The 72089-nt window shown below is 38.1% G+C and overlaps 3 protein-coding genes across 3 annotated transcripts in view; 1 reads left to right on the top strand and 2 right to left on the bottom strand.

Moving 5' to 3' along the window:
• Positions 1 to 25121: 25121 nt before the first annotated feature.
• LOC139743299 (uncharacterized) lies at positions 25122 to 39640 on the bottom strand. Its single transcript, XM_071653793.1, has 7 exons — positions 39534 to 39640; positions 31771 to 32011; positions 29919 to 30064; positions 28992 to 29122; positions 27049 to 27166; positions 26212 to 26374; positions 25122 to 25273 (listed from the first exon to the last, which is right to left on the bottom strand). Exons 2-7 carry the CDS (start codon positions 31991 to 31993, stop codon positions 25122 to 25124), a joined length of 933 nt encoding a protein of 310 aa, XP_071509894.1. The 5' UTR covers positions 31994 to 32011; positions 39534 to 39640.
• A 1115-nt stretch (positions 39641 to 40755) lies between these two features.
• LOC139743298 (uncharacterized) lies at positions 40756 to 44745 on the top strand. The gene is made up of 5 exons (XM_071653792.1): positions 40756 to 40986; positions 41473 to 41637; positions 42396 to 42547; positions 43340 to 43622; positions 44145 to 44745. Exons 1-5 carry the CDS (start codon positions 40818 to 40820, stop codon positions 44288 to 44290), a joined length of 915 nt encoding a protein of 304 aa, XP_071509893.1. The 5' UTR covers positions 40756 to 40817; the 3' UTR covers positions 44291 to 44745.
• Positions 44746 to 67567: 22822 nt separating this feature from the next.
• Positions 67568 to 72089, bottom strand: part of LOC139743290 (tRNA wybutosine-synthesizing protein 5-like) — an 11026-nt gene continuing 6504 nt past the window's right edge. The window contains exons 6-9 of the mRNA XM_071653784.1: positions 70256 to 70393; positions 68998 to 69085; positions 68405 to 68521; positions 67568 to 67827 (exon numbers count right to left, since the gene is read on the bottom strand). Coding sequence (XP_071509885.1) covers positions 67568 to 67827; positions 68405 to 68521; positions 68998 to 69085; positions 70256 to 70393 — 603 coding nt within the window. The remainder of the gene's footprint in view (positions 67828 to 68404; positions 68522 to 68997; positions 69086 to 70255; positions 70394 to 72089) is intronic.

The following is a 72089-nucleotide window of genomic DNA, read 5'->3' as shown; positions in this document are numbered from 1 at the left end:
CATTCCAAGGTCGTCAACAAGTTGACATTTTTACTGCTAGTCTCCAGCATCCAGGCACTCTCAGCATTTTAATACCTCCACCACAATATCAAGGACCTGATAATTTAAAGGACAAGTTCACCTTCATAGACATGTGGGTTGAGTGAATGCAGCAATACTAGTAGAACGCATCAGTGAGAGTTTGAGGAAAATCGGACCCTTCGTTCAAAAGTTATGAATTGTTGAAGTGTCTGCTCAGTCACGGCTGGATGAAAAGACTATTATAGTTTGTGATGTCACATGTGTCCAACAATATAAAGAAAGAGTAAAGGAAATTCAACATATTTCCATTTTCTAGCATAACAAAAGAACTCTCAACTTCTCTCTTTCAAAAGGCAGGGGGAATAATATTACCCTTAACATACGTCAGTAACAAGTTGAAGAAATTTTTACTTTATTCAAAAAGTAAAGTTTTGTGAATTCTCTTTTTATTTTCTTTATATTATTGTACGCATGTGACATCATACACTGTAGTAGTCTTCTCATCTAGCAGTGACTGCGCAAATACTTAGAAAAACTTTTGAATGGATTGTCCGATTTTCCTCAAACTTTCACTGATGGGTTCTACTAATATTACTGCATTCTCTCAATTCTTATATAAAGGTGGACTTGTCCTTCAATCAGGGGCGGATCCAGGAATTCCGTAAAGAGGGGGCACCTTTACAAAATTAAAGGGGGGCGCACGCACCCCTCCCCCTTTTTTCCTTTTACTTATTTTGTTTTGACAAAAAAAATAAAGAGGGGGGGGGGGGGAGTGTGGCGTGCGCCTGGTGCAATGGTCCCTGGATCCGTCACTGGTAATTTATTGTTTTGTACTTGAGCATGCATTTCCGGCATTAAAAGTCACATAGATCACAGTTCATGCACCGTAAACTATCGGATCTCGCTTTACAGGTGATTGTTTGATCAGAGCAAGATTAATAAATCAACAGTGTGTTGAGGCACAAAAAATTAAAATCATAATGATGTGAAGTTTGGGCATGTATCATGCATTTGAAATGCCAAAGGTACATGTATGGTCAAGCATCTGTGCATTTGGGGGAAACAATAATTGACATCTTTTATCCAATATCAGAAAATGCATGCAAACAGCTGGACAACCACAAATGGTGAGGATGTATCGTGGAAATGATGATTTTATATATATCTATATTATATCTATATTAAATAGGCCTACAATGTACCTCATTACTACAGTATGATGTCTATGATATGCATGGTTATATCTACCCGAGAACAGGAGGCATGCTAGGCATTAAATGCAAGATTTGTGAAAGTTAGCTCTGCATTACCCACTGTCAGTACATCCTACATTGAAAATGTGATATGCCCACCAACCATACAGGCAACAACTGGATGAATTGATGTAAGTTAATGAGTTTGAATTCAGAAATTAATGTAAATGAATTTAAATTCAGAAGTCTTTTAGCGTTGATATTGTAGGCTCATCTAATTGATGGTGATATTATATATTTAGAATATATGTGTGTGTGTGTCTGCATATCGTCGGCTGAGAATGAGAAGGGCGTTAAGTTGTCTCGAACACTATGGGTTTAGTGACAACTTAACGCCCTTATCATTCTCAACAGATGATATGTAATTCTACACATTTGTCTCTTTTAGTTGACTCTTTTCTGTGACATTTCTTGCATCATTTCAATAAAAGTGTGCTTCACCCTAATAGCGGGCAACATGTCTGGCAAACTGTTGAATGTTGTTGATTCCACTCGAGCTCTTTCAAGATATGAAGGTCATTATAGATGGTTACCATGGCAGTGATTCAGGTTCTTGCCCATTATGATGTCAGCCGTTGCCATAGAAACCCTTCTGTGGTGAAATGTATTTGTCAGGAACTCCCTCTGGAAGGCACTGTGTTAGCTTTATGGTAAATTGCTATTGAGCAATTGCGAGTGTGATATCATGTGTGTGCATATCTTGAGGTTTCAAAAACATCTATTCTCTTGTTGATTCTAAAATTACACACAGAAACTTTTCTTGATTTGTATTGTGGCTATATTTCCTGATGAATCTATCCCTCTTACTGAGCACTGTTGTCTCTGTCAGCTCAATATTCTAGTTGGATATTATGAGCTGCTTTGAAAATTTTACCCCAGCTACCCTACATGTACCTCAACTATGTACCTAAATGTGCAATGTTTATTTTGAAATTCACAATTAAAGTAAAAAAAAAATAAACAAACAAAACTTACAGCTGTATCTATATGTAAAGAACTAGAAATACAGAATGAACTCATTTTGGTCCACATGCTCATCTGTGCCATGTGGAATTACTTAAGTTTGTTGCTACTGTTATAGAATCACACAGCATGACCATAGCAGCAACTACCTTACAAGTATGATATCACTGGTGCAGCTTACAATTTGTACTGTAAGTGCCAGTTGTTGTTATTATTGATACCACTGTACTGTAAAGCTTTGCTCATTATCGATATTGTGATGCAGTTTTTACTGGCTACTGTATACGCTATAATTTTCGCGTACATAAATTTTCGCGAATTGCCGATGTCACACATTTTCGCGAGTGGTTAAATTCGCGATTGGGGGACCAGAGAAAATATGAAGTGGCAAAGAAAGTGTGAATTTTCAACTTGCTAGCATATAAGAATGATACTAGTAATATACACTGCATGAAAAAGACTTGCCAAACTCTGCGAACTAGTAAGTTAGAATTCAACATTTTTGAAGTGGTTAAGTCCTTCGCGCTAGATTTCTGACAAGTGGTCCCCTTGCGATAATGGATTGGCTCTCTGCAGTATTCGTAAGTAGACGTGGACGTGCGTAAACAAGCTTAGCTGGTATGGTCTGTTCGGTAAGCCGTGACATGGTACATTCTAGTACTGAAATGTTAGTATCATCAAGGCAAGGGATTCATTTTGGAAGGTAATATTTTCGCGTGTTGTTAATTTCACGAATAGCTCCCGACTCGCGAAATTCGCGAAAATAAAACCCCCGCGAAATATATAGCGTATACAGTAATTTGGCAATTTTCTTGCTTTCGAGCACATGCCAGTGGACAATTTCATTACACTGCTTTTCAGGAGGACTAATCATATCAAAGGAAATCATGTACCAACGTGGTAACTACTAAACTAGTGTTGAAATTGACATAATGAGAGCATGAATTCCAATTTTCAGGTCAATACTCAGTGCAAGTGTCTGTTTTGTCAGCTATGCCAATGTCCAGAAAAAAAAAGTACAGCAGGACCCTCCATATTGATAACTTTACAAATAGTGAATCAATCTAAATACAATTTCAGGGTATGAAACTATAACTCATTTGCCACATCTTTCAGAAAACCCCATTCAATTTGCTTCTGTGGTCAAAGAGAAATGAAGAGTTTGTAGAGCATGTCAGGAATCCCTTTCCTCCAAGTTCTGTCCATTGTGTTCACACATTAATGTGCAGTTCCAAGAGCATCCAAGTGCTAAACTTGGAAGAATCAGACCCATGACATGCTTTACAACAATCCACATTTCTCTGTGACCACTTTCAAACTGAATGGGGTTTTGCATCTAGATAGTTTAATCATATTGGGAGTTATCTAATGCGAAAATCCAATTGTAATTTTTTATGGGACATACTGTATATAGTACACTGTAAACTTCCAATGTGTTCAGTGCAAAACTATACCTAAGTGGTGGCTTGCTTTCATGCTGTTTCTTTAGAAAGTTTGTAGAATAAAGTGTGACATGCAGAGCAAACATCAGTGGAAAGCTTACAATCTGGATAGTTAGAATTTTTTGATGATAAAGAAATAAATCTTCAGCATCTTTCTAAGACTTTGTGGTGACAGATAGCAAGTAATAAATGGTGCATACAGTATATGCGTACCCTGAAAAGCTCAAGATTTAATCTTGATCTGAAATGTAACTGTTTTAAATATCTGGTCACAAAATTTCTGGTGTAAAGTTTCCAAAATCTCCAAATGGCTCGTGGCCATTACCTCGAGCCTCGATGAATTTTTACAAAACGTCAATTGTCCTACGTCTTGTAGGGGACACTTGTATCACAATCGGAGATGTGTTGGCAGAGCTCTTGTTATCTACAGTGTCTCAAAGTACATGTTTACTGCTGCACTCAGTGAAAGAGTACAAATCAAACAGCAAACAGATCTTTCTAGTGGAGCATGCTTGTGCTTTTGACGCAGAATGTACAGTGAAGAAGTATACTTGGCGTTGATTCTATTCATTTTCTCTCCTAATATGCAACTTCTCTAATTTGTTTTCTGTAGCATCCAAGAGAAAGATGTAATTACATGATTCAGTATGCCATGCAGGCATCTATGATAGCCTATAGCTTCTAGGATTTTATTGTGTTTTCATTTGATTTATAAAATCTAAGTTTGTGTTAATATACACTGACTTGTTTCCTGAAATGCTGTCTTGTATAAACCACTTGGTTCAGTTATTGTGCAAATATGTACATGACAGTTATCACTGAAGAAAATTAATTTAGATATAAAATCCTTCCATCCAACCAAACAATGTTGTCTGAAAAAACTTGCACAAGATTTTCTCACTGAAATATTAGTGAAATTAATGCTTCGATCTCCTCACTGATGATGGAAATTCAGGGAAAGAAAATCATTGAGCACTAAAGATAACAAAGAATTTGGAATCGCTGTCAGTGTGTATTGAATCTGAAAATAAATGGTATTTCTGGGGAAAAAAAGATTATATATAGATTGTCAAAGGAGACCGCCGGGCTAAGGAAGAGTTTTATTCAGCTGTTTTTGCTTTCAAACAAAGAAGTGTGCCAATGAAATATCAATAGCATAGCTATGATTTCCGTGAAAAGGAAACCAAGAAATTATTAATGGCATATATAGAGAAATTATCAGAGATATAAATTCCATGTGCAATTTTCAGCTGTTTGTGTATATTGACGATATGCCTGCTTTCAATCCTTATTGCTTCTAAATTCTTGAGTGCATTGTAGCAACTTAGATAGTAAAACATTGGCTCCATGTGCATATGATTTATTTATAGGTAAAAAATTAGCTTATCATCATGCATTCACCTGTAGTGGTTGTGACTGGATGCGCATGCAGGGGCCAGCAATATATCAAACTACAATGTATGTTACAGTACATCAATTGCATTGAGTGATGTTTAATTTCAGAGTGTCTACTCAGCATGAGATTGCCTGAGTGTTGTCCTCTTGTGGAATTGGTAGGATATATATATATTTTTTTTTTTTGGGGGGGGGGGGAGGATAAAAATAGTTGTGATGATGTAGAGTGGAGTATCTGCCATAAAGCAGAAATGAAGTCCTAGCCTGGCAGTACCTTAAAATACCAAACCTCATACAACTCTGATCCAATTCAGCAGCTTATATTATGGTGTTTGCATTTTCTCCTCTCGCTAATTATTATGTGTGACACTGAGACAAGTTGCGTTGTTCATTGGCACAGGCGCATGAAAAAGCTAAACACCAACTCTCCCGTGATCCTAGTTTTAACACCTGAAGTAGCAAGCAGGTCTTTAGACCCCCGAAGAAGTGTTTAAGGAGCTAGGTGTGCTCATATTTGTAAAGATGAGATAAGAGATCTGAAGTTAGTTTGTGCCTGAACTTTGCACTCTGTGGACAGATAGCCAAATTAGTTTGCACACCTTGTTCCATGCTTGGTGCATGCTGGTATCCGAGCCAGGGGGAGTGATATGATCGACATACACAGTAGTGTATTCTCTAATGCATGAACAGTTTTCCTGTGATATGCTGCTTGTTCTCTACCATATTGTTCCCTTGAATTCCTGTGAGGTATAGTCAGCTGTGAATGTGAATGACTTCTTTCAGAGATTAATAGTGGTAAGTGTTATATGTTAGCTTCTTACTTTGTTGCAATTAATATGATCAGATTATATTTTCTCATGAGTGTCATTTTCCAAATTTAGTTGAAGTTTGTGAATTGTTCTCAATTTCATTTGAATATAAGATATGTGTGGATGCATGAACTTTACTTTGGAAAGTATACTTAATCATTTTAAAATGATTCCTATTGCTCTCTGTGTGTCTAACTGCAGATAGCTTGAGGAGACTAGGAGAGATTTACATCAGGGCACCATGGGAGAACCTCGGATCACTTACACCAACCTTCTGGATCACAATGGCGACTTCGGCCAGGGTATCGAGATAATCAACCAAACTCTTCAAACGTTCCCCAAGGGCATCTATGCCAACGTGAAAACTGTCGGTCTGACACTGAACAGGAACAAGCTCTCCTCTCTCCCTCCGGAGCTGGAGAGATTGAAGAGGTTGGAAAGACTCGACCTGTCCAACAATAATTTTGAGGTGTTCCCAGAGGTCATCGGTGAACTCGAAAACCTGAGATACCTCAACCTCAGCAAGAACAAGCTCACTGCCCTTCCGCGTGATCTTATATATCTGCGGAAGCTGGAGGAGATCGTGCTGGATGACAATTTGTTTGAGGAGTTCCCCGAAGTTTTGTGTCAGACCAATATTGAGGATGTCACCATCAGACGCAACAAACTCAAAAGTATCCCCGCAGCAATCAAGAACATGAGCAATCTGAAAATCCTGGTGGTCGGTGGCAACAGGCTCACCACGCTACCAGAGGAACTTTCTGAACTCTCCCATCTGACTGAGATCTATGCATCATCTAACAAGATCAAGGGACTGCCAGAAAAGTTTTGCACGAAACTGAAGTCTCTAAAGAAGTTGGTGCTACAAGGGAATCCATTGATATATCCGTCAGCTGTCGCTGCCGGCAAAAGTGTTACAGCGATCAGAGATTACGAAAAGAAGCATCCCAGGCCCCAGATTCCTCCAGATGAGGAGGAAGAAAAGCCAGACACACCTGCAGTGACACCGGACACACCTGCAGTGACACCGGACACACCTGCAGTGACACCGGACAACTCCAAGGGAGAAGAGCAGAATGGTGGGGCAGAGGATGCAGTTCAGCCAGAAGTCAATGGAGCTGCTCAGGAGGAAGCTGCAGAGAGCAGCGGGACAGAAGCAAATGGGGAGGTGGCAACAACGGGGGAGGCAACTGTGGAGAGTCCTCAAGAAGCTGGACCAGAGAATGGTGTTGATACCAGCACCAATGAAGATGCATCCAAAGTAGGTGAAGATGTTTCAGAGGAAGCTGAGGATGTTCCCAAGGAAGTTGAAGATGTTTCCAAGGAAGCCGAAGATGTACCCAATGAAGCTGAAGATGTTCCCAAGGAAGTTGAAGATGTTCCCAAGGAAGCTGGAGATGTTCCCAAGGAAGACACAGATGGTGGACTTCCTGAAGCAGATAGGGAGGAGCCAAGGCAGGAAGAAGTGGTGGAACATAAGGAGAAGGAGGAAGAAAGCCCTCCTCAAGAGGCTGTCACAGAGCCATCTGCAGAACCAGAAGCTGCAAAGTCAGCAGAGGACGCTCAAGCTGATCAGCCAGAAAAAGAGGAGAGTAATGATGGGGAACCTGTCCAGGAGGAGGCGACGCAAGATGTGAACAAAACAGATTCAGTCTATGCAGCAGCAGACCATGTAGCTGACACCGAGGAAGTGGCCCCAGCATCACCGGCACTGGACAATGAAGCTGCTCCCGCTGCTGTGGAGGAGAACATGCCCAAGGATGATCAAAGCTCAGCAGAAGTGGAGCGAGAGCCTGACAACGTTCAGGATGCAGTCGCAGATGAGAAGGCAGCACCTGCTGAACCTCCGGCAGGCGCAGATGCAGCGGTCAATGATGAGGCAGCAGCAGACGGGCAGCCAGCTGCACAGGACCCACCTAGTACTGGAGATGATGCGGTTGTCAAGGAGACTAGGGATGATGATACTGGAGAAGTGTCTACCCCTTTCGATGAGCATAGAAAGCCAACTGAAAGTGATGCCCCTGTCTCATCTGACACCAAGGAAAGTACCCAGGGTGAAAATGGTATCAATGAAAGGCTCATATAAAATCACTAAAATGCAAAAGTAGAAGCTTTGAATATGATGTGTGCCTTTGTGCATTTAAACAATACACAATTTATTTTCATAATCTCACATTCCAAAATGCTCACATTGAGTCTAACAAATAGTTTCCTTTGGAACCAGAGCATGAAAAAAATTATGGTTTCACTGAAATTTGTTGTCATTTAAATTTTTATCCTCAACAGCATATGAATATAGAGACCAGTTTCAGTATGACAGCAAGCAGAACAATGTGTCTTTTAGTGAATTACATCTTTGATTACCACTGAATATTTCACATTGGCTGTCATATTTTTTTTATATGAAATAAATGTGTTATATTAGGCATAATTTCAACTTTGATGGGATTGAACACCAGAGTAAAAGTGTATGATTAGCAGTCACATTTCTTGAAAAGCAACCCTGTATTAAAGGGCAGATTTATTTTGTTGCGTTTCCTGTGTGTTTCAGACTGTCTTAGAAGTACATCACAAATTCCAGAGGCATTTTAGAGCAGACAATCAGATTTCATACAGCATCACAGCTGAGAGCTGCAAAGTGTAAAGAATCGGAGAGCAGGCTATAGCTGTTCATATCTACTTCTGACCATAGTAGTTTCATATGCTGCACTGCCAACATTCATTTTCTACTGGATATGAAATATATTGGTTATTTTCGTATGTCAGGATATATTACTTTAAAATAAGTTACTATGAAGATCACATGGAAAATTTTTTTTTAAAAATGAAAATGTCAAAGTAGTGCAATAAGATATTACATGTTGAAGCCAAAATGCTATGTATGCATCTAGCACATGCACATTTGCACTTTTTGGGGGTCATCAAAAACTCTTGAATTTCACAAGGGGAAAAGAAATCAAATTTACCAATATTTGATGCCACTTCATGTTACCATGAGGTATGCAGAGAGGAAATCATATGAATGAAACTATAGGGTATTCTATTTTCTCACTCTTGGGGAAAGACTAGCTGGCACTTCATTCATTCACCAGTATTTTACTGTACACTTGTAATATAGATTTATGACAATACTGATTTTGAATGTTACAGAGTGTGTGTATTTGTGTATATGCAACTTGTACAAATGAGGACTTGTAATTATATACTTTAAATGTTTTATGTCAGTTGACTCTAATCATGTAATTTTCACCTTGAGATTCTATTCTAGATCTAGTGCCTAAAAAGTCTTATGTGCCATTAGTTAGATTTTGTCTAAATGCAATCTCAGAGTACTTGATAGAGAGAAATTTGTATTCCTTCTTATGACTGCATCTATAAATCCTTGAACTTATTTTCCGCCTGAAATCATTCAATCATTTCAGATCATATATTATCCCTTCAAAAAGGAGAATATTTTTCCTCCTCATATTTTCAAGTGCCAAGTATGTGACTTAGCAAGAAATTAGGATTAGCATAAATGCTATGACTCGAGTTATCACCCAAATCTGCTATACCCATGCAAGCTTACATGTCATTTGTGGTTTGCAGTTGAGAAGCAGGTAGAATAGTAGATAATGTTACCATGAATGTGTCCACAAGAATTAAAGGCCTGCACTTGTGAGCAATAGAATTTAGAGATTCTTTACACTGATATTCATAGGAAGAACTGTGTTACGCACCTGTTGCCTTCTTGCATAGACAAACACTTTGACAAGGGTAACATAGTAGATTTTTTGTGTGTGTGCAGAAAGAAACATTTACAGGTATGAAGAATCCTTACCTTAAAGTCACCAAATTTTCGCCCACGGTATGAGTGTTTACTTCTTGGGCTTACCTTAAAGGGAGCTATTTTTCAAACCAGCATCAGAGTCAAAGCCTGAATTTAGTGATGGTGTCATATGCCAGTTAAAATGCCTTTTCAATATTTTGACAATCAGGATTATGTGCTTTATGTCTTACATTCCAATACAATAAGAGTATGCTTCAGAAGCATTTGCATGTGTGATTGTGTGTCCCCAGTTTTCAGACGATGACTTTAGCTTTACCAAATGTGGCCTAGAGACTGGCCTTGAAAACCTTGCACCTTTAGTGACTTCTTGTAAGTACATATGCATATACAATTTATGATGTAAAACATTGTTACTATTTTGACAGGATTTGTTTTCACTATCCTCGATCCATGGTGGAAAAAAAAACCAGTCCTTTTATTTCATGAATCTTACAGTCATGCATTGTAATGAGACGGGAGAGGTGTACATCATATATTGATTGCAAAATGCCATTTAAGTGTTGCAAATTAACAACCTGCAAACCCACTGCCTTACAAATAGAATTTTTTTTTTCCTTTAGTATGATATTTTCTATTTACACCAAGTTCTGGTACTCTGGTGCTTCATAGCATATTATGAATGTCATCTACAAGTATGAAACTTGCACCCTACCATGCACTAGCCAACTTACACTCCCTCGGGAACATTCCAGTGAGGCTAATACACTCCAACATGCATGCTGGGAATTTAGTCTAAAATCCAGCCACATGAGAAAACAAAAAACAAAAAACAAAAACCCTCATCCGTATATTATATAACATGTAATTGAATGTCATGCACCAGAATATAGAAGATTATAATTGCGCATAAAATTGCTCACTCAGTGACAAGTATGAGGAAATATAGTTTGATTCTACTTTTGCACTTGACATGGTACAGCCATTGCAGCTTTGTATGCAGGCTGGTGGTAGCTTGATAAAATAGTTGTCTGAATTTGTTACAAAGTTTTGGTTTTCTTCTCCTGTAAACTATGGAACACAGAGACTTAGTATGAAAACTGAAAACACCCCCCCCCCCCCAAAAAAAAAAAAAATGAATAATAATAATGATAGTTTTAAAATAAAGTAAAGCATAGATTGAAAGTAATTTTGAACTGGAAGTACTGATTATTTTCTGCTGTTATGGAAAATGTTCTCATCAGAACAACTCTCAAGAGTTGTCTACAGCATCTTTTTTCATATTTCCTGACAATGTTGTTCCCTACACCTGTTATATGATTAAATGTGAATATATTTTACACTTTAACTTCCTTTGCAATCGGTAGTGTCGTAAAAGCTTATAGAGAAGCTTTGAAATGTCACTCTTGCTCAGTCTTAATAGCAGTACAGTGCTTTTGTACACGGTATCAGTGCATGCATCATTATGTGTTTTAATATACCATACAGTGAGGTAAATGTAGGCTATATCTCACTTAGTGCTATGTATTCAACATACCAGTAGATATTCAAGTATCATCCACATAGAATCAGGGTAATTTTTGTGTAAAGGAGAGAACTGAAATGATTGAAAAGGTCTAGAAGATTACAGTTATTGTCACATCCACAGCATGCACAATATATACAGTGGATCAGTATTAAATGCATTATGCAGTTGCGATTTTTAAAGTCACTATGCCTTTAATCTTCTCATGCACACTGGTCAGAAAATGTGAGTATTTTTTTTTTTGGGGGAGGGGGGTGGGTTCTTTAAAAATTGTGAAGTGAAAAAAAAAAATGTCTAGAAGCCATTTCAATGATATGCAATGAAAAGTGTTTCTGCATGGCTATAGTGGTATGTGTACAATCAGTTGAAGTCAGACTTATAAATTGCAAACACATTAGCCCTTACACTTTGTTGTGCAGTGATGTGGTTCTGTACATAAAAAAAAAACAGAGAGAAAAAAATGAAAATATATATCTGTTTCAATATTCACATCAAGGTGTACCTGTTCAGTCTTGCTTTTGCATAGATATTTGGACCATCTCTTTCCTCTTCTCCTTCTTCTTTTCTGTGAGCTGTGTTTAGATAAATTCTCCCTGTACGGTGAGCATCAAAATTCCTACTATTTTGTTATATCTAATATTGTTATGTAGCAATGTCAATGTGCTCTTTTCCTCATGTAAATTCAATTGTGCTCCTTGCTTTCAGCTGCTATAATCCCAAGATGTCATTTCACCCTGGTTACGGGCAAAGCAGTATGTCAGCATCAGGCAGAGAGAGAAATGTCTTTTTTTTTTCTAGTCTCCCATCTACAGCAGTGCCAGATGTTCTACAATGTGATGTACAGTGTATAGTAACTCATTTTTGTCTAGACTGCATGCTGCGCTATACCACTGGGGACTTTACAATCATGCCATTCATTATGTACTCTGCCTTTCTACTTGCATGTGCCAGGCAAAAACAAACCAGCACACAAGAAACATAAACAGAGTGCATGTAGTAATAATGAATGATTCTTTTCTCAGTCCAGTATACCCAGCCAACTTTTGGCATTAGTTCTCTACATTTAATATAATTCATCTTCAATACACAAGCAATCAGCTTTTTCTCACATCTACAGGCCCAGCCAAAGCTGATCATGCAGGTAATAAGCGTGAAAAGAAAAGATAAGCGCTTTGATGCATGTGCAAGCTATACACAGGCGATGGCTGCCTCTGGAAATTGTCGGAGTTCTCGGCAAAGGACATTAGAGCTAATAATATCACTGATAGTGTCATTATCCCTGATTAGCACAAGTAGTATGGAATTATTCTTTCATGGGGCAATCAATTATGCAAATGACTAGACCAGAATTGCATATGTTCATAGTACAACAGATAAGCAGGCAGCTACTTCTACACTCATTAAGCGATTGCTGTGAAAAGCAGTACCTCTTTTTCACACGTCCTATCCGTTTTCACTATTTTCTTTTAATGGGAGATGACATGGGTAAAGGGATTGTTATTCCATATATTGGCACAGGTGGTAGTTGAGTTGAGCATAGACCACAAGAAAAACCTTCAGGGATTAGAGAAACCTCATTTTTTCCTTTTTTCACCTGCATGCCTGGTTTAGCGCATGATTATACATGTATTCTCATGGCTGCAAATAAAGTGGAAGAGATCTAATCTAGCAAAGTGAAAAGTGACAAAATAGCCATTAGATGGTTCGCATGATGGATGCATAATATGAACATGAGTGAGTATCCACTCTCATTATAGGCAAAGTATCCAGGGGATCTATAGACTGTGGGACTGAAAAATTGACATCCAACATTAGCATCTCATCTACTAAAATTGACCTCTGCTGTGGTCAGAACATAGGACATTGTTGGATCTTTGGCTGCAATTAATGTTACTGCAATTACCAAAAATCAACAAAATTGGACCTTTGCATAGTTTAGGAATAATGTGGCCATGACTTGGAAATAGAAACCACAATATTCAGCTGGCAGCATTGATATACACATGCTATTCATTGTTTAATTTTAATGTATCCCATGGGGATATGCATGCGCACCTAAGACCTTATCTTTTTCCTGGTAATCGTGGCTGTTTAAGAAGTCATCCATGCAAGTTGGCATACACCTTTGTGTTGGTCGTTGGCTTTGGGCGAATTCTCTCTATCAAGCACAGGCATGTTTGTCAAAGGGGCTGTGGATGATAATAGGCCAGTGAAATAAAATCTGGGATCCAGACGTGTGGGGTGCTACTAACTGAAAAAGGTAATTGGACCAGAGGGCACCCGATAAGAGCATCCTTGTAAGATATGAGATAAGAAAATATGTCTCCTCCCTTTGTTATCTGTCTTTTCATCAGTTACATTCACACAGAGGGCTAATCATTGATGGTATAGTCAGCTAATCATCGATGATAAGTGATTGCCCCCTTAAACTACCGGTACAGGCATCCACACATCACCTAATCTTTAAGATATAAAGTCCAAGCTTGAGTCTGGAAGGAAATACATACTTATGCCCCTTGCAATAAACTCAATTAGTGTGAAAATACAGTAGTATACTCCCCGTGCTGAATTGATCTGGGAGCTCAAGGGGGAATGGAGCTCATGCAAAGGTCACACTAACTTTTGAGTTTGTTGCGTGTTCACACAAGTTAAAGTAGGACCTACTTACAACTACAATTTCCACATAAATGACTGTAAACTTGTCCCCTTTTATTTCGGACTAAATGCAAAAATGCAAAAGCCATCTTGAATTGATATCTTCGAAAATATCACCTGAAGGCTGCACAGTTTACAAGTGGATTATTTACAGATTGAATGTATACGAACTAAATTGTTTATCTTTTTTTTTATTGTTCCAAGATTTCTTTGTTGCAAAAGTTATCATTAATTAAGTTAAGTTGCTCTTGATTAAATCAAAAAGTGGTTCCCCATTATGATGTAATAGATTGGGTTTCCCGTTGTCTTCTCTATCATATTCATTATTGCAGACAGCTGTTTTATTCTCCTTAGCTGGCAAACCAGACTCTACCAGAAAGTGGTCCCACAAAGGTCTCCATTTCAAGACTATGAAACAAGATTGATATAATTTTATCTCTTTTCTAGACAGGGTTCTAAACATATAAGTACCTTAACTTCGGATATGAAATTGCTTCTCAGTTACACGTTCTTCTAAGACTGATTGACAAATTGAGCTCTCTCTATCAATCAATCAAACAAGACTTACGTAGTTCTATCTCTTGTGTTTTCAAGATGGGGTTTCTAAACATTCTACTCCAACTTTGAATATCAAATTGCCTCTCCATTAGTATTCTTTTATAAAAGACTAAATGACAAATTGAGTTCTTTCTGTCAGTCAGTAAGCCTATTGTCGAGTTGTCATTTCCTTTGCTGTATTCATGGCTGTTCCCATGCATCACTTGCATTCGAGCCAACAGTACAAATTAGGTTTCAATATACATGTCTCCAGTTTCTCTGCTCCTGTTCATGGTTTCGATAAGTGCATTAATTCCCTATACTGGCTGCCATAGAGTGCCATACTAGATTTGCATTGATCTAGACGTACTAAGTCAGTCGATGCATGCTGTGAGCAGCTTCCATTGTAGAAAATATCTTGTAGGGGAGCAACCATACTGCTTCTTGAAATTCAATTATTCAACTTGAGCAGCGAGAACCACTCCAGTTATTGCCATTGGCGCAAGAATTGAGTTATGTGCACAATCTCTGTTATGAATACGAGTGAAAGTTGCTGCCCAGCACAATGTAACCATTTCCATTCATAACCAGCTATACGTCAGTGCATCGATCTGTACTTATTACTGTAGCTTCGAGTGAAGCCCATGAGATGTGGCAGTGAGGAAGCAGCTCATTTTCATTTCCCTACGAGGCAAAGGACTGCAGCTTTTCTGTCAATCACCTTTGGGAGCAGTGATTTTAAAAATGTTCAAGATATCACATTTGATGCGTATGTGTAGGTCATTTGTATCACAAAACATCCTACCATATAAAATTTTGCAATAAAGCCTAACATTTAAGTAGATACTCTATTTTTCTTATATGCGGTTTAGTCTGGAAACATTTTCATTATAACTTTGTTCACATTTTCTACATTCAACAATACTTAACGTCGATTATACTGGTTCAAATTTTTACATTGGTTGTTTTTATCTCTAATTCACATTTTGGAACTATTTTGAAGCACTCATGCTGGGTTTTTGTTTCATCTACAAATGGTAAATTATACCTTTAACTTTCATCACTATCACCATCATTAGTATTACTATCATTACCATTGTTTTAATTATCACCACCATCATTGCTAGTTTTGTTTATTTTACCATGATTTCCTTTGTTTGTTTTTGTTCATTGAGTTATCAAAGAGATATTCAAAAGAATAAATGTTACTGAATGTATACTTTAAAAAAAAGCAGTATGAGAAAACTTATTTCTCCCTAGTGTATTTGTAAAAATACTAACTTTATATCGAGATGATTGCACTACTATGGCTGTTGGGTCTTCTCCACCAACTTGGGAGCACAACAGATATTGCCAGTATAATAAAAGCTCATAATTATCATGATTAATAATACTGACCAAATGGAATGACTTTGTATCTCTTTTTATGAAACCACTGCAATGAAACAGCCTGGCAGTAACAGAGTCACCTTTTCTGCTTTAATAGTGAAATCAATGCATATAGTTGAAGTTATGATGAATACTGATTTTAAGCATTCTGTAGTCAGCATCATGTAGACACAGGAAAGAATTCCAGTTTTGTTACATGTCATTTGTGTTGGTCTACATACAGTGATCAATAAGTGTCACAGGTTTTGTTTTACCTTGCACCTACAAAATGTATATCAGACACAATGTAATTTCCTTATTAGTTATGATTCGGTGCCAAGGATGCACTCTCAAGACATTTGAGAAATAACCCTTTGTTTTTATAATTTTGTCTTGAATCTTGCCATTTTCATCTTTCCCTTTCTAGAATTCTGTTTTGCATAACATTGAGATAGGCTTTCAGAAATGATGATCTTACTTCAGTTCAGTTCAGTTTCAGTTTATTTTATTTCGACACGGTCACTCACTTCAGCCAATGGCTGTTCTTCAGTGAGTCCGTGAAGAGGTAAAGACAAATCAAAGTAATATAATACAACATTTTATACTTAGTATACAAAACATAAAAAATACTAAACAAACACAATTATCATACACTTTAAAATCAATGCCGTATTCAAAAAATACTACCATTTATACTGAAATATTTCCATAAAATTACTTACGCATTAAAAAGAAGAAAAATATGCATATATATATATATACACAAATGATAAATGAAAAAAAGAAAGAAAGAAGAAAAATAAAAAAATAAAAGTGGGTCCATTCAAACACAAGACTTAATACACACACACACACACCTATGCATCAAATTGTTTATTTTTAGGAGCTTTGATAGTGAAATTACCATCTGATTCAAAATTGTCTGCAAGTTTTGGAAAGAACATGTGAAATGAATGCAGTCTACCTTTATCACTCATACTCAGCTGAGTAGTACTGCATTCCCAGCTCTCACCATTATTCTCTGGGTTCATTGCCTGTGAGCTCTCCTTCACACCTTACTGTTTCAATATTTGTCCTGACCTACAGGCGCTGAAAATTAGGCTGTAGATTCATTCCAGGTCAAATATTATTTGTAAGACTGGTTGGGAAAGTCTGTTGTTTGCAAATCATTTTAAAGCCCTCCCTCACGATTATGTTTCATGTGTTCCGACCAGATTTCATTATATAGGCCTACAGTCTGGAAACTCGGGATCTGATATAACAAAATACCTGATATAACGAACTAATTTCTCCAGTCCCAATGAATTTATTTCCTTTGTTTTGTATTGTTTATTGAGTACTGATATAACAAAATAACTGATATAAAGAACAAATTGTCTTGGTCCCAATGATCTCGTTATACTGAGTTTCCAGTGTATAACATGATATGATATGATATGATATGATACGATATATAAAGAATTTGTGACACAATTTTGTTAGTATGGAGCCGTGCTCACAGTGGTTCATGGCCAGTGTGGTAGGAAGTGCAGACGGCGCGTTGTTTCTTACAACCATTCAACAATACAGGCACAGTCTTTGTGCTACCTTTAGAAGTACATTGCATTCTATTGTGAACAGTTTGAGATCTTTGTCAGTGGAAGGTCATGACTGGTGAGTTTGCACCTCGAAGGAACAAACTTTTGTTGGATTTTGACTGTTTTCTTCTCCTTCTCTCCCTAATGTGGACCTCTCTCTCTCTCTTAACTCCGAACAATACCGGGTACTTGAGGAAGCAAATAAAGGTAGAGTGGGGGGCATGAAATGATCGGTGAACAGGTGTGTATGTTGACCTAATGTGCTCGTTTGATCTATTTTCATTCCATCATTTGTTATCATACATTCCTCTTCAAGGGAAAGACCAGAATATACCAGTACAGTGTAATTAGAAAATCAGTCACAGTCTGTTTCAGATTGAAGCTTCACAAATACATTTGTGTCCAATTAATTCCTCAATATTATCACACATCTTTTTTTCTCTCTCTGTTTTTTGTTTGTTTGTTGTTTTTTTTTTTGGGGGGGGGGCATGCCTTACCAATCCTCAAGTGATGATCACATTCTTTGGACAAAATCTTTTAAAAACTTTTTATCTACTGGTGTAGTATATTTTCCATCCATAATATGCATGGGAATTTGTAGGGTAGTATATCACTTGCTACTTTTAGATATAAGCCATATCTGTGATGCTTTATATGAATGTCATCTTTTTAGATTAGGGTCTACTTTATTATCATCATTGTTACTGTTATTTTGACAGTGATGCACCACGCTATTTGATGAGTGCTTTGTGTTTAATAAAACGGTTGATAAAGAAGAATTAATTTCTCTGACACCCTGCAGGTATTCAGAGGTCACAGTTATCCATTTCTGCCCTGATACAAAATGGGGAGGACTTCAGAAGTTTCATTAATTGATGATATGATCAAAGCATGTACAGTATTCCGTGTACCATACGCAGAGCTGCCAATTTCCATAGAACGTATGTGTTTTTAAGATATTAGGTTTGTGTTTCCCGCATTGGAAATAGGAAAATATGTTTTTGAATCTATTTATCAGAACTTTGATTTGGTTCGAATTTCTGAGCATGTGCAATTTTCCCCATATCTTCTGAACCAAAATATGACTTTTCCTTCAGAATATGGATTGTTCTTGGATTATCATTATGTTGTATTGATGAAACGTGCTCAAACTTTTGCATCCCTGTACATGCATCTGACCACACTTACACTTATTCCAAGCTTGGGAAAAAAGAAAAGAAATCAAATAGGAATTCTAGATGCCGACATACAGTACATTATGCAGTGTGCTTTTAAAGCAGTATGCCTACCGTCACATATCAGTCGTTGATCTATGCAGACATTCTGGAGTCGTTCGTGGGCGAGTTACAGTCTGCTTCACTGGCCTTGAGAAGGTCGAGCCACGTCTGACATTAAGGGTGTAGCCTCGGCAGTTGATAAAGACGTTGATCTTGAATTGCTGATACTGGCAAGGCACAGCAAGGGAGTGCCACCAAGTAGTACAATGGTCTCAAAGTCAAGAGTAACACTAGTGTTAGTACCGGGGGGTTGGGTAAAAATATAGAAGTGTCCTCTAGGGATTACATGATTGTTTCTTTACTATGGAGAAATTTGCATGAGTGTAGTGTCATGTGTTAAAGGTCAGCCGACGTAATCTGTGGGGTTATTTAATTGCTATATCAATAAAGGAGAAATTTGACATACATGTGCATAAATCAGTCATATAAAATGGTTTCCAAAATGTGGGTACAATTAGAGTGTATCTCAATACAACAATGCTCAAGATTTTTTTTTTTTTTTTTTGGCATTGTTTATGGCACATTCAGTGCTACTATTTGACATCCCAATAGTTTGGATGTGTTCGAGACTGTCCGTCAGGGGTAGTCTCGTTTGGTTGTTGTCTGTGAGAATGTCCTTCATTCATTAATTTTTCATGCATGCGGACTGCGTCGCAAGTTTGTCTGTGAATTCTACACACATGCAGCAACAAAAATTAAGTGACTTTCAAGCTGGATGTTGTATTTAATATCTACATTATAATTTTTGTATTTGCTTGCAGTCAACTTTGTCAGTATGAGTGTGGATATTTGCAATGTTTATGTATGCTCTATATATTGAGAGTTTTATCATTTTTGCTCCTTTGCTATCCCACTCTGTATGTTCTATTATGTCATGTCGTGTTTTTAAGTCATATTGTTGTTTTGATATTTTTGTTTATGTTAACATGCTAGCATTTTGAAGATTATAGTGTTCATTCATTTTCTTTTCAAATCAGCCTGAAATGTTGTGCACCTTGGCAATTCTGTATCATATAAAAATGTATCATTGTTTTGATTTTGTACATACATTTTAAGATTTGTACAGTTTGCTGGCCTTATAGCTAGGAATGGCCCATCAGTTCATCTAATTCTGCAAAATTCTTGATTGTAAGTCCAGTTTGGACTGTCACAAACAGCATGATAGTCAAAGTGATAAGGAGAGACTTCTCGTATTCTTGATTTTTGTAATTGAGTACAAATCTGTGTTTAAGAGATGGTTGTAAACATAAACAAGAAGCATGATGATGATATACCCTGGTAAAGATCAAGACATCAGCATGTTTCATCTGTTCTGGTCATGAGACGAACCTAGAACTTTACAGTACAATGTTCATAGCATTCATGGCCAGTGTAAAATACAATGTACCTTAGTTTCCGTCATTCCCGAAATTTGTAAGGATTGATTTTTTTTTTTTTTTTTTGGTGCCCTTTACAGTGAAAACTTGCCAAACAAACTGTGGCCTGCTCAAATGATTGTGGAGGAATGAGGAATTGAAGTATGTGACTCATTTTGCATTGGTCAGGGTATTTCGTGTTAATGTGTGTGCAAAGTAAACAAGCAAAAAATGATTCAAAAGCAGATGTCTTACTCGTATAAAATGATTTTAAAAATATTTGTTTTGACTGTATATAATTGCATCGTGCTTTATAGATTATTTTAATCATATGTCATATATATATTATTTTCTGAGTGCAGTTCACTTGTGTTAATTAACATACAGTAGTCTGCTGTGAATCTAACAGGGTTACCTGCATTTTAGTCAAATGTTTGATTGATGGTGATGGCAAGTTTTGATTGTTTAAATAGAAATGTCATATGATTGTAAGGTATGTGTAAAAGGTAGGACCTAAATGCAATCTGATGATACGAAGTTAAATGCTACCTCTTGTGAGTAGAAAAAGGCAGCTGTCTTCGATCATCTCAGAGTGAAAAAGAAGTTTCAATTTTTCAACGAATAAAAACTAGTAAGATTACAAAGGGGAAGTTGCTTTATTGTCGGTGAAGATTATTGCAATGAAACGTCAGATTTGTAACAATCAAAAGGAAAATGCATATATATTGTAAAAGTTGTTATTTTTGCATACAAATATTTTCGCGAATGAGGAGGTCACAGACACGTTTGCGAGATGTTCTTTTCATGATGGCTATCGTTAGTGCACCAATGCCTGTCCGTTCATGATATTTTTGCGAGTTGTTGAATTAGCTGCCCAACAGTGATTCGCTAAATTCATAAGAATTAAACCCTTAAAAAATAAATAGCATTTACAATATATTGTTCTATCATTTAATTTTTTACATCTATTAAACACAGACAATAAACATGATAAATCATATTCACCATGAAAGTAAATAGATGAAAGGAAATTCAGGAGTGGGTGTGTGTATACTATCTTACAAGGCACCAAATGGTGCACTAATATACTTATCAAATAGAATATTGTTGCATTTAAATGATGTCTATTGTATTTCACTCATGTGGATTATGTAGGATAGCCAGACACATTTTTTTTTTTCATATGAGGTGAACATGTTATCTTTGAATTCATATGAACATAGATCTATTCCCCTCAGTGAGATTAATGAGAAAGCAATTATTAATGCCTCATGTTATGATAGATTGAGCAGTGTCAGAAAAAAAAAAAAGGCTGCAGTGGCAGAAAATGAAAGAGAATGTATTATAGCAACAAAGTGAGCTTGTTATACACTATGCAAGTGACCGCACAGTTACATGACCTAGATCATTACAATCGTGTAGATGACCCCTAGTCAGTGAATATTTTCATAATTTAATGGCATTCAGTTTGCTCAAAGCTCATGGGAAATAATTGACCTCATTTCACTCAAATCTTTATCGAGCTATGGCCTCGGTTTCTCTGTCTTCACTGAAGAAAAAAGACTCTATTGTCAGCATGTAAATTCTTCTTTGAATATGGTGTATATGTTTCTGGGCCAAAGTGTACACCTTCTCAGCTGATCCACCTCATTTGGCTTGTAAGGGTTTTTCAGAATCCGAAATTTGCAGCATTGAGTTATTTTATGCTCAGTAAAGCAAGAGGAAAACTTACAGAGGGCTTTTAAGCATCTTGGATCCTCTGTGTGAGCAAAAAAAAAAAAAAAAAAAGGTTTGTGTGAAATATTATGAATGTTGTGACATAAAGCTCAACGAAAGTACACATTTTTGTGCATGTGTGTGAAAAGGAGCCCTGCACCTGGTTTTGACTGCCAGCCCTTATAAATGCACTAATTAGTTTTACAGGTACAACCATGTCAAAGAGATGTTCAGCTACATTGTATGTTGTTTGAATTGTTATTCTTGCTCAATATTTTTTTCTCAACATTCAGTTAAAGTTGTCATTAGATGTACTCTTGTATTCCAAGGTTCTTACATGTATGCATGCCTCTCTGCAAATTGGTGTATTATAGGAGCTCATTGCAGCCTCCTCAGTGTAATTGGAGTCTGTGGTGAATTAAGACGAGCTACCATTGCCAGCGGCAAGTGATATGCAACTTAATACTGTTGGCACCATGAGCAACCTATTTGCACGAGCTTTTGGTTGTTAGTGGGTTAAGAGATGTGATTTATACACACATCTGCTATTTACTTTATAGGCATCAAGGCAGAAATTCAGTCTATGCAACTTTGACATCTGCTGAGTTGACTGTGCGTGGAGTTGGTGTGAACTTTAGCTAGCAAGATAACAGTGGAGTTGCTGAGTCATTCTGATTTTGCAGGAATCTCCCTGGAAAAAAGAAATCATGTGTCTCAATAATTATCTACATCTGAACAAAAGCCTATAAAAGCTCCCCCGATTTGGGAATTATTGTCACCGGTATTGAGATGCATAAAATAACATCAAAGTATCTACCCGTTAGCTCTGTGAGACCTACCTGATTTGGATGTGTGAATATTGGCAGCCCCTAGATGAGCCAACCGGTTATACATAAGTGCTTTAGTAGATCCACGTGTTTAAATCTGTATAGGCTTCATACACATTCCTGCATTATGATCACTTTTGGACTAGCATAGACAAGTAGGTATACTTTCTAGACACATAATGGATATGAGAGTTGTACTTACTCCTGTGTTGGCCCTTACCTTTGGACTCATACCTACCAGTTACATTTTAGTGCTTTATCATCATCAGATGTGTTATTTCTTTCACACAGAAATTAGTATTCTTTCCGGTGCTACATTGTGTGTGATCAATCTGAACATGCCACTTTGGATATTAGTGTCGTATCTTTGCCCAAATCGAGGCTATCTCAGCCATCATATTTCACTTATTTCTTCTTCTTTTTTTCTCAAATAATAAGTAATGAAGTAAAGTTTAATATTAGATTTAAGTACAGTAACAGGATTTCATCTGAGTTATTAAGACACTGAATTTAGTATCACTTTATGATTGTGGGAGAGATTTGTGAATTATGCAGAGAGAAAAGTAAAAAATTAGTTTTATTCACCTGCAGAGTTGTGACAAGCAAAACACTATGACTGTGCAAAATTAATGTGAAAACTTGCAATAAAATTGTGACTGCAACAATGGGATACCCACGCTTGTTTCTAGTCCTTTATTGAATCCTCTGTTTACACCAAATTTGTGTGTCTGTGGGTTTTGACTGTATTTGCTATTTGCAGCTTCCATAGCAAATAACGACCCCACGGATAAATGATAGGATCAACACAATATTGTGTGTGTGTGTGTGTGTGTGTGTGTGTGTGTGTGTGTGTGTTGCGTGTGTAATGTCTTGTTTTACTTTTACATCAGGTTTCAGAGCAATCAGTGCAGTAAACATGAGAATCAAAATCTGTTCTACAGATAAGAGAACCAAATCCTAAAAAGATAGTTAAAATATAAAAATCAATGCAGAATGACTACATGATTTTCTCACATTGCTATCAAATATAATCTTAATACAACTGGCAAAGTTTCAAGCATAGAAATTGAGTGCAACAGTAGCAAATGGACCAAGTGCAATGTTTGAACAATGACATGGAGGACAGATCAAGAACTTGCAGTAGAGGGCAGGCCATCATTATAATTCTTTACACCCTAATTGTGGAATATTTTCCAGTGGGGGATCTTCGCACATTTTATACTATGTGCCACCTGCATGAAAGCAAAACCTAGCAAATTACCTGTTTATCATGTGTCTTCACTTAATAATATATTAAAAGTAAAATTTCAATAGCACAAAAAAAGAACACCCAAAAATACATCTCACTCGACCAAGCACCAAAAATTTATAATGGTGCAAAGTCATACATGTCACAATAACACATGCATGAATAAGTTACTGCACACTCACACACACACACACATTTCAAGAACATGACTGCACCTAATACTGGAAGAAATCTTAAGAATAACAATCGACACCAAAGACACATTTTCACTAGTTCTTGAAATGTGTTTTTTAATAGTGATATCTACATTTAATCAATTGAAAGATGATAACACTTTTATGTACATAATATATTTGCAGCAAGTTTTTACATATATTATCTACTCTTCTTCTATCGTATGCCACAAGTATTATAGCAAGGACTCCATTATATTTTGTGACACCCTGTCTTCAGAAAAATGTCATAATTTACTATGGTTTCTCTTGTATACAACTCTTGGAGACCCAACGGGTCAAATTCATTTCATCGCGATTTTGCTGAACTACAATTAATCAAACGAGACAAAGAAACACAATTCACAAAATACATTCAGTACAGTAAACTTGTGCACAAGAGCATGTGTTTGCCATACTATGAAGATCCCTTGTGATGATATAGAGACAGAAATGGCAGTTTATGACAGTCCATCATTTGCCAGATCACATAAAAAAAACCCACACAAACATTAATTTAAACATAACTAGGAATGTGAATGTGAAATGTGAATCATTTTCAAATGTGCTTACACATTTTCTGCTGCCAAGATGCAATTCCATGCAAGGTGGGCACACCAGTGTAATTGCTTGGTAAAAGACAAAACCTTGACCAGTCTAATTACATGCAGCTTGTGCTGCAGATGTTACAACCCTAAATAATATTCATTCTGGTCAGTTTTTCTGTTTGCATTTGTTACCCTAAAAAGCTACGCTTTTTGTTGTTGGATTTGTTTTTGCTCACCCCATTCTTTCATTTCTTACCAAATATCAGCTGCTTGGAGCGTGCGTAAGCCTTTAAACTAAAGCACTGCAGCCTTTGTACAGCATTGATGTCCTGCTCCTGAAATGAGGATACATCGCTTGTCTATGGTGGAGACATACACCTGTATTTCTAAATCCCTAGAGTTCAAATATTAGCAATTTACGCCTACACAAAGAGGATGCGATGATGTCAACAGAAGTCAGCTAGCATCTAGTAGAACGACTTTCAGTCATACTCTGAGTAGCAAGGTGATATGATAATTTTTCCGTCTTTCGAAATCAAAGAGAACGAGAATGGATGAGAATCATAACCGTGTCATAGGACTTGTCCACATTGTGTTCTCTTCCTTTGTATCTAGTGACTCCATGTTCAGTAGGCATAGTGGTTGGTGCTGTCCCAGTGAGGCACATGTGGGGCCCTCAGTCCAATCTCCCCACTGGGCAGCTTCGGGACTGGCAGATTGATGCCAGTGAACTGGGGCAGGTTGCGATAGTTGTGGACATCCCTCATGCCTGGGTGCACTGTAAGATCAAAATGGCATGGCATGGTAAAATACCTCAATCCAGAACCAGTTGTAAAATTCTTGTTCCCAACATAATGCTTTTCATTACAATTCAACAGTCTACAACAACAACAAATACACAAGCTATTCTATTCAGTAAGGAAAAGTGCTACATGCAGATACATTGTTGCACTGGTGATAGATCTTAGAGCACAAGAAAGCAGTGGTATAAATTCTCTGCTCACAATTTACATATTCCCCTCATCCAAAGAACATCTTGGCATTGTAAACAGATACATCACACAGACCTCCCAACCTTTCTGACTGAAAAATAGGGATGATTTGGCTCAAAAGTAGGAAATAAAGAGCAATTCCAGAAGGAGTTTGTAGTAAGATTATCAAGAAAAATAGGAGAATCCTATTGAAACAAGAGGTGGGAATGGTCAAATTTCAGATTCTTTCTTCCAAATTCATAATGGTTGGGAGGTCTGCATCACAGGATTGGCTGCTTAGAATGATCCACAAATTTTATGTGAACTACACCGCAAGGGACTGAAAAAAATCTTTAAAATATGCAAAATATGATTTCAGCTTATTCATACACCTGCAATTTGAAGAGCCGAGTTTGACAGTAACATCCTATATTTTGTCCCCTATATCCAATGGTGCACTTGTGCATAGCAAGGTACAATCAAATATAAACTAGACCTTGAAATGTTGTTTTATATGAATTTATCAATAGTCACGCGAAGTCATTGCAATCTGTAACCTTCCCTACTTACTTTTCCTTCTTTTCCTCCTTTTACTTTTGCTTGATATGAGCACACACGTTTCTCGCAGCCTACTCAATTCATTTGGAAGATATTGGTATTAATCAAGACTACAACCCCTCCATTATTTGACATAAATTAGACCAAATCCTAGCCAGCAAAAATACAAACAATCAAAAGAACTTACCAAGAGGGGGCCTTGTTCTCTCAAAGGGCAGATTCGGCTTCCGGTCGTGCTTCGGCCAGTTCGGGTCGTGCTCGGGGTAGATGTTGGTCATATCCTGGATGTGCTCAAACACTCCAGGCTTGCTGGAGTCTGGGTCGTGCTGGGCGGATGACCAGGCACCGAACTGCATGGGATACCACAACAAAGATGGTCAGCAGGGGATTGACACAAGAATGAAACGACCGCAATCATATAAAGAGTACCAATAAAATTCAGTGGATTTATTTTCCTGTCTCAACCGAAATAACAACATTTCAAGCATAGGACAGCATGTCCACTTAGGCATTCATTCCTCCACTTCTGCAGAATGTGATTCATTTCAGCCATTTGATTATCAATGAATATCATTATGTATACATCGAACAAGAATTCAAGAATCATAATGATTAACACAATTACCATGCCAATGTGTAAGTTATGTCATTCTAATTGCACCAAAAATTATAGGCTTTCTCTGAGAAATGTCTATAGAATTGCCACGCGCTTAAAACTTTCTTCTCTTTTGCCATAATCAGTAGTAGGAAAAGTGATGTACATTAGGTGAAGTGATGTGTATTTTGTCCTTTTCTTGACAAATATGCTGAAAAAGGAAAAATGCATTCAATCTACAGGGATTTATATATCTTTTGTTTTTGTTTGTAGTTTAGTTGTTGTTTTTTTTTTTTTCTGAAATATTCAAAGCTTAACCCGTTGAGGATGAGTCCCAAGTATACCGGGGCAAGTGTCTATAGAAAATGTGTGTTGTAGCAAAATCAGCCCGTCCTCAACAGGTTAAGGTAGCATGCTGCACTAACTTACCCCTTGCATGGAGCTGGTACCAGGATGTGATGAATTTGTGGCAATCTTGGCATCATTCAGATCTCTGTGGAAGGTTTCTTCCCCTGCAGGCTTTGTGTCAAAGGTCGGTGGTTCAGGGCTGTGTGAATACAATGCAAGAGCAGAGAAATGTGAGATATTCTTCTATTACCTGTGGCATCATTTATGAATACAATCTCGGAACGATCTATTGTTGCACCTACCCTCCATCCCCCCCCCCCAAAAAAAAAAAAAAAAAAAAAAACTAGAAATGTCGCTATGGCGACTGGTATGCCTCCGCCATAATGCATGATTCTCCTAATAGGTACAGATAGTACATGTGGACAATGTGTGATTACATTTTCACAAAAGTGGCAAAATATTAAAACGACAAGTTTGTCACAAATGTGTTAAATGTTCACCTTCCTTGACCTAGGTTTAATTGGATGAATAGGAGAGCATGTATTTGGGAGTTAAGGACTTTGACTTGACTTTGACCCATTTATATGTTTATATGCATTGAGTTATTTTCAAGGTACGGAGAAAAAGTGCAATTTCTGTATTGAATAGTAAATTGTTACTATTTTCATCTGGCCTTTGACCCTAAAATTCATAAAATAATCACTGTCAGGCAGAACATGCATAAATATGTAGTACGTTTTAAGATAACTTGAGCCACTTCCGAGATATGGAGGAAAAGCTTAGTTCAGCACTTTCACTTGATCTTTGACCTTTTGACCTTTGAGGCAAAAACAAAAGAAAAAAAAACTTTCCAAAGAATCTCTATTAGGTTATGCATGCATACACCAAGTGTAAAAAATATAATAATCCTGCCAGCATTGCATAAACATGACGGAAATAGTACAATTTTGAAGTGTTTCCCTTGACCTTTGACCACTGACCTTTGACCCCATGAACCCTAAATTTTCTAGATAATCACTGCCAGTCAGTACATATACAATGTATATATACTATGTTCCATGAAGATACCTTGAACAATTTCCAAGGTACAGAGAAAAAAGGTGAAGTTTTAATATTTTTACTTGACCTTTGACCTTTGACCTCATGACCCAAACTTTCACCAGAGAATCTTAATTGGGTAATACATGTATACACTAAGTTTCAAGAAAATATCTTCTGGCATTGCATAGATATGGTGGAAATAGTGAAATTTTATGTATTTGACCTTGACCTTTTGACCTTTGACCTTGAGCATGTGCACCCAAAAGTTGATAGGCACAACTTCACTCCCTAATACACATACATGCCAAGTTTCATTAGGATACCTCAAAAGGTTTTTATAGTTACCCTGTCCACAAAATTCATTACGGACGGACGGAAGGACGGACGGAAGGACGGACGGACGGACAGACGGAAGGACGGACGTACGGACGGACGGACGGACAGACAACCCGAAAAAATAATGCCTCCGGCACCACTTCGTGGCGGAGGCATAAAAAAATACTTACAATAATCACACAATCTTACACACAAGAAAAATAAACTGGAAAAAGAATTTCACAAATATGCTTAATGAAAATTCACCACTTTAATGAATGGATGACAAAGGCATCAATTTCATCAAATGCACACCATAACTCAGGTCTGATTTGCGTGATACTGGAAATGACCTCCTTAAGTCCTAAATCTAAGGGGGCAAAATATTGTCCAACAAATAGCCTTCTCGGCCCTTCTTTTTATGGAAGACATTAAAACATTGTTATACCTCCAACAAAATCGAAGTGTCCTGTAACTACTTTCAGGAGTGATAAAGCCTACACCATAAGCCACATAAAATAGGCAACAAACTTCTCAGAATAGTATGTTCATACTCGTAAATCCCTCTTTTTTCCCTCCTTAGTGTAAAAAACCCTATTATAATTATGGTATTCATGAGCTTGCATTTAATGGATTAACAACATCTTAGAGCTTAAAAAAGTACGAACCTTGTCTTCAACCCGCCAGCCACCAGCTCCATCGCTCTGGGTGCGGTGGTATTCATTTGATGCTGGATCCGTCTGTCTACGCCGCGGGTGTCACGACTGTACAGGGCTTCCCGGTGGTATGTCTCCAGCTCCTGATAATGAAGAATAGACATCACAGGTATAGTACATTTTGTGGGTTGGGGAACTTCATTCAGACATGAAGTAATCATGTTACAAAACAATAATGATAATGATAATAATAAAGCAACAATAAATAATAACATGGCACTACAGCTAAGATTATCCTTCAAGATTAATAATATAGATACAAAACTCAAACTTTAAAAAATACATAAGGAATGAGCTAAAGTGTTTATAAAACATATTTTTCAACTTATATGTCAGAAAATAATATACAGACTTGACCTGGGGCATTTCATGAAGCATTTTATCAGATATTTTGTCTGACAAACTGTTAAAAGCTACTAAAATCCTTGCATCTGATTGGCTGAGAGCAAATTCGTCCGACAAAGTTGTCAGACAAAATGCTTCATGAAATATGCCCCCCTGATCACAACACTCAGGCAAATGTAATGGGACCTGAAATCCATCATGTGGATTTCTATTCAAGCATAAGATGATACTTTGCTTGTTCTTCTTCTCTTTTCATTACATCAGTATTCATTCTTTTATTTTCATTGGTTGTGTTTTGTGCAATCACAGAAACACATTTTTTTCTCTTTATTTTTGTTCCTTTTTTTTTTCCACTGAGGCAGCATCCCGCAAAATGAAAAAAAAAAAAAAATGTAGAATTAAGTTTTGGGTGGAAGTCCCAAGAAACTCACAGAAGTTGCGCTGCCCAACTTCAACCTCACCACTTCCCCTTCTATCCATAATGCTGCATTTAATCCCAACTGCATGCCACGTGATCACTACTGTACATCGTACCTCTAGCGCTGTTTTGATGTCTGCGATGTGCTGCTTTATGTGCCTCTCCACATACTCCTGACCGTTGGTGGCAGCACTCTGTCTGCTGCATGTCCGCTTCATCTCCTGTAGAACACTCTTGGCCTTTAAAACGTTGGCTGTCATAACTGCAGGGAGTAGTAGGGAACAGGAGTGGATCTTTGAGAAACAAATACACATTTCAACTTCTTTGAATAAGATTAAACAAAAAAATAAATAGTAGCACATGTACATCAAAATGTCACTTGCTTTTATGAGTGATGTGTGCTTGTGTTTCATACAAAGTAAGATCCATTGTGCATATCGAGCATATTCTTTGCACTGCTGGATGTACATTAAACAATGCACATTTATGTCAACAGTTTAGATTTAACATCAGTTGCTATTCCACTTTGAATTTCCCAAAATACACATTGCACTAAGAGTCAATTTATCCCTTGATTTTAATCAAACTCCTGTTTGACAATCATCTGTAATCAATCATATTTTTTTTTCCAATAAAACACTTGCAAATAAGAGTTTGTGCAGTTGGCACCAAGTACTATGCATTACCACAGCAGCATTATCAGCACCAATTGAAGCGGTAACACATTTACCAATAAAAGAAAAACAAAAGTTATGCAGATTAAAACAAGCTTGTAGAAGAAAAGAAACCTACAAACACAAATTAAGATGGATTGAGCGTAGATACATCCACCATAGTTATACCTACACATGTATTCATCAATGTGGGTATCAATCCCTTCTTCTGTTGCTATTGTTATTTTTTCCCTTTCAGCCTAAAAGGCCATCTATACGACTTTCAGTAACACGAATGATGACTTTGGATCTGAAATAAAGAAGCATGTTTATTCTGAGGCTAGTGTGATTTATTTCAGATCCAAAGTCAGTCAGTCACGCAACAGAAAGTAGCATAGAGTAACTGCGTCAGTAAGCGGCCGTGCAGCCGTTCGCGGCAGGTACAACATGTACGGTAATATACCGCTAAACACAGCATTGCACTGTTACATGCACACTACACATATACTAACACACTAGCAATCAACAAAAACCAACCGATAAAAAGGGCACAATCTCTGACAAAAGTGAAATTTTCTCACCTAAATGACAACATATCGCATCCAAAATAAAATTTTCGTACTTCTTAACATAACAATTAAGAAATAATGGTCCAAGAAACTTGATTTTTTTGTCGTTTTCCCGATGCTCATGGATTTTGAAAACATATCCTCACATAAAATAGAACTTTCGCGAGCCGATGTGGGCCGCCATTTTTGTTCAGAAAGTGGATGTTACCATCGAAAAAATTCAGAAAAACACGAGAAAGACATCAACAACACCGCCAGAATTGCGATCTTGTTTGCGGCCAATGCATGTGCGCCCGCTATTTTCACGTGCTTTCGCAATGGGAATTGGCGCTTACGCAATGTTAGCGAGACATGTGAAGGCGTTCAGCTAAAGATCGCGGAGCACGCGCGTATTGCATAGGGATTGTACATTGTGCCGCAAGCAGAAATACTACGTCGCATATCGCCCTTATCGGCGAAAATTGTGCCGGGTTTTGCCGTGGTAAATCATGAAAACTGCGTTGGTCAATGCTAAATTTCTTTTATGAAAACAATTGCGTTAATGAATAATCTTGTCTATGATATATGACATGGTTAAAAATAATTTGCCTGATTTGTTTACAAGTTGGAAAAACCCTAAACAATGCTTAAACTGCCGCAAACGGGATATTTTACTCTAGCATGCAATGACCTTTATCCTTAAAACTTGAGACCTCCTTCCACAACTACCTGTATAGTGTATCTCATAAATGCACAACAGCGCTTACATCTAACAAGTGGACCATCCACCCAGTACTCCTTGTTCTGCTTTACATCAGGTCGAAGGTCACTAACCACCTGACCGAGATGGTGCATGACCTCCCACGCCCTCTCATCAATCACAGCCTGCTGTCTCTGCAGACAGTTTAGTCCCTCCAGGACGCTTGTGCAGGCATTGAAAAACTCTGCGCGTGTGTACGGAGTGGCTGGGTTGGCAGACGAGACGCTCATGATGAGTTGCTCAGCTTTCTAGAAGATGATCAAGAAAAAAATAATAACAATAGTAATAATATCGATTCCAGAATTTAACAACATTTTCTTCAGTTGCCTAATAGTGGCAGGATCAACACAAGTTTACACACCCTAATTAGTGGGGTGGCTTAGTGAAATTATCGTGACACGGCGGACAAAAGCATGATTTTTTCACCAAAGGTACTTCATGATGTACCTTCTCAAAAAATAGGGTGCTCCAAGAAAATTGATGCTGGGAAGGAGGTCAGAGGTCAAAGGTCAATGACCTTTATTTGTGAAATAGGTTTTTTGGCTATTTCTCAGGTCAGGAATATCCAATCTGGATAAAACTTGGCAGGAAGAATATTGAGAACAAGTAAAATATTTTGATTGAATTTGGAGTGAATTTTCCAAAGGTCAAAGGTCAAAGGTCAATGAACTTTTTTCTAAAAATCATGTTTTTGTTTATTTCTCCAGGTAGGAAGATTCAATTTTCACAAAGTTTGATATGAACGTTGTATAGAAGGTACCAAGAGTATAAACCAGGGGTCAAATATAATTGTTGATTTGTGCGTTGCCATGGCAACCCAAAACTAGGGTTTTTAATTGTTAGTTAGTTACAGGAGGCTATTTTCCAGTTTGGAAGAGATTCCATTTGAATAGGTACAACTGATCGATGGGATGTATAGAGGTTTGAAATACTTTTCATTAGTGTTAAGTAGTATGTTGCCATGGCAACTACATATATAGATTTTGGTTAAACTTAAAGGAGACTTCAGAACTTATGAATTTGAAGAGATTTCCATCAGGGTTGGTATAATTGATCAACAAAAAAGTCGCCAGACAAAGATTTGTAACCTTTATAGCATGTGGGTTGAGTGAATGCAGCAACAATAGTAGAACACATCAGTGAGAGTTTAAGGAAAATTGGACAATCCGTTCTAAAGTTATGAATTTTTTAAGTTTCTCCTCATGCAGTCGAGGCTGGATGAGAAGACTACTATACCTTGTAATGTCACATGTGTACAACGATATAAAGAATGAATAAAGAAAATTCAACATAAATTATTTTCGCTTACAAAAGGATACTCGACTTCTCTTTCAGAAGGCAGGGGGAATAATATTACCCTTGACATACGTCAGTAGCAAGTCAAAGAAACTATGTGAACTTTATTCAAAAAGTATGGTTTTGTGAAATTCTCATTTTATTTTCCTTAGAATGTGCGCATGTGACATCATACACTGTGGTAGTCTTTTCATCCAGCCGCGACTGTGCAGATACCTTAAAAAATCATAACTTTTGAACGGATTGTACGATTTTTTCCAAGCTTTCTGTGATGTGTCCTACTAATATTGTTGTATTCACTGAATCCACGTGTGCATGAAGGTGGACTTGTCCTTTAAGGACAGATTCTGAAAGAGCAGACTGTAAGCTTTAAAATGATGTATCACACAATTCAAAGAGATTCCCCTAACCTATCTAAATAACAATACCGGTACTGGAAAGAAAGCACACACTCTGGATAAGTATAAACTGAGAAAAGAGGCTGCTTTGTCTATTTTAGCGTTTAATCTTTACCAAGCTGTCTCATGTCATTATGTTCATCTTTTCTTCCCCCCTCCAATTTTCATTTGAGTTTGTCATTATTAATTTTTGATGATAAGAACGATGCCACAAGGCATTGTTTCTTAACAATGCTTCAACTGCTCCTTCAGGTCCAAAATCTACATCAATATATATAATTTTCCTGATCTCCTCAACATTTTCCAAAAATAAAGCATACACCTTTTATGCATTGAGTCCTCCTTTGTGTGGATAATTAAAGGCAGAAACCCCAAATTAGTGCTTGAAAATTATTCTTAAGTGTGAGTTACGGATAGAAAGAACCTCTGTAAAAAAAAAATGAATCTGTATAATCAATGTTAAGTATTGTTAATAACACAAAATGTGAACAATATTTCTATGATAACATGTTTCCAGACTAAACCGTCCGCATTTATGCTTTAATGAGAAAAATACTGATATCTCTTTATATGTTTGCTTTGATTGCAAAAACTGTATATGGTAGGATGTCTTGTGATACAACAGGGGGGGGGGGGCATTTCATGAAGCAGTTTGGTCAAATATTTTTCTGACAAACTGTTACAAACTACAGAAATCCTTGCATCTGATTGGCAGAGAGCAAATTGGTCCGACAACTTGTCGGATAAAATGCTTCATGAAATGCCCCCAGACCTACACATATTATGCATAAAATGTGATATCCTGAACATTTTTTTCAAGTCACTCTCCCAAAAGTGTATATATAGGACCTTTAAGTTTTTCTTGTGTTTGTTCCTGGCAGATTACTAGTACACAAATGCTCCAATCCATGATGACCTAACGGAAATTAAGGAAATTAAAATGAATATACTGAAAACCAAAACTACAGATACTAATAACTTACTTCATTCTTCTCTCCCCACCCCACCTCACCCCTTCTTTTTGGTTTCTTGATATACTAGTAGATCTAGCTGACTTTGATAATTGTCATTATGTAACATCATCTTCAACTGACAAGACGATAAAACTTAACAATCATTTCATTATGCTGCTGGACTAATGGGGTTAGTTGAACTATATTGTTTTTAATGTACTATACTTTTTCCTCCTATCAATCACATGTATTTTGGGTGGACTGTATTTTGACATAAAGCATCATAGAATCAACCGTCTTTGGGGTCGGGAATTTTGTCATATTATATTGTGATTTAGATTCTGCTCTATGCTGATTTTGTTTTATTTCTATCAACTTTTTAAACTTCCCCATAGACTTTGTTCACCAGCCAACTACATCCCACCCTCTTTGGATAATGTGAACCAATCAAACATTGCTTTTACTTTTTAATAATATGTCTATACAAAGCTATCAGACCAAAAATATTCAAACCACTTTAAGTCTTTATGAGTGAAATTACAAATATCAATATATTTTTAGAAATATTCAAATTGTCTAAATTCAACTTCAGCTATGAAAACAAACTTTTAACCTTTTTAAACATTTGAATAACCCCCATAAGAAATAAGAAACATATAGAGAGGGGAAGTGCGGAGTATAAAAATTGCTTACGGGAACCAGGTAATCCCTGCGCTAAACCTGTGGAATTCACACAATCTTGGAGGAAACGGGTTAAATTTGTTAGGAAATATGTAGGGCAATACCCAAGTTCTCAATGGAATATGCAGCTCTTCTACTGGTAAACTAGTAGTTCTGGGAGAAAAAATGAGCTGTGACATAGTCCTACACCTGGCTCAGTCATTGCCCAAGATTTAAAGTATCTGAGCCAGAGTCACATGTCACTCTTTGCTATTTCTCTACAGGAGGTAGGACAGTACTAAAAAAATCCTTTACCAGAAATTATATCAAATTATTTAATGAAAAGGTGCTTAAGAAAACTGGACTATTCCAACACACCTCCCTCAGGTCTGCAGCACAGACTAACCACCTGTTACCATAGGAAAACCAGTAAAAATGGTGTATTACTGTAAACATGCACATAATATGTCGTATTATGGGTCTGAATTTTAAGACTAGCAACCATGTACATTGCATTGCATTGTACAGAAACCTGGCGAATGCCCTGTGTATAGTCTTTGAATTCAGACATTATTGTTATGTACAAATTAAGGGCATTTTCTCTTTTTTTCTGTTTGCGGATTTCTTGGAGCACCCCCTAATTTTGATCCTCATATATATACAAATGTCTGAGGAAAAAATGACACTTTTGTCCGGCGTGTCACGATTATCAGTATATTTGTCACTAAGCCACCCCACTAAATGGGAAGGTAATGTATACAGCCACACACGTTTCATGTGGGAAATACGCTCACACAAACACACACATACACACACAAAGACATGTACATTACTATGATATGAACTTGAATCGAGTTGAAGAAGGCGAATGTTGGCCAGCTGGTGTTTAATGTTAGAGCATGATGCTTTTTGCTTTAAGATGATGTGAGCACAACTTGAATACTAGAATAGATCTAGGTTCTAACTGTTATTACTGACTAACGTTAGACTCTCTAGATCTAGTCCTACCGCTACAGAACATAATCATAATGTCTAGAAACTTTCTAGGAATGTAGGATCAGGGTTTTCCGTCTCACCTTTTCTCGTCTAACTTAGATAGATACTGGAGCTACACTAGAAAAGACTCTTCTAGCCTCTAGACCCTTACGAAAAAGTCCTGTGGTACTCCTGTGGTAATTACCACAGGACGGTACCACAGGACAGTACCACAGGACAGTACCACAGGACAGTACTACAGGACAGTACCACAGGAATTGTCCTGTGGTATTTTGGGACATACCACAGGACTGTACCACAGGAATTCCTGTGGTATTTTGGGACGTACCACAGGGCAGTACCACAGGACAGTACCACAGGAATTCCTGTGGTAGTTTGGGACGTACCACAGGGCAGTACCACAGGACTAGTACCACAGAACAGTACCACAGGAACTGTCCTGTGGTATTTTGGGACAGTACCACAGGTCGATCATTACCACACAGCACTACCACAGGGCAGTACCACACAGCATTTCCATGGTACCACAGGAGAGTACCACACAGGATAGATCGAAAAAAAAATCTGGGAGAATTTTAGCCACATATCAAGGAATATTCCTGATAGGTGAGTGATGGATTTCAGGACAAACATGGCCCTACTTAATAACCTGTCCTACTCCTAACATATAACCTCAAACGAGAGTCTAATGGCCAAGTGCCAATCTAGTCCTATAATAGATCTATATAGTCATATTCTATTCCTAGGTAGCCATAGACCGTATCAGTACATATATATATGGCCGTCTATCCGTAAAGCATTAAGGCATGGTTACTAACTCGATTATACTTTATTATCAAGATATGAAATTACACTTTCATAACAATATCTATGATATTGGGAATAACATAACATAATTAGACAATCTTTCATAAAGTTCAAAGTAAGTTCCATCATTAATATTTTGACTTTTTAAGTCATATATATATTTTCTAAAATCTAGAGTGCTTTTTATGAATATTCATGAGCTATGTAAAAATTTGTACCACAGGAGTACCACAGGAGTACCACAGGAGTACCACAGAAGTCCTTATGAAATTTCTCATGCTTTACATCAGCACTTTCACTAAATAGCTAATACTGTAGGAGTATAGGACAGGATAAAATGGCAAGTCAATTGCTATAATTCACAGCATAACTCATCTATCAATTAATTGAGGAATATTAATATGTGCTTTTTTGTTTGTATTTTTGTTATAAATTTCAGTTGATTCTGCCTTACAATTTTCCTGTGTGGTACTCCTGTGTGGTACTGCTGTTTGATATTCTCCTGATGTGATAGTCCTCTGGTATAAAATGTTAAGAAAAAAGAAGAATATCCTGTAGCATTTTTCTGTGGTACTTACGAATTTAATTTGCTGTGTGGTACTTCTGTGTGGAATAGCACCATATTATGATTTTCCTGCGGGATTTTGGACAGTTCCTGTGGTACTCTCCTGTGGTATACATCGAAAATTACCACAGGAATTCCTGTCGTACTGTCCTGTGGTACGTCCCAAAATTCCACAGGACAATTCGTGTCGTACTGTCCTGTGGTACGTCCCAAAATACCACAGGACAAGTCATGTGGTACTGTCCTGTGGTACTATCCTGTGGTACTTTCCTGTGGTACTGTCCTGTGGTACTGCCCTGTGGTACTGTCCTGTGGTACGTCCCAAAATACCACAGGACAAGTCGTGTGGTACTGTCCTGTGGTACTATCCTGTGGTACTGTGCTGTGGTACTGCCCTGTGGTACGTCCCAAAATACCACAGGACAAGTCGTGTGGTACTGTCCTGTGGTACTATCCTGTGGTACTGTCCTGTGGTACTGCCCTGTGGTACTGTCCTGTGGTACGTCCCAAAATACCACAGGACAAGTCGTGAGGTACTGTCCTGTGGTAATATCCTGTGGTACTGTCATGTGGTACTGTCATGTGGTACGTCCCAAAATACCACAGGACAATTCCTGTGGTACTGTCCTGTGGTATGTCCCAAAATACCACAGGACGAGTCGTGTGGTACTGTCCTGTGGTACTATCCTGTGGTACTTTCCTGTGGTACTGCCCTGTGGTACTGTCCTGTGGTACATCCCAAAATACCACAGGACAAGTCGTGTGGTACTGTCCTGTGGTACTGCCCTGTGGTACGTCCCAAAATACCACAGGACGAGTCGTGTGGTACTGTCCTGTGGTACTTTCCTGTGGTACTGTCCTGTGGTACTGCTCTGTGGTACTATCTTGTGGTACTGCCCTGTGGTACTGTCCTGTGGTACGTCCCAAAATACCACAGGACAAGTCGTGAGGTACTGTCCTGTGGTACTTTCCTGTGGTACTGTCCTGTGGTACGTCCCAAAATACCACAGGACAATTCCTGTGGTACTGTCCTGTGGTACTATCCTGTGGTACGTCCCAAAATACCACAGGACAAGTCGTGAGGTACTGTCCTGTGGTACTATCCTGTGGTACTTTCCTGTTGTATTCTCCTGTGGTACGTCCCAAAATACCACAGGACAATTCATGTGGTACTGTCCTGTGGTACTGTCGTGTGGTATACGTCCCAGAATACCACAGGACAATTTGTGTGTATACTGTCTTGTGGTACTGTCCTGTGGTACTTTCCTGTGGTAATGTCCTGTGGTACTGCCCTGTGGTACATCCCCGAGTACCACACGAGTCTGTGACACAGTACCACACAGTTCCTATGTTAACATATATTTGTGTGGTACATTGTGTGGTACAAACCAGTACCACAGGGAGTACCACATGAGCCTGTAAAACAGTACCACACAGTTCCTGTGGTAACATTTATTTATGTGGTACATTGTGTGGTACTGACAAGTACTACAGGGAGTACCCTACAAGCCTGTGGTACAGTACCACACAGTTCCTGTGGTAACATTACAAGTGTGTGGTACATTGTGTGGTACCGACAAGTACCACAGGGAGTACCACAGGACTTTTTTGTTAGGGGACCTAGATTTCTAATCATGACAAAATTTAGCTCGAAAACATGCCATTAGGCATTACATGGCACATGCCACATGACTGGACAGTTATCCTCTTGAACTGAGTGAAGGCAGAGTCAAGAAGCGGAACCTTATTTTCCGCCTCTCCCCGTTCCGGGTTAGAAGAAACGATTCAGCTGCCATGGCCCATGCAAGTGATGGACTTTATCTTTAACATTTAGTAGGTCTATCTCACAGCTAGGCTTAGCTGCATCTTAATAGCATATCAGACGGGTAGGCAAAGGCAGCAGCGCCTTTACCTTCGGCGACTCGAAGAGCACAATCGCACCAGCACTGCACTGCCGGCTGCCGACAAGATTGGTAACTCACTAACTCAGTAACGGTCGTTAGCATGTGGTAGCAGACACCGATCGTTTGACGTTTAATTTATGCGTCACACATTCAAAACTTTGTTAAGTTGACACGAAGTACAGTCTACTTACGTTTTTGTGATGAGAAGAAGAATCAAATTATGACACTGCTGTTATTCTCGGCATTCAGATTATGCTGCGAATCAAAGTAGAAGGAACTCGCTCTCGGCCCGGTTACGTTAGCTAGCTACAGCGAGAACGTGATGCGATCAGTGCCAGCGTTGCCAGGTCCCAACAGAGTAAAATCACCAAAAGGCTTGCAAAAAATCACCAAAAGCCATCAAAAATCACCAAATTTGGAAGAGCGTAGGTAAGGCTTTAATTTCAAGACAAAATTGTATCAATAAACCTTTATCAAACACTCTGCGCGAGTCTCGGTGCAATTTTCGGCGCGCCGTAGTCACACACACTAAGTGCAAAATGTGTACGATGTGTATGGACATATGACTATGAGTGTTTGTGTGTGTCGCTGTGACAAAAAAGGGGCACATGTTATGTGTCTGCAGGAAATAAGGGGAAAACTTTGGGCCAAATGCATTTTCCTTTTCAATTAGTGTGATTATTTTTCATCGGTCTAAAAATCACCAAAAAGTTACCAAAAATCACCAAATTTTGATTTGGTTACCAGGCTAAAATTTTGTCACCAAACAACTTCAAAAATCACCAAATTTCACCCTTTTTGGTTCCCGAAATCACCATCTGGCAACACTGATCAGTGCATGCAGTGCGTCGTGTTTCTATCACGATAGTGTCAAGGGTCATATTCAGTTAGATTCTAAGAGTTGATGAATAAATTTATTCTCTTCTTTTCATTTAGTCATATATTTATCGTTATAAAAGTGATTAAAATCAAATAAAATAATCATAATGATACTGTAATACAAAAATTAATTTAAAAACTATGTTATTACGAAATATTAACCCTCTAAGAATATACTTTTTTAGATTGGCAACTACAAGGAGCTTGTGTTGTTTATAGCAACGGCCAGCTGTTTTTGACCCCACGTGTTGAGTGTATTGCATGTAAACAATGGCGTTGACTACGGCTTGTAAATAGGCTCCCTATTCCGATCCCACGTACGTACATGGTTCACATCGGGACACGGACGTTTAAAACACAATATAGATCTACAGCCTGTCCTTGCAATTTCCGTCTTACTCCCACTGCTAACTGTTAATTTGGTAAACTGCTTGGAAACTCATCTTTCTTCAAGCGTATATTCAATTGATTGTGTTTCCACAGTGGACTACACCTATTCGAGCAAATTCATCATCACATTTTTAACACCAGAGGTTAGAGCTGGTAATACCTACCTGCAATCCTGGTGTTGAGCAGCTACAGTCAGATCTCGCAAGATGGATTCAATCGACACTGTACCAGTCCCCGCTGTACGTCCTCCGGTGGATAAGCCGATGAGGCTTGTTGGTGTTAGTCACAGTAATAATAGCCACAGCCTGGTCGATCACGCCTCCGCCAATGATCAGCTCCATCACATATTTCTTGTTGTCAAGCAACATATTGCCGGTAAGTTTTCCTTCTTCTTCTTCTTCTTTTTCTTTTCTTTTTAAGTCACTGGAATTCGATTGTTGATTGTGAGTCAAGTTGTCAATCTATCAAAAAGATTGCTTATCTGTATAATTAGAGTCTCTAATATTGTCATGCAAAGCAAGACAAAGATACCCTCAGGGCACAGCATTTACCAGGAACTGATGGGATACATTATAGAAACACAGGCTATCAAAGATATAGTTATAGGACTTCATTCTATTTTATATTAGACACCACAACATATAGATACCTACTTCTTCAAATTATGATTAATGGGGCTGAGCTGAATTTACAAATATCAGAGATAACCTATGTGTAGGGTGTCATCACATGTATAACTTTCTATAAGAGTCTATAGGGCTGGAGATTAAGCTAAGGCATGTTTAAAAAAAAAGGATTAAACTTTTTCCTCAATTCTCTTATCTCATGCACTTGTATTCGATTATTTTCCTCTCCATGCAGGTATTCTTGCTGATGCACAGTACTACAAAATTAATGAGCTCAAGGATGAATTCATTGCCCTTGGGGTTGACGTCTCTGCCCTGGAAAGGGATCGCTCTTACGAGGAGTCCAGGGATAAATACCATCGACACTTTTGGCGGGCAGATGACGAGTCAGAAAACAAAGGTACACACTGCAGTGTAGGCATGTGGGTTATGAACATCTTATTTTGTTTTGTTTTGGCCATCTTTTTGTTATTTTTTTTTTCATTTGCTGATTTGTTTTTATATTTCAGTTTTATCATTTGTTTTGATTTCTTAGTTTAGTATATATTTCTTTCAAAAATTAGCCAGAAAACATGATAAGAGGTGTAAATTTTTCCTTTTGTTTGTTTATGTTTTTGTTCTGCTTTGTTCTGTCATGTTCTGGATTTGAGTATTCTTTTCTTTTCTTTCTTTAAATTTGCATCTGCTGCATCATTATCTATGAGTAAATGATATGACACTGGTGGAGATGAATCAAAAATCCAAATTACAGTGTAAAAAGCAAAGATATCAAGTGATTATGTCAGTCCACTGAAAACATTGAGCTATAATTTCCGCAATTGAAGTCAGGCAATCATGAGTCTTTGCCTTCCTCTGAAAACTTAATGCAATTTATGATTGTTAAGTATTGATGAGTATGTATCACTCAGTGCAAACTTCATTACATCTTGCTTCCATCAAGACGTCCTCCTATTATCTATTCACCTCTCACACCCTCTTTTGTGCAAACATCATGCCACAGAACCTACATTGATACAGTAACTTTCCCTGTCATCATCATTCCAATTCACTGATCTTTGAATATTCTATGACATTCTGGGATTCCCTGTTTATAATTTGGAAAGCATACATGTAGATTTTGAACACGAGGTGGTAAATGGTGTTTTCGCTTGTGTGCAGAACTCATTGTGAAGCTGTCCCAAGTGGCCTACGCACTGTTGGACTACAAGCAGAACTGCTGCACTGAAAGCAGAGGACAGTATGCCCTGGATGAAGCCAAACTGGAGACGCTGTGCAAGAAACACCTGTATGAGATGCAGAACTATAGACGGGTAAGTCCCTTAAAAAAACAGCGATTCTTGTTTCATTCATTTAACCTGTTACCTGAGATATTCTGGCGAGCCCTGTGTGAAGTCAATGTGAATATATAAATGATCTAAGATGCAACTGAAGAATTTTATTGCAAAATGAGGTAACTCCATTCTTGCTAATTTGAGGTCTTTGCGATTGAAGCTGCTTAAAAACAAAGAAAAAATAAGGAAATGTGGGATATTCTTAATTATGATGTCAAGACTATTCCTTGTTACGTAACAAGTGAGATATCACGTGAAAGGTATTAATTTCCTCTATCTGATGATGGATTTACTTTAGAATGCTTTAGAATGTTAAAAGATGGTGCTTAACCCATTTTGTGATTAAATTCTTCAACTGGTTAATATAGTCTGTCTTACATTTTCCTCAAAGTTCTTGTGCAAAGTTTGATATCAGTGCTTTCCTGGTCATATTCTAATTGCAAGTGTAGGCATTTTGTGAGCAGATTGAAAAAAAAAAGAAAATCATCAAATGATGTCAAGACAAAGCAATATTGCAATAAGAATTTCCCTTTACTTCCATGCTCTTGCTTTACATTATAACACACGTTATAATTTTGGTAAACAAGGTCCACTTACTCGTCCGTAAGGCCTTGTGTACCAAAGATATCTTTTCAGCTATATGAAATAAAATGGAAATTTAGTGAGACTTTTATATAGTATTCGATATTGCAATATTATATTTTTGTCACCACCTCTGTGGTCATCATCATAATGCTCTTTCTATTTATGTCATATTCTCAAACACCAAAGGAGCTCGCCCACTTTGTCAACCCAGCCAGGGATAGGAACGCCCAAGTGACTCGACTATCCGCCCCGCTCCAGTCGAATCTCGAATGGCACCAGTACGCTTCACCGCTGGACGACCCTGACATCCGCAGACCACTCCCTTACGAGTGCACACTGACCACTCGTGAGTCCATCCGCCCGCGCACTGACCCCCCTGAGATAGACGGACACATATCCGGCGTCCACATCGTGCCCAGTCAGTGGGATGTACCAGACCTGTCTGGCAAGCCGGGAGCAGCCAACTCTGGTGAGTTCCATATTGATGAGAGATTCACCAAACTTGAGTATTACCAGTATAAGTAGCAAACTGGCAAAGTTGATAGCATGTCCAGAGGTTTCAGGTTCCAGAACAACTGGAATGATGTGGCTTGTGTGCAATCATGCTGTCCCGTGTTGCAAAGACAAAATGTGTCTCAGATAGGACCTGAATAAATTAGGTCGTGTGTGGTTTATTTATAGAGTGTTGCAACTCCCACACCTTAAATATTCCACTTCGATCACGCTTTGCAAAAGAGCGACTGTATAAGATTAAGTCTCATTATGAAGGAAGAAAACAAAGTTTGTGTTTGTGGAATGTCATGCTGTCGTGCGTTTCATGTCAATGACAGCCTTCCAAGCCAACTCGCAAATTGTAGCTGCCTTGTGATTTTAGAGCATGAATTTCACCCTTCTTTTTGAGTAGGTCTTGAGGTGAACAATGGCAACGTATTATGTTTTGTGTTCAATATTTATGATTGATATATCCTTCTTTTTTGTTGCGATTGTGCAGGTACTACTGGTAATCTGACCAGCCAGGGTCGATACGGTGGACGACACATCTATGAACGTAGCATCAACGAAAGGAGGCGGCCTTATGAGCAGGAGGTGCAGCATGTCTCAAGTCGATACAAGCACTACCATGGTCTCTGTGAATAGGCCCTTTCTCCTTTCTATGACGAAAAAAAATACAGAGAAATTTAAGGGCCTGCATATTTCTGAAAAATGTCACTTTCCCTTTCCATTACATCCTGCTCAACCCTACTCTGCAACACATTCACACCTACCTATCACTTCCGTATTTCCCACTGTGTATGGGATGCAGTGGAATGGAACGGAAGGAATGCTCCAGATGATATCAATGTATCCAAGAAAGCAAAGCATTCTTTACTTAGAATAGCAGAGCATATTCAATGGGTGTAAAAACAAATTCGAGTCGATTTCCTTCGGGAATTAATGTGAACATTCAGAGCTGACAAAGGACTGAAGAATATGCATGGATTTGAAAATGTTGTCTGCAAGGATTACGAGAGATAAGAATTGAAAGTGACTACCGTACATTCCTTTATTTTCTTAATTCTTGATCATGAGTTCTGAATATGATTGTATTGATGTATACATTCAGGAGATATTAGATTTGCTGCTTACACTGTAGTCTATGATCAATTACAAACAAACATGCAAGCTTTTCAAACTAGCTGTGAATACAATTGTGCTGTCAGAGTGATCAAAGAAAGGCAGAAATTCAAGATACGTGTAGTGATATATCAACACTTTTGACACATGAGCTACAATACATGTAAAGCATGATAGACCAACATTGATTTTGATGCATTTGTAAACTTTATTGGAACTTTCAGTGTTCTGCCTCTTATGCTATCAAAATCAATGTGAAATTGATATTATGTAACAATTACAGACAATTTTCAAGGTGTAATATTTCTGATTGCCAACTTGTCATAAATTTCAACACTTACCCCACAGCAAAGGTTATTTATTCATTCTTATTGTGTCATTAGGTGATCTCAACCTCAGAAATTGATGAAGCTTGGTTTGAATGTTATTTTTTTGTTTGAAATACAAAGTTATATCACATGTGTTGTGAGTTAGTATACTGCATGTCTGTACGATAAAGCATATCATGTACAATGTAAATAAAAGAAGCTATAAATAGCTACATAGACAAAAAGAAAAGAGTATGACATCTTTCAATCTTTTTGTTCACATTTGCAAGACAAATCTCACACTGCCATTACCGTTGTTCCATCTACCTCCTTTTATGTTACTAATCTGAAGTTTTTAGAGTCATAATGATAAATATTTATAGTAAGAGGTATAGCACATTCAATATTTCATATATGAATTACAGTTTGTACCTAATACAGTGGACTCCCGTTATAACGAAGTCCTCGGGACCGGCAGTTTTCTTTCGTTATATCGAAATTTCATTTTAGCCAAACAAATAAACAATAAAAAACAAAGAGTCGGTACAACCGTGTTCGTTATAACGGGAGTGCACTGTACCATACACTGTCCACATGTGTTACATTACAACATAAGTTATCATAAGGGCAGTCTTCATTGTGAAAAATAACAGATGGAGGTCAATAATTCAGTGTTTGTAATTACAGTGTATGTGCATTACACACACACACACACACACACACACACACATGTAATATAATGTATATGCTCTGCTTTACAGCATCGAGCACTTTTCATCAATCCTCAACAAACTATATATTCCCAACGGATATATACCCAACGAATATATTGTGATAAAAACCTAAAATGGCATTAGACTAAAAACACTTTATCCTGGCGAGGAAAGCGCACGAAATATAAACAAGAAATAGAAACATATATATATATATATATATATATATATATGATGAAGCGGGCTTGGCCTGGTACGTTGTGGGTGCTGCATTATCTTAATGTATATGTGTGACGGAGGAATGACTCGCAGACGTTGCAATAATGTTCACTACTGCAAGTCATTCCTCCGTCCCACACACACACACACACACACACACACACACGTATATATATATATATATATATATATATATATATATACATATATTATACATTGTATGGAGAGAGAAAAAGGAGGGAGGGGCAGAGTGAAACAGATTATTGAGAACTAAAAGAACTTCTAGGATATTATTTCTAAACAAGTAAGTGCATTTTAAGATGGCTGCAATTAACCCTTTGTGTTCACATCTTGGGCCTAGAGTTTACAGGATAAACCCACAGCAATGAGTTCATTGCTTATACAAAGACACACTTAATAGCAACCGTCGTGAAATATCCACACTGCAGGCGTAACTTTGTTGTAGAAACCGACGTGGCGGATATCCGGAATCGGGTCGGCATCGACGACGTCTAGATCGGCGGGTTCTCCATATCGGCCCAATCGGATCCGGCCGTTGCTCTCGTACATCACCCAAAACCGACGGAAATCGGTGGCTGAAAGGGCGTATCCGTTCTGCTTGTCGAGTTGCTGGCACTGGCCTCCTCCAACGAGCTTGCACGAGTAAAGCGTTGCGCGTGATTTTTCGAAGAGAGTCCCGACCGCTACCAACCCCAAATTAAAAGCAAAAACAGCAAACACAATAATTCCACATTTTTTATCCACTTATACACGTAAATTCAAAGTCACAGAAGTATTATGAAAATCGAATTTGCTGGTCTTAAAAAGTAATGTTGTGTAGATGTGATTGTCGTATGTTTTCAGAAACGAATTTTATTTTATAGTATAATGATGATAATAATAACCAATTTTATATAGCTCCTTTTCTGTACAGACTCGAAGTGCTACAACAATTTAAAAAAAATAGTAGAATTAAAATAGTAAACAAAACAACAGAGATAATTAAAAGAACAAAACCAAACAAACAAACAATAACTTCAAACTTGTCAGATCGTTAGCAGTATCCACCAAATATGCAAATGATAATAATGTCTTGGCCCCCACGTTTACTGCTGACCTACACAAGGATCTCAATGCTTTCCATACTTCGAAGTATTTCGTTCTTTTTTTTTCCTTTTTTTTTGTGAGGGGGGGGGGGGGGTGTCGGGATGGTGGATCGGGGAGGGTGCATGAAGTTAAACTTTCTTGTTTTACAAGGGCGAAGTAATGACGATATATTTAGGCCTGTAACCCGGCTGTATACATGTAATATTGATTAAACATGGACAGAAAACGTGATTTTTGTATCTATGTGCATTCTTAATAGCAGAACTGCATGATTAGATGACGTCACCGTCAGCTGATTTGTATAACAGACTAGTGAACTGTACCAGAGATACAGATAGAACTTATGGATATGATATTTAAACTGAATTTGACCAAACCCTGTCGGTCCACTGCTATACATACGAACTTGATCTAAACCTCGAAAAAAAATCTCATATCACATAAAATCCACTTTTGGATGAGAGTAAAGCTGAGAAAACACTGAATTTGAAGATGGCAGCTATGTACCTCCTTGAGATGGTGGGAAGTTGTTGGAAGGGGGGTTCGGAGAGGGGGCCGGCAATCATGTTTATTACCTTTTCCTTTCACGTGTAGGAGTGAAGAAAACGGGTGCACGTCACGAGTCCGACAACTAAAAGAGTCATCCTATACGAGCTACACACGAAGTGAACAAGGCCCACGAGTCCGACACTAAAGGCCAATAAGGTCGAGACCGAGTTTACATTACGGGGGGGGGGGGGGGGGGCGCTTAATGTGCGCTGTACCGATTTCGTGAGCTTCTTTTGCCCAGTGTCAGACCCGTGGGCCTTATTTGCTTAGTGTCGAGTTGCCGTTGAGCATTTTTTTTTTTTTGCGTGGTGTCGAGCACATTTCTTTTTTTTTTTTTTGTAGGCTGTACGACTCATGTATACGTATGAGCCGTATGAATCCTTACCCTTTTTCAGTGTCGAGCTCGTGGGCTGTATGACTCGTGGTTGTCGGTCTCGTGGAATGGTCCCAAGGGAAATTAATTCTTCCAGCCACTAAATAACATGACTTTCGAAAACAGTTAGGGACTGCTCATTTCAGCCGACTAGAGAGCAGTTGTCTATTGAGTTACGGCACCTAAATGGAGTGGTGTGAATTTTCTACCGTCTAATATCTCCCTGCTACAACTATAAAGAAGGGGGGGGGTAACTTAATGTTTCTTACTCAGTTCGTAGTAATTGGGTTGTTCATCTGATGCTAGGGCTGTCGTCTGGGAGAAGACAATCTTCGCTGTACTCTCACACTTCACTGAAAAGTCCACCAGAATGGGTAGGGAGGCGAATGGCGGGAAAGGAAAAATAATGTCGCCTCCACGGCCGGATGTTGCCCATGCGCATTCAGCACCTTTAGTATCGACTTGAGGAAAATTATTCAATGGATGATAAGAAGACGCACACACAGGCAAATAAACATGAAATTAGAAAAGAAAATGTCATCTTAAAGGCATTATTTACCATTTCTATTTTGCAGATGAAGCAAAAACCCAGCTTTAGTCCCTCAAAACAGTTCTAAAATGTGAGTTAGGGATAGAAACAACCAATGTAAAAATTTTGATTAGCATATTGTTAAGTATTGTTAAATATACAAAATGTTAACAACAGTTGCAATAAAATTGTTTCTAGACTAATTATGGTTTATTGAGAAAACTAGTGATATCTCCTTATAGTTTAGGCTTTATTGCAAAATCTTTATATGGTAGGATATTTTGTGATACAACTGACCTATGCACATATGCATAAAATGTGATAATTAGAACATTCTAGAATCACTGCTCACAATGATTAACGGTACCTTTAAAATAAAGATGTCATAGTTTGTGTAATTAACTGCCCACTTGACAAGAAATAATTGAAATAAGTTCATATTGATTGGTTTTTCCGTTTAACTTTTTTCCGGACCAGAGTTTTAAATCGTGAGCAACATGAGAAGTTAATTCCAGATGGAATCAGTAACACATGGGACCACTAGGGATTTCTTTACAGGGTTTGGATTCCATGAAGATATAGCATACAGCTTAATACATACTATGGGTATAGACATAATGTATATAGCAAGATCACAGTGTGCATGTTGCTAGAAATTAGATTGTTTTTATCATTTCGTTACATGAAGTTCTTCGAGTTTGTTCTGATTGGGGATAGGAGTTGACAGTTACTGAGCCCCAAGCCCAGTAAAAGCCGATACAGGAGTGGGTAAATATTGTTGTCATATTTTTAAACACCCGCTCCCCCCTCCCCCATAATATTAAGAGTCCTGGATGTCGTCAAACCTTACACAATAATATTATGTTGCTGTATACTTGCTTGTTTAATGTGAAGAATCCAAACAAATTCATACCTGTTGTCGCAGAATCTCCTTTAATGGTCGTAGCCGCGACAGGAACTTTGGGGGAAATGGTACTGATGGCAACATTAACGGTTTCCACGGAGTCCGACATTTTCGGCAGTGATGCGGCTGTCGTCACGGTGATACCACCCGGACTCGTTTTTGCCATCCGCTCCGTACTGGACGCGGGAGCCTGGGGAGCGGTGTTCGTTGTGGAACTGCCCGCATTACCCGCAATAGCGTCGGTTGATCCCGAGTTGTGGTGGGATGTGGGGAGATACGTCGTTGCACTGGTTGCAGCGTGGGTGGCGGGGAAATCGTTTGTTGCGCGTGTGGCAGTGCAGTTAGTTGCAACAACATGCGCGGCGTTGTTTTGCTGAGTATTAATGAACCCTGCCGGCGGGGGACGTAAAAAATTGAGAGTATCAAAATTGTGATCAAATTAAGATACATATTATACAGCATATACTTACATTCGACAACATGTTCTTTTTTTGGCTCGTTTGCTGCTTTTTATCACTCACCGTGTTCTTGTTATTCTAACAAACTGTTGCTAACAGACTCTTACACGATGACACTTGATAAAAAGTTGTATAAAAATGTCGCATTGAATTTTCTCTTCTCAGTTTCATTCTTATTCCTGTTCTGTATATCTTCTTCTTCTTCTTCTTCTTCTACTACTACTACTACTACTTTTTCTTCTTCCTACTCCTCCTCCTCCTCCTCTTTTTCTTCGTCTTCTTGTTCCTGTTCTTTTCTTCGGCTGTTGTTTTTTTTTTTTGCTTCCTATTCTTCTTCGTCTTCTCCACTTTCTCATTCCCTCCCCTCTTCATAACATTTGGTATTCAAGATATCTCAAACATTGAAATGAAGGACGCCATCCAGAGCAATATTTGTTGTTGTTGTTTTAATTTTACAGCGCGCCGTGGAAATTTTCGGAAAAGAAAAAGAAAGGTCGCGTTTTACCTGGTGTCGTGCATATCATATGGGGACCTTTCGTCCCCTGATTGGCCGACAGCCACGGCTCTTTCATGGCCTTCTCGACCAATCGGACGACAACCTGTTGATGGACGCTGATTGGTCGGCACTGAACCGCCACGCTGAGTTTGACAGGACACGCCCCGTCTGATGCGACTGGAAAAAAAAAAGGTATATTCGTGAGATGAATATCTTCGCGCAAAGTAATGAAGAAAACGATGTCATGGGAGTAAATACCCTCTGAAAATCATTCATAATTACGACCGATATTGTCGATATCATCATTGTATATGCTAAAGTAGACCCTAATATAGACGTTGTATAACAACACAATGCAATCAAACTCTGAATTCAACACATATCGATATCAGTCACGGCTGCCATATGCTAAACAAGAGTTCTTGGATATTTTCCTGTGAACCATGCAGCCTGATAAGCATAATTGCATATGTTGTAACACAATGGAGAAGTCCACTTGTCCCCACCTTCTCCTCCTCCTGTAGGCCCTGTTCTCTATTTCTTCTTCTTCATGTTCGTTTTTCTTTAATCTTTTCCTTTCCATTATCATTCTTCTCTCAGTATCTTCTTCCCATCTCCCCCCCCCCCACCCTCTCTCTCTCTCTCTCTGAAAAGATCTATATATACAGCGGATGGGAGATGATATAACCAAAATGGTTTCAATATAGTTCACCTACCATAAGCAGTTGCCATGGATGTGAACGTCACGAAGATGTATAGGACCAACATGGCATCCTGTATAAAGGAGAAGATCCCATTTTTTATCCGGGCAGATGTAAATCGAAGATTGCACAAAGTGAGTTTTCATCTTATTTTTTGCTGTGTTGCGTTGTGTTTTTTTCCAATTTATTCATTCCTTTATAATCTTTTTATCTCTATCTATCTATCTATCTATCTATCTATCTATCTATCTATCTATCTATCTATCTATCTATCTATCATTATCTATCTATTTTGGAAACGGTTGTCCGTTCACTGTCTTCCGTCAAGAAATGGCTATAGTTCTTACATCGTCTTGAAACTGTGAAAATGTGGCAAAGTATTACTGTTTGGTCAATTGAGCATTGATCGCATAAGCTCGAGTTGATATAGCGAAAAAACAAAAAACAAAACAAAAACAAAAAAGACCAAAAAAACAAAACAAAACACAATAATCCAGGCAATCATCATGAATTGAGACAATGAAGCTGTAAAATGCGTTTGGATGATTTTTGAGAGAAGGTGTTTGCATGGCGTGGTGACATTGTACACTTGGTTTGCGGTTCACCACGTATGTATAGTCATTAGAAGGACTGTTGAAATGGCAGGAGAAAGATAGAAAGAAAGGTTGGATGAGAGGTGAGAAATTAAGTAAGAGTATTCTTTCTGGAGTGAGTGTAGTCCTGAAAAGGACTGTGAACCAAGGAAGTATAGAAGTATAGAACCAAGGAAGTATAGAAGAGTTCTAACTCTTCTATACTTCCTTGGTTCTATACTTCCTTACAATTGGTTCACAGTCCTTTTCAGGACTACACTCACTCCAGAAAGAATACTCTTACTTAATTTCTCACCTCTCATCCAACCTTTCTTTCTATCTTTCTCCTGCCATTTCAACAGTCCTTCTAAGGACTATACATACATGGTGAACCGCAAACCAAGTGTATCTAAAATGCGTTTGGGTATGTCAGGTGAGTTTACTAGACCAAAAGTCAGTCTACATTGATTTCTCTCATTTGAAATTTGGAAAAACACACCCCTTTGCCAATTTCCTTTCTTTTTTTTCTTTTTTTAGTAAGTAGGCCCTACTGTTGAAGTATATAAAAGGAAAGTCAAACAAAAATGCTGACCATTTTCACAGCAATTGTGCAAGTTATTGTACGTACCGTGGTAATGCACTGTCTTACGATCCTCGATCTGAACAGAACATTGCACGAGCAGGAACCTATTTCCAACATGAATACATGCACGCTTGAGAAAAATACAAGTCCAAGTAGAGGGTGATGAGACGTTCTTCCGCTTTTATGATTGCCATGGCACGCTTTCACAGTTTTATTACTTTATTAGTCATTGCGTGACGCTGCTGGGGGCGTTGCAGCATGTAGTTATTCTCTACATGTATATAGAGATGTTGCTGTCTTGGTTTTGTTTTCCTCTTGTTACACTATTAGCGAGAATTTCATTATTCATGAGATCAGCCGATGGACGAGCGTTGAGTTCCGGAATCTCGAAATTTCGTGATCCTGATCGACCTCACCAGTGAAGGCTGGAGGCTAAAACGAATCTTCAAATCGAGCACGAAGTCTCAGTAATAATATATTACATAATATTATTACGTTGATGTCGGAAAATCAGGTTTCCACGTCTATCCCTGAAAACAATTTCCCCTAACCTTTTTACTGATCGCGCGTTAGGCACGTCGCGCTGATGGGAAGTGATAAACGCCTTCCCAGGATAGTGGGTATATGAAAGGGAAACTCTTTTGCCTTGTCTTGTTTTGTTTCTGCTTCTATTTTTGTGCTGTTTGATGCTTTTTATCGATTGAGACTTTTTCGTTGAAGGATTCATATCTAGTTGAAAAGACTATCATTGCCACATGACCGAGTGCTTATTATTTGAGAAAAACTTTGGAATGTTTTTACTTTTCCAAACATTTAATGGTGAAAGGTCACTGTCGCCGTGTTCAAGTTGTCTATCTCCAGTCAATTCAGACAAAAAGAACAGATACAGTTCCATTACGATCTCATCCAATGTGTGTGTGTGTGTGTATGTATTTATGTATGTATGTATGTATGTATGTATGTATATGTATTTATGTATATGTGATGTATACAACATTTTAAAGTCATGTGATTTAAAATTTACCATGTCTTCCAGATCAGAGATGATATATGCCAGCGCCTCAGAAAACTCACAATGATCTTCGTACAACTTTTAACTAAGTATACATTTTTGAAAAAATATTCAAAGTTAACAAGGCTTATTTTTCGAGTCAGATTATGACCAAGCTGAATAACTTCATTCAGCTTCTAACTGTCCACATATGACGACTCTCATCAGTTTGACATTAATGTGTAGAACAGGGGTGTACCTAAATATATGAAGAGTTTGTTCGCAAAAACCGATAAGTCCATATTTGCCAAATGGAGATATTTGCGATTAAAGGTCAAGAAAAATAAAGAGAATAATAAGACAATTTTTGCTTCTTTTCACCATAACTTCAAAAATGTACCTTTAGTGTACTGACCAATATATCATTTAAAAGGTATTATTTTGTACTTTATGACAGAGACCGTACTTCAAAATCTTCAAAAATGGACTTATCAGTTTTTGCAAACAAACTCTTCATATTTTTAATGCACACTGCATTTGAGAATCAGCCATGCACATCGTCTTTGTCATTATTTTGTATACTGCTGTCTGTGACCGATTTCTTCGTTTCTTCAAAACGTATAGAACGTTAGCACTGTTAAGTTTGGGGGTTTTTTTGTTTTGTTTAGTAATTGTCCGATTTAATTTGGGTGCCAATGTCAGATAGGGCCTGTTCATGTTTTATCGTCCGCCTGTTTTTTTTTTTCACCATATTTCGAGGGTGCTGAATCCAAATCTGGATTATGCAACACTAGCATTCTTAAGGATTTTGATATATATTCAAGGTGGACGCCAAAATGATGGCCATGTCCACATCACTACACATTCTCGTCCATCTGTGAAACATGCTTACATGCAGGTAAAAATGCCCAAACCACACACTTACTTTTTTTTTAAATACACATACTATATATATATATATATATATATATATATATATATATATATATATATATATATATATGTATGTATATACACACACAGAATGATAATGATATCATGACTTTGCTGGTACATTGTATTTATACATAGACATTTCCATAGCTTACAAAATGCTTCAATAAAATGGAAGTAAATTGTCTGTCTTCAATTATGAGTAATGTGATTTTTAAGCGAAATGTTTTGTCTTCTTATTACATGTATTATTATTCTAGTTCAGTCTGCCCCCTTCAATACTGAGGATTCTCGCAAACTGTCAAAGAGTTTATGAGTGAATGACCATGTAGGAAAAGGAAATGTTTTAAAGCGGAGATTCAGACATAAGCAATATAATGAGCAAATGTGAGCTCCACATTTAAACAATGTTTGTGTGAGGTGTACTTGAGATCTCAAACTTCAAGTGATGAATTTTAGAGGGGCAATTCCAGTCATGCTTTGTAGAATTTTAGTTTGTGGGTGAGGCGTGACTCTTAATTATTAGTTTTACCCTTACATTTTGCACGAATTTTGCACTGACATTATCCACTGTCCGATCTAGTCTTTTTCTATATCCTCGATCATACTGAATTAAAGGGATAGTATAGTTTTGGTTAAGATGGGGTTTTAAGGTTTCCAACTCTCTTATGAGGTAATGAGGAACGTCATATGGAATATAAAAGAACTAAGAGGGGTTCAAAGTTAATTGAATGAAAATTGGGTTTGAAATGACTGAGATATCCAAAAACAAAGAGGTCCTGATATGATAAAAGATGGACCCACCTTTAATTAGGATCGCTTGTTTAATCTGTTTGTGAATATTTCAGCCATTTCAAAATGGATTTTCATCAAATAAACTTTGAACTCCTCTTAGAATTGCAGGATCTTTAATATTTCGTAAGTGGTTTCTAATTATATGACAAGAAATAAATTATGAATACCCATCTCATCCAAAACTATACAATCATTCCAAAGAATACTCGGTGTCCAACCCAGGTTACATTATCCATTGTCCACTCCACTCTGATGAACTTCAATCCTTGACCATACTTGGTGTCCAAGTTTCTTTTCAACGACGGACAAGGTCTACCAATACCAACAGGTGTATTGAAACTGTCATCACTACTCACAACCCATTGTATGGGTATACAAAATCACTGTGGAACTCTAGGACTGTGGCTTCGAGGGGGTTAATTCTTTACTTTGTATCAACATTAATTGCGAGTATTTGATAAGGATAATAAAGTATTTTGGTCTTCACAGAATGCAAGTCTTTTTGTTTTTACATCATCCTACATTATGTGATTGTGGTGTCGGACACTGTACTCTCTTGATATTAACAAAAGCGGCTGGCGAAAAAAAGACTATTAAAATAGTTGCACCCCACCTCCCTCCACAATGGGGGATGGGGTGGGGGGGGGGGGGCTTTTCCTGGTAGACATCCTGAGCGGACGCGCAACACAAGCCAATCACGCAGCTGTGGACACATTCACCATATGGACAAGGTTTACACTCAAACAACCGTCCCAACAATCACCACCATCCACACCCAAGCCCAGCAACAATACCACACATCGCAACTATACTACCACCACGATTCCGAACCAAACCAACTGGATGAAAAAGCAGTGGCGGATCCAGGCAGGCATGCACCGGGGCGCCCCCACCCCGTTATTTTTTGTTAAAACAAAAGAAATAAAAACATGGGGTGGGGTGCGTGCGCCCTCCTTTAATTTTTGTAAAGGCGCCCCTCATTACGGAATTCCTGGATCCGCCCCTGAAGAGAATCTGCAGGAGTGTGTACCAACACCACCATCCACACTCACGCGTCCAGCAACCACACACCACTCCCATGCACCACCACAATCACAAACAAAACCAAAGACAAAACAATTACTTAATGTTTCACTTTTTTATACATTCACCGTACAAATTGTAAATTCTTCTCCAACAGCAAAGCTTATCGTATATCATTCATGTATTTTGGTATCCCCACGACAAAATCAACATAATAAACATGAATTTCAGCAGTATGGGTGCCAAAAATAAATGCTAACCTTATTTTTCCATCTGCCCATTTTTTTTTTCAACATGGTTTTGACCTATTTAAAGGATGCTGAATCCGATTCTGGATGCTGCTCTTGTATCCTTAAGTATTTTGACCGTCAATATGGCTACCAAATATTGAAATTCCCATGTTTTACTGTAAACGATGAAAAGTCGAGGCAACTGCATCCGAACCTGAATGACTGAACTCTTGCATCCTTGAGGGTTTTGAGATATTTAAAATGGTGGCCAAAAACTGAATTTCCTATATATATTTGCTCATAAATGGTGTAGATTGTGCGTTTCAGGGTGCGTTAATGCTCAATTTGCAAAACAGGATCAGCGTCTTGAAATGCTGATTCAAAACGGGGATACTATTTATGCTATATTTTTTTCGAGCTCGAGAAAGAGCCGATTAAAAAAAAAAAACTGCAAACATGCACTACACATTAATAGCATATTATGTGTACAATGTGTCTACCTATAAAAAGATGTTTTGACAAATGTATCGATTTGTGAATATTACAAGGGCGGACCCAGGAATTCCTTGAAGCAATTTATATTTCTGCTGCCGCTTCCGGGTTTAATCAGCTAACAAGAAGAAAAAAAAAATGCGCCCGGTGCGCCTCCCGCTGGGTCCGCCACTGATTACAACATAAGTTATTATAAGCATAATGTTCATTGCGAAAAATAACAAAGATGAAAGTCAGTTATCAAGTGTTTGTATGTGCATCATACGCATATCCACACATGCATGTGTGTGTGTATGTGCAGGGATCGACATCACCGTTGGGCCAATGGCACTGATTGATGTAGGACCATAAAATTTCCAAGGAGGTTAACATTTGGTGGACGGATTGGGAAACTAAGGTTCAAAGTGGATTGTTTCCTCTTATTTTGGGCCACCAAATTTCAGACTAAAAGGTTCCCGGGCCACTAGAAATAAAAGTTAGTGTCGAGCCTTGGTATATATAATATATGTAACACATATAATGAATATGATATTTATGATATTATGACATATATATATATATATATATATATATATATATATGTATATATAAGATATTACATATATATATATATATATATATATATATATATATATATATATATATATAAGAGAAAGAGAGAGGGAGAGAGAGAGGTAGAAAGGAGGGAGGGGGAGAGCGAAAGAAAGATCAATTGTTGAGAACTAGAAGAACCTGTAGGATAATTAGCTCTCTTTTATAAGAGTAGGCCTGAACAGTACCCGCATTTTATGATGAAATCAACACCTGTTGTTCACATCGTTGGTCTATCAATAGTAAACGGTGTAAAGCTACACAACAAGATGTTTCACGGAATTAGCAACCGTCGTGAAATATCCACTCTGCAGGCGTAACTTTGTTGTAGAAACCGACGTGGCGGATATCCGGAATCGGGTCGGCATCGGCGATGTCCAGATCGGCGGTTTCTCCATGTCGACCCAGTCGGATCCGGCCGTCGCTCTCGTACATCGCCCAAAACCGATGGAAATCGGTGGCTGAGAGGGCGTACCCGTTTTGCTTGTCGAGTTGCTGGCACTGGCCCCCTCCGGCGAGCTTGCACGAGTAAAGTGTTGCGCGTGATTGTTCGAAGAGAGTCCCGACCGCTATATCCATCCGAAATCAAAAGCATAAGCAACAAAGATATTATTAAACACACACAGTGAAATCGTCAGGACCCCATTACTTTCAGCGAAATTCTACATTCGTTCAAGTTGGTTTTACAATAATTTGTGAACTAAAGCACATATAGACGTGTTATCAATATCGGATTTTCATATAGTCTGAAAAGGTTGTGGAGATGTGAAGTTTTGCATGTTTTCATAAACAAATGCTAGGCGATTCCACATATGGCTGCCAAATATGTAAATGAAACGTCATGACCCCCACGTCCTCTGCTGACCTACACACGGATCTCTACTTCTCCTTTTCCATATTATCCCCCTTTTTTTGGGGGGGGGGGGGTGGGATCGTTGAGGAGGCATTGAATTAAATATATCTCGTGTCACAATAACGTAGAAATGACGACGTATCGTTAGGAACGTGGTTGCATTTGACAAGACATGGACAAAAACGTTACCTTCACGATATTTCTCTGTATACCCAAATGGGAGCCTTTGGTGACGTCACTTCAGCTAATTTATATGATGAAATTAGTAAACTGTACCTGAGGTATAAATAAAATTGGATATGAGTCTTGAATTCTTGTCATGGCTTCCAGGTTCATTGTTACGTTAATAAAGTGCTGTTATTTACAGTATATATGATTAATTAAGAGTGTAATAGAAAAGATAGAAACAAGGCTTGATGAATGTTTCTTACTCAGTTCGTAGTAATTCAGCTGTTCAGATGCATTGGCCGACGTCTGGGCGAAAACGATCTTCGCGCTCTTCTCACACTTCACCGAAAAGTCTACCAGAATGGGTAGGGAGGCGAATGGCGGGAAAGGGAAAACAGCGTCGTCTGCTCCACCACCGGGTGTCGTCCGCTTACACGCAGCACCTGTAGTACCGACTAAAGGAAAGTGATTCCATGGGTGTGATAAGTAAGATGTGCACACAGGCAAATAAAAATGAAATGCAAAACAAAATGCATTATCTTATTAGAATATAGGCCTATAGCTGTCATAATTTTGTAATATAACTGCGGATATGACAAGGAACAAATTGAAATAAATTTATAGTGATTGGTTTCCCGATTATTGGGCTCCAGACAACCACGTCAACATATATCATTTCCATCGTGAACATGATCAAATATAGAAGTGCATATGCGTCTCAGGTCCTCGTGGAATCTCACCATAGCGACAAAGCTGAATGTAACCACATGGATTTCTTTGTGTAGGGTTGGGATGCGCATCCTAGTGAGGACAGCATTCATGCAGCCTAATACGCAGAGGCACAAATGTTGTCGTGCCATTATGTAGACACGAAGATCTGGTGGTTGCTTGGAAGTTTTTACAAAGTTCCTCGAGTTTATGTTGTGATTTGGACATGGATTTGGATGTGAGTTGACAGCAACTGAGAGCCCATTAAAAGACGGTACAAGAGTCGGTAAATGTTGTTCTCATATTTGTTACATCGTTATAGATTGGTATTTGTGTGTTTCACAATAATTTTCTTCCCATATCCACCCCCCCCCCCCTTCTCGGATCTTGCGAAATCTTCCACATTTAATGATTATGTTGATCTGAGTTTGCTTGTTTGATGGGAAAGAATGAAGAAAATCATACCTGTTGTCATTGCAGGTTCTACAGTCGTAGAAGAGGTGAGAGCTTTCAAGAGAGTGGTTGTGGCGAAATTGGGGGTACTAGTTTCCACAGAGTCTGAAGTTCTCGGCAGTGATGCGGATGTCGTCGTGGTAATGGCACTTGGACTCGTGTTCGCCATCCGCTCTGTACTGGACGTGGGAACCTGGGGAGCGTTGTCCGTTGTGGAAATGTTTGCAGTACTCGCAGCAGCGCTGGTTGATCCCGAGTTGTACTTGGATGTGGGGACATACGTCGTTGTACTGGTTGCAGAGTGTGTGGCGCGTTTGGAAGCGACGGTGTTCCCTGTGGAACTGATGTCCGCGCTACCAGCAACAGCGTTGGTTGACCCCGAGTTGTAGTCGGATGTGGGGAGATACGTCGTTGTACTGGTTGCAGCGTGAGTGGCAGGGAAATTGTTTGCGGTGTGTTTGAAAACGGTATTCCTCGTGGAAATGCCCGCATTACCCGAAACAGCTTTGGTTGACCCCGAATTGTAGTCGGATGTGATGGGGAGATACGTCGTTGCTCTGGTTGCAGCGTGTGTGGCGGGAAAAGTGTTTATGGTGCGTGTGGCAGTGAGGTCAGCTGCAACACGTGTGGCGTTGTCTTGCTGAGTATTAAAGGACCCTGTCGGCGAGGAACATAAAATACATTTACAGCATCCGACACTCAAGTCTATAATTTTGTTGTTCGTTTGCTGTTATTGTTTTTGTTGTTGTTACTGTGGTATTTGTCGCTCATCGTATTTTTTTGTTTTCTCAAAGACTTTTACAAGTGACGAAATGTTGAAATATAAAATGTCGCATTCAATTTTCTTTTCTCCGTTTGTTTTGTTCTCTTTCCTGTCTTTCTGTATAGTTTTCTGCTTCTTCATCTACTCCTCATTTCTTTTTTTTTCTTCTTCTTCGTCTACAACCTCTTTTCCTCTTCTTGTTTTCAGTTCTTCCTATTCTTTTTGGTCTTCATCCTTTTCTTCTCCTTCCTTACCCCCCCCCCATAACATTAGTTGTTGTTGTTGTTGTTGTTGTTTTTTTTTGGGGGGGGGGTTGTTTTGTTCTGTGTGTTTTATATATATCTTGTCACACATTTGTAATCTACATGTATTTTCATCTGCATTTGGCACAGTGATATTCGTACATATCAAACATAACAGGGATTATGTGAGAGTAAGATCTGCCGTCGAAAGTTTATGCCCCTGTCCCATTTACCTGGTAAGGTGCATATCATGTGGCGACGTCCCGTCCCCTGATTGGCCAGCAGCCACGACTCTGTCATGGCCTTCTCGGCCAATCGGACGACAGCGTCCGAATATTGGGTGCTGATTGGTCGGCACTGAATCGCCACGCTGAGTTTGGCGTGACACGCCTCTTCCAATGCGACCGAGTCTGGAAAAGTATTAGGGAATGTCGGATATCTTCGCGTATAATGATAACAAAAAGATGAGCTCGTTTGATATTTCCACAATATCATGGTACTTAAAATCCCTTTGATAAGCGCTCTTTCTGTTATTGCTGATATTGTCGATTTCATAATTGTCAAAGGGATTGTATAGTTTGGTTGAGATGAGAATACAGCTATTAAATTTTTGCGAGATACATAGAAAACACTTAATGAAATGATATAAAGAGCATACTGTTCTAAGAGGAATTCAAATTTTACGTGATGAAAATCGGATTTGAAATGGCTGACGGAGATATTGAGAAACAATTGAAATAAAACAAAACTATCCTAATTAAAGGTGGGTTCCAACTTTTATTAAAATCACTTTACTTTTGGATATCTCGGCCATTTCAAATCCAATTATCATCAAATAAACTTTAAAATTCCACTTATGATTATACGCTCTCTAAGATTTCATAGAAGGTTTCTCATTACCTCAAGAAATCATGATCAACGGTTGGAAACCTGAAGCCCCATCTCAACCGAAAGTATATAACATCCCTTTAATACTTATGTTGATATTCTGTATTCTGGTTTGGTAAGACAATTTTAGCTTGATACATTCAAAGTTATAGACGTCATACGGTAAAATGGTTTTATCATATCAGTCATGTCAGCCATAGCTGCCAGATGTTGAGGAGCTATAGATTACAAAAGTCATCGGAATTCTTCTTTTGACCCAGCCTTACACGCACATTGTTGTTGTAACACTCAGTGCAGCATGCATGCAGTCACTTACAATTTCCCCTTGAGGCCGTCAGCCCAGTCTGTACATTACCTCGTTAAATTCTTGAATACTGAATTTAATGATATATACAATCATAAATGTTTAATGATAATCATGTGGTATTACACATGAGATTATACTTTTCTTTTGCTTCTTTGTGATTTAGTTATGTTTTTGTTCAAATCTTTACAATATAATTCTGTTTTGTTTTGACTTCAGAGGCAGAATAAATGAAACAAACAAACAAACAAACAGATAAAAATGAAACGAGAAGAGCACTAAAAATACCCAAAAATTCATTTGTATATAAAATTTCCAAAATGTCCTTGGACGTAAATCGTTCCCTCTCACTTTCTCTTAAGCATATTCTTCTCTCCCTTTTCTCCCCCCCCCCCTCTCTCTTTCTGAGAAAATCATGTATAACGGAAGAGCAATAATGTATATTTATGGTTCCCATGTGATGCACCTACCATAAGCTCTTGTCATGTATGCGAACGTCACGAAGATAAATTGGGCCAATGTGACATCCTGTGTTAAGGAGACAAAATTAGGAGACCAAATTGTATCAGGAAAGATGTACATCGAAGAATATGCAATTTGATTCTTTTTTGTTAAGGTAGCACTTTGAGCACTGTCTTCCATAAAAGACTCCTATAGCTCTGACAGCGTCGTAAGGGGCCCTGAAATCCAAACGCATGTTGATTTGTGTTGTGTTGACTCAGCATAACTTGCCTGTTTCTGTGATATTAATATGACTAACAAAAGACATGGCGAGGGAACATGCAAGTTATGCTGAGTCGAGGGGAAGGTGCATTCCTATGTCTTTTGTCAAACATTTCAGTACTTTAGCAATGATTGACAGATGAGGTCATCTCACGAATATTGGTTTGGAAGGATTTTTTTGTGGGCGTTCCCAAGTAATCTGAAGAAATATAGAAGAAAAAAATCGTAAAAAATATATGGAATGTTTCTAGATATTCGTTTCATCGCAAAAGTGATGTTGAGGGTATCATAAATCAACACAGATCAACATGCATTTGGATTTCAGGGCTCCTTTGAAACGGATGTGAAAACTTTTCAAACTAGGCCTCTTTTCGGAATCACTTAAAGAGAGATTTTCTTTGAGCAGGTGGAATTACGTCTCAGTGTTGCAATATGATTTTTGGGTCGATGGAGCGTTAATCGCAGAAACACTATAGGAGTGATAGTCATAATCAAGACAATGGACTATGAAGAGCCGAAAAACGTTTTGATGATAATATGTCTCGTAAGTTCACCCAACCAGGAAGCAGTATACATTCTCTCTCGTGAAATTTGTAAAACCACACCCTTTAGCCAATCCTTAACAAGTACAACTTTATTAAAAAAAGACAAACAAATCTAATGCTGGCGTTCACCACAGCAACTGTGAAAGTCATTGTACATACATACCATGGTAAATCGCTGTCTGACGATCCTCTGAATATATAGGGTACCTTCAGGCTGTAAGAATATTACTCACGCCAGAACCAAAATAAAATACAATTCCTCGCGGGAGCAAAATCACAGGCCCAACTATTAGATGGGCAAGATGCTCTTCCGCTTTTAAGATTGGCACACTTTTGTGCAACTATAACTTGGTCATCGCGTGACGCTGGGGACGTTCCAGCAGATGGCTGAAGCTCGTTTCCCTCGATAGAGGTGTAAAGTTGCTGTCTTTTTACCTGAACTTCTTTGTTTTTCTCTCGTTTTGCAATCAACAAGAATTTCATTATTTACGAGGTCAGGCGATGGACGAACGTAGGGTCTCGGAATCTTCGTGATTCTGGCACAGCTAATAAGCTCAAGACGAAAACAGAACATCAAACCGGAGGGAGAACTAGCACGAAGTCTCAGCAATTATAGATTACTTTTGATGCTTAGATGTCGGCAAATCGGGTTTCAACGCACACCCGTGAAATTAATTTCCCCTCTTTTTATACTGATCGCGCATCAGGCACGAATGCTGGGAAGAGATGAGGCTGTTGTGTTTTGTCTTGTTTTTTTTTTTGTTTTGTTTTGTCTTGTCTTGTTCTGTTTCCGCTTCTATTTTTGTTCTAATTGGGTTTATAAGGGAGGCTTTCTCCTTGGAAGAATCATATTAAAAGAAAAGACTATCTTTTCATAATATGAGCGAGTGTTCTGTTATTATCATTTGAGAGAAAAAGAATCGATACTTTTCAAAACATTGAATGGTAAAAGTTCACTCCATGTTCGAGTTATTACAGTATTATATTATTAAGCTAGCACCTCATAAAATTCCCACTGATCTCTATGCAATTCTTCTACTAAATACACATTTGAAAAAGAATTCAAAATCGAATAAACCTATCTTTTGAGTCAGATTGTGACCAAACTGTAACTTCAAAGCTGCTCACTGACGTGATGACACTGTAGAGATGCAAAATTACCAATCCAAAATATAATCTTAACATTATATGTATACATATTTTCTATGTACAACCCACGTGAGAATCAATTACATCATGGTTGCTCTGTCTCATTTTGCATACTGTTCTTTGTGACTGATTTCACCATTTCGTGAAAACATTTGAACTTAAGCACTTTTTCACATCTTTTGATACAATTGTCAGATTTTGATGAAACTTCTTTATATATAATATTGTTTGTTTCGATACTGCTTCTTCTGTGAAGTTACCTTCACCGTATAAAGCTTTGTTTCACTAGATCTCTTAAATCTAAAGTCTGTAAACGACTTTAGCTTCATGTAATAGTACTTGAATTTGGTTCATGAAACTTATCACTGTTCTATTGCCGACATATTTTCCACATTCCTTTTGTGCCCGAAACATCACAATCCCCCACGCTCTCGGGAAGTGTAAATTTCTTTGAGATGTTTTCTAGATTCTGCATTCCTAAAACTCTTGAAATCCAAGCCATGTTTGGTTCCCTGGGGACAGAGAGGGCTTATTGTCACCCCCTCTCACTTCTTAACTTTTTAAACATTTTTGTCTGACGCAGTTAATCACTCTGAAGTTGAAACACATGGGAAGAGCAAATTGAGAAATTCATGCCAGTCATTCCCAAAGGTCTCCATGCGGGGGCGCCAAACCTTGAAAAATATGATACCATGTTATCCCCCTTGAGATCAACAGGAAATTAATGCCATGCTATTGGCTCCATTCTCAAATGAAATAGTCACATTTCCCAAGATAAGCGTGCTTCTTAAACTCATTTTCTGTGAGGATGAAACATCTAGAATATGTGTGCATCAATACATGTGAGATGCGATAATTATGATTGATATTGTGGTATTGTATATCAATACAGGTTGTTTTGAGGAGCTCACGTTACAAATGAGCTAATGGCATCCGTCTGATGAAACAGTATCTGTTTCACTTTGCATAAAGTCACTAGACTTTTATTTTCATTGAATGGAATCATCTTTTCTCCAGAAGCGAAAGTCTCTTTTTGTGATGGAGAATGCTGTCATACATTTTAATGTCACGAGAAGATCATGAATCATGACCTTGATGTGAAATGATTACACCTGGAGACCCAGAATTCCAAGCCCCAGGGGATTTGTTGTTATTGTTGTTTTTTGTTTTTTGTTTTTGCATGGGAAAAAAAAAATCACTCTGTCACGTTCAGCACTAGCAAACTAAAACATAGCATGCCAGAATGAAATCTTGAAGAGCACTGCCCATATCAAGCTACCCTATTTGACGTACCTTAATCACAGACGTTAGATCAACGCTTTCAATTCTTGCAGAAATACGCACAAAAGTAGCACATACACACACACACACACACACACATGCAGAAATTTTTGCGCATTTTGTGCTACTTTTGGCTAGCACAAACTCCAAAACCCGCAAAAATATCTTCACAATTTTATCTGCACGTTTTGAATGGGTTGACAATTGCACAGCATGAATTCAAGAACTTGCAAATATGTTTTTGAGCCACCAAGGGCGAAAAATTTAATCATGCGAAAATATTGACTCTTACAGTAAATGTCCATATGTATGTCTCTGTTCTTGTCCTTGTCTTTCTATCTGTTTCTGTATCTTGTATTCTTGCATACAGGTACACGTGTAGTACAATGCATTGCATATTACATGTATACTTATTTTTGTTAAGGGCACACTCGCCACAAGTTCTTTACTCTTAGAGATGTGCCCCCAAGCATGTTTAAAATCACTGAAATGTTATCTGTACTTATGTGTATTGTTTGCTAGAAATAAATGTCAATAAAACCTGAAACTTAAAACCTGTTGTTATCAGTGTTAATATCTTGTGTAATGCAATGTTTTTTCTATATTCTGAATCAAAGATCTTCTATGTATATATCATTTGTACACTACATTTCAATTTTATCAACACTGTCTTATCTATAAGGCTACATGACTGAGAACACACACATTGTAAAGCATTATCTCCAGTTCTGCAGTCCAAACATCCTCTTTATTTCAGCATCAATTCTACATTCATTAGAGCACAGAACAGCAAAACTGTTGACTTTTGGTGCAGCCTTGAAGGACAATTCTACCGCACGATTTAGTGTCTGTGATACATACCGGTACTGTTACATCCTTGTAAGGGCTTCTCTTTTCCTGACACACAGACTATCTTACATGCAGCACCTCACTGTCCTTCACAGAATGTACATCTTTACACACCACTCTGTTTATATATTGATGATTTTGGTTTTCCCTTTAGGACAGATGCTCTTCAGTCTTGTTTACAGCACAGTTGCTTCTCACAGCACAGTTGCTTCTCACAACCCAGCCGTACATCTTTGCGATCCAACACATCTTGGTTATGAGCTTCTTAATCCTTCCCATTACACTGTGGACACTGTGCAGAGGAAATTTCCTCCTACAGAAATCTGCAGCACACAAGACACTAAGCCCTTGTTTTCTAAGCTGACATCGTCCCAACAGGCATCATACATCAGCTTTTCCTCATGCCTTAGCTACCGGTACTCATTCAAACCTAGACAAATCGTCTGGCGTTCATTGCACAGAGTATAAAATTGCATGGCTGTTACCTTGAAAATGCTCCTCCCCAACGTGATTCGTTACCTATCCCCCAATTGAGCCAGATATTGGTTTCAATTTGATCATACACTCAATTTGGTGGTACTTCCCTTCTGGGTTTGACTGAATACATTGAGAAACAACAGCTTGTGTACTACTGTCTGAACTTCATGATATACATGGGTAGTAGTCAACAGCAGATAGTCAGCTCTGATTCACACATTTATGGTGCATCATCACATTACCTGTATAAAGTCGGAAACTATAACAGGAAGAAAAATGTGCAAAACACCCGACTTTGGCAATATAAACTTTGCAGTTTTCCAACTTCCAATGCTTTTTAAAAATATTTTTTCATGTGATAAAGTAGGGCAAATTGTGTATAACAATTTAACGCTTAGCATTAAACGAATTCAGATCTGCCAAACAAATATATACATGTACATTACTATCCAAATTGTTTGCAAAGCTAACACACTTTTCAATGTTCTTTTTCAAGTTCGACACTTTTATTCTATTGCTGTTGTGTTTTTTTCTGAATGATGTTTGAGGTATATGTCTTCTTTCTGTGGCATATGAGACAATCTAAAACAAAAATTGATCATGCGACCCATGACGTGAGACCCACTTCCGTGGCAAACTATTAAAACTTAGCCCATGGCAGCTCGTAATCGTGGTGTACTACTCTTAACAATCTTCCGCAGGCCTGGAAGAAGTGACACAGATGGAGCTTATAGTAAAGTCAATTGGTTGGGGGCTGGGGGTATGGCTGAAGTCATTGAGGACCGTCTCATCTGGCACTGGGGGGGTGGAGGGGAGGAGCATCCTCATCGTCACCTATTGTTGCCGGGTAGGTAGGTCTTCTTCTCAATCTCGCGCACCAGTCTCCGGCCGTAGAAGTCCCTGTATTCCTCCGGGAGCTCCTCGAGGGACTTGATGGCGCGCTGAATGATCTGCAGGGCCTTGCTGGCTGCCAACGGGTCCTTGTTGCCATAGGTGTCCTTGTTGTCGTAGCAACTCGCATCGAGGTGGCGCCAGAAGACATTGACAGCCACGCTAAAGTCCAGGGATACCACGTTGTGGAACCACAGTGCTGTAATCACAAAAATAGGAAACTTATAACCGACTATAAGCTCTGTAGCATGATATTTTTATCATACGAAAACAAGTATGTGCATATGACCAAAGATCAAAGAAAAGACTTCTTCCACATTGGCTGTTGAAGCTAAGGTAGGCTCAGTCCTAATTTTCAAAGCATGCCAGAGCAAACCGGAGTCATTGAAAGTGGTTCAGATTGTAATAAGAGCTTGGACTAAATGCTCCCAAAGCACACCGTTGCCAAAGTGAACAGAGTAAGGAAGCGTTCACTGGTGGACCAACTCAAAACGTAATCAAGAGGGGGTCAGACCAAACCAGTCTGTGTCACAAAATGGGACTGAAAGCAACTGTGTCAGAGCAAAACCATGTTACACTGAATTTGAACACTATTTACAAATGGATCATTTGTCATAGCACATAACCATGAGAATATGTTTTTGTTTGTAAGCAAACTTGTACATACAAGGTATATGTGTTTGTATGTTGTTGTTGTTGTTGTTAATGTTGTTGCTGTTGTTTTCCTGAAAAGAAAACCAAGGAAAAATGCTAGCGAATCTGTCATGTTTGCAAACCTGGAATGAAGAGGATATCCCCAGGCTGTAATCTGCAGTGGTAGGGTGTGGCAAATCTGAAGTCCGGAAATTTCTCGTAGTCTGGATTGTCAAGGTCACTTATGGCTGATTTATCTCCTGCAAATTAGTAGGAAATCAGCAAACATTATCCAGTTTAAAATCTGACGTGAAATAATGTTTAACTCATACCTGATTGATGGTATGTCCTACTGATTAAACTTGTTTTTTAATCATTATGAAATTGTATGCCATGTAAACTTTAAATCTTACAAATGAAAAAAGAAAGAAAATGACAAGATATCTTTAAACTCTATCTGACACAGAAACTTAAATGGAATACTTGTATTATGTTATATGCAACATCACCAATTTGTTTGCGAAGTTCCAGCAATTGACTGACTTGGCAGTGTGCTAAGATTGTATGAAGTACTAAAAGCTCTGATGTCCATTCTGGCATCAATCCTGACTGATACAAAAGAAGGACTTTTGACATAACTTAGCAAAAGCCTGAGCAATCTAGTATTCTTTCAAGCTATCCATCCTATTCTTGAATAAATGGGGTCGGGGTGGGGACTCTTATCACTCATCCTCACCTGTGAGGTAAAGATAATTGGCATCCTGGGGACTAAATAGAATGACCCTCTTGTGACCTCTGATCTGGATTAGAACATTGTCCATGACCTGCAGAGAGAGAATTGATAGACATCCATTGATTTTCACATCTTAATCCCTTGTTCTGAGCAGCAGCAAAGTATAAAAGAGTGCCTTAAATCAGTTTGAAATTGGTGCATCCATGTGACACACACCATTATCACAATCATGAAAGACATGCATGTGACTAAGTAGATCTCATGGTGCCAAAAAAAGTTTTAAAAAATCTTAACAAGTTTTGAGTAGAAGAAAAGATCCACTGATCTCTAGACAGGTAAAAGTCCCTCATGAATCAGCCACTCTCAAAAGATTAATACATTGAACACTTTCTCTGTGCTGGGACTTTGGACAGTGTGTACAATGCTGTGGGGTTTTCTGTGCCAATCAGCACTCAAAGCACACATGTGGTTAAATGAGTCTTTCAATAAAGTCTTATGCTTCAGTATATTCCCCATTCAGCCCTATCTATCGTCCCTCAGAGAAACAGAAACACCACATGAGCCTATCCTGAGTTTTTTGACAGTTTGGGAAATTCTACATGCAGCCCTTATTCTCCATCTCAAAAAGACATCCAATGACAAAAGTTCTAAAATTTATCAAGTAATGTTTATGATATTTTGCCATGCTCTTATTGGCACTAAGCGTGAGTCAATTGTTATTTGTGACACAAATAACATGCCAAAACATTGCCTCCTGTAACATAAATGTAATGAATACAACATTTTCAAGGTGTGAAACTTCCAACTTAACTTTCTTAAAATGGCTAATATCAATATCTTATTTCATTGCTTTGGTCCTCAAGGGCACATTCAACCCCTTGTGAGTTTGTCTCAAGAAGTCCCGATTCATGAAATATCAAGATTGTGAAAGATATGGGGGATACAATACACTGGATCACAAATAAAGAGCAGACTCACATATCATAAGGATAACAAGAATCCATCCCCCTCCTCCAATCGTGACACACTACCATGGATGTTAATACATACTTTTCCATTACCTGAAAGGCTGGAAGGTCAACAAATGCATCTGACAGATTTTCATAATCAACAGCGTTATACTGCTCTGAAAAATTGCTGACAGTCAGCCTTTATTTTCGTCCTTGTTTTTTCTTCTTCTGTTTTTGCTGTGAGCGGAGGGAACAGGGGGGATGGAGAGTAATACAGGCATATTGATTTCACATGGAGATACAGTACTTACGTCATAGTGTGTCCACAGTTGCAGATTGGCTGAGCCAACCCTGAGCACACTGGAGAAGAACTGCTCATGGGTGAAGAACTCCGGAATGGTGAGGTCAGCTGCCAGGGCGGGGAACTGCGTCTTGATATCGGCAATGCCCTGCATTAAACCAAACCAAACAACACAAAAAATGAAGAATCTCAAAACCAAGTGGACAAGAAAAACAACGCATAGATAGATACAATCACAAAACAACAAGAGCCTAAAAAAATAAATAGTTACGATGTACACAAATGGGCAATTCCACGGTAACTGACGTTACGCGTAAGGATTTTCATAAAATTGTTTATGTTGTAGTTTTGTGAATGAAAGCACCTGGGGCTTGTAATTAGCATTGATGAATGAGTTCATGAGAATGAAGAAATAGGTGGAAAGTTTTTCTCTCAAACTGCGTTTTTTATCACATAGCAAGTGAAAATGTGTCGGTAACTGACGTTACGGAAAAAGGACATGGGAAATGATGGTGTTGATTTAAATGGAAATATCTCATGTCCCTGACTTCTAAACTTCATGTGTTTAATATGGCAATATACCTAGGTTCTTAGGAACAGGTGTGCAAAATAATGTGCACTTTAGATATTTCCTTTTAGCACCATGCCAATTTCAGTGAAGGCATGACGGTAACTGACGTTACGCTTACATTTGCCATAGGGTTTACACATGGAAAATCATGTTTAGGAATAGTTTTGTGTTATTTTATAGTTCTGACCTTTCAGAGTGATTTGTTTGATATGGAACATACCTTGATTCGTCAATTACAAATACCCAAATGAAATGAAACATAAGTCCATTTTCTTTATGTTTTATGAAAACTTAAAGGTAAACATGTCAGTAACTGACGTTACGTAACTGACGTTACACATACTTTTACTATGGGGTTTACAAAGAACTAATTTATTTAACAGGCTATTATACTGCTGCAGTATACCATTAACAATCCCAGACATTTACTTAGCAACAAATTAAAACAAAATCTAAAGACAAAAATAGGGTGGGGACCTTAGACGGCAAGCTCCCCCCCCCCCCCCATGCCATAGCACAATTTAGCAAAAATAATGTAAATGCACCACAGGATATTTCTTGACATTTGTACTTAGATTGAATGCTTATTCAACAGTTATGATCACACACAGCCATTTAGATTCAGCAGTTCCAAGTATAAATATTGACATAACTAAGGGTTTTTTTGTTTGTTTGTTTGGTTTATTTTTGTGTTTTTTTGTGTTGTTTTTTTAATGAACAGGAAAGTTTCTATCTAGAGTACCCCACTCATAATGCCCTGCAGTACCACACAAAACACAGATGTTTTTGTGTGGGAAAAAAAATATCTTTCAGGTCATGGGGAAAAAACATACAAATAAAAATATTTCATAAATATGTATGAAATCTACTGTGATATATTCTTTCTTCTTTTCTTTATTTTATTCCTTCTCCCTCAAGGCATTGTTACATTTGTAGGGCCACAAATGAAAAAATGATCTCCATTATCAATAATGATTTAAATGAATAGTGTTACACTTTTAATATTTTTTTTCTGTGAAGAAGAAACATACTTTTTTTTGGTTAAAAGGGCATTATTTGTTTATTCCTTGCTTGAAGGAATGTAATTGTTTTTCTTTTCCTTTTCACTGGTATATCAAGGCTTGCAAATACATCCCAGATACCAAGAAATAGGACTTTGCACCGAAAGAATACCAAGATCAATATAAACGAATCTTCCTGTTCATAATTATCATGTATTACAAAAATGTCTCTGCATGAATGAAATAAAGTAATCAACAAATATGAACAGTTT

The sequence above is a fragment of the Diadema antillarum genome, unplaced genomic scaffold, assembly GCF_040938485.1.
Source record: "Diadema antillarum isolate AM-2024a unplaced genomic scaffold, OU_Dant_1.0 seq00001066_RagTag, whole genome shotgun sequence".
Taxonomy (NCBI): Eukaryota; Metazoa; Echinodermata; class Echinoidea; order Diadematoida; family Diadematidae; genus Diadema; species Diadema antillarum.
Note: the sequence above shows the minus strand (reverse complement) of the source record. Positions and strands in the feature narration are given on the sequence as shown.

What these genes read in the sequence shown, in the direction of transcription:
- LOC139743299 (XM_071653793.1), bottom strand. Translation starts at nt 31,993, where the DNA reads ATGAGCGTCTCGTCTGCCAACCCAGCCACTCCGTACACACGCGCAGAG. An exon ending in GTACCAGCTCCATGCAAGGG is followed by an intron (nt 26,375 to 27,048) that starts GTAAGTTAGTGC and finishes TATCCCATGCAG; the next exon opens with TTCGGTGCCTGGTCATCCGC. An exon ending in GAGAACAAGGCCCCCTCTTG is followed by an intron (nt 25,274 to 26,211) that starts GTAAGTTCTTTT and finishes TTGATCTTACAG; the next exon opens with TGCACCCAGGCATGAGGGAT.
- LOC139743298 (XM_071653792.1), top strand. Translation starts at nt 40,818, where the DNA reads ATGGATTCAATCGACACTGTACCAGTCCCCGCTGTACGTCCTCCGGTG. An exon ending in TGTCAAGCAACATATTGCCG is followed by an intron (nt 40,987 to 41,472) that starts GTAAGTTTTCCT and finishes CTCTCCATGCAG; the next exon opens with GTATTCTTGCTGATGCACAG. An exon ending in TGACGAGTCAGAAAACAAAG is followed by an intron (nt 41,638 to 42,395) that starts GTACACACTGCA and finishes GCTTGTGTGCAG; the next exon opens with AACTCATTGTGAAGCTGTCC.